The sequence below is a fragment of the Canis lupus genome, unplaced genomic scaffold (genome assembly GCF_011100685.1).
Source record: "Canis lupus familiaris isolate Mischka breed German Shepherd unplaced genomic scaffold, alternate assembly UU_Cfam_GSD_1.0 chrUn_S1959H2158, whole genome shotgun sequence".
NCBI lineage: Eukaryota > Metazoa > Chordata > Mammalia > Carnivora > Canidae > Canis > Canis lupus.
The window spans coordinates 1-60057 of NW_023330827.1; the positions used below are offsets into that span (position 1 = coordinate 1).

General features: G+C 38.8%; 1 long non-coding RNA gene and 1 pseudogene across 2 annotated transcripts; one reads left to right on the plus strand and one right to left on the minus strand.

Moving 5' to 3' along the window:
• The first annotated feature begins 26839 nt into the window (after positions 1-26839).
• Positions 26840-39118, plus strand: LOC119878834. Of its 2 annotated transcripts, XR_005387185.1 has the most exons (4): positions 26858-26973; positions 27081-27148; positions 30824-31235; positions 39062-39118. It is a non-coding gene; the product is annotated as an uncharacterized LOC119878834 (long non-coding RNA). The 2 variants fall into 2 exon arrangements; XR_005387184.1 differs by lacking the exon at positions 27081-27148 and having other exon boundaries at positions 26840-26973.
• An 11012-nt stretch (positions 39119-50130) lies between these two features.
• On the minus strand, positions 50131-50227 carry LOC119878835 (annotated as a pseudogene).
• Between the last annotated feature and the right edge of the window lie 9830 nt (positions 50228-60057).

A 60057-nucleotide genomic window follows, 5' to 3' on the forward strand; every position in this document is an offset into this window, starting at 1 on the left:
TTTCACTTTTATTGAGAGATAGTTGACATACATCACTGAATGAGGTTTAAGGTATACATCATAGCGCCTTCCTTTCTTTAGTTTACCTAATTGTGAGAATACAATATATAATGCGTAAACAAAGTATGTATTAGTTGACTGTTTATGCTATTAGTAAGGCTTCCAGTCAACGGTAAGCTATTAAGAGTCTGCCTCTTAATTTTGGAAAGTCAAATTTTATATGCAGATTTTCAACTATGTGGAGGATCACACCTCGTTGTTCAGGAGTCAACCATATATGCCACAACTGCTCTAACCATTCCTCCATCATTGGACACTTCGATTGTTTCCCTGTTTCTGCTATTATAAATAATGCTGCTGTGTATCGGGAGGTTCATTTATCTTTCTTGTGTTTTCAATTCCTTTGGATACATTCCCAGAAATGGACTGTAACTAGTTCTATTTTTAATTTTTGAGGAGCCTTCATTCTGTTTTCCACAGTGGCTGTACCAGTTTACAACACACACCGCCCCCAAGAGTGCACAAGGGTTCGCTTTCCTCTACATCCATACCAGCATTTGTTATCTTTTGTCTTTTGGATGATGGCCATTCTAACAGGCATGAGGTGGTATCTCATTGTAGTTTTAATTTGTATTTCCCTAATGACTAGAAGTGTTGAACATCTTTTCATATACCTGTTGCCTATCTGTGTATCTTTTTTGAAAAATGGTTATTAGGTTTTTTGCTCATTTTTAAATTGGGTGATTTTTCTGCCATAGAGTTATGTGCATTATTTATTTGGTTTGGCTATTAATCCCTTATCAGATATATGGTTTGTGAATATTTTTTCTCTGTTCTGTAGGTTGTCTTTTCAATTAGTTGATGGCTTCCTCAGGTGTGAAGAAACTTTTAGTTTGATGTATTCCCACTTGTCTATTTTTTATTTTTTGGTTACATTTTAGGTGTGATTTCCAAAATATAATTACCAAGACCAGTGTCAAGGAGCTTTTATCCTGTGTTTTACTTCTAGGAGTTTCATGGTTTCAGGTCTCACAGTTAAGCATTTATTTAATTTTGAGTTAATGTTGTGAGTGGTGTAAGCTATGGGCCCAGTTTCATTCTTTTACATGTGAGTATCCATTTGCTGCAACATCATTTATTGAAGAGACAATTCTTCATTGAGCATTCTTGACTCGCTTGTCAAATATTTGTTGACCATATATGCTTGGATTTGTGTCTGAATTCCTTATTCCATTGTTCTCTTTGCTTCTGTGCCAGTACTCTATTTAGTGACCATGGCTTTATAATAAATATTAAAAAAATCAGGAACAATAATGCTCATGCCTTTCTTTCTCAGGATTTCTTGCTTTTTTTTTTTTTTTGGCTTCATATAAATTTTAGGGTTTTTTTTTCTACTTTTGCTAAAAAAAAAAGCCACTGGAATCTCAATAGGGACTGCATTGATCTATAGATGGTTTTGGTAGTATTGACATTTTAATAATAGTGATTCTTGCAGTCCAGTAACATAGGATACCTTTCCATTTTTTAAAAGACTTTATTGATTTATTCATGAAAGATACAGAGAAAGAAACAGAGACACAGGCAGAGGCAGGGAGAGAAGCAGGCTCCATGCAGGGAACCCAACGTGGGACTTGATCCTGGGTCTCCAGGATCACACCCTGGGCCGAAGGTGGCACTAAACTGCTGAGCACCTGGGCTGCCCTATCTTTCCATTCATTTATGTCTTCTTCAATTGCTTTCATCATTGTCTTACGGTTGTTAGCATAGATCTTTCACTTCCTTAAATTTATTCCTAAGTATTTTATTGTTTTTCATGCAATTATAAATTGGATATGTTTCTTTATTTCCTTTTCAGAAAATTTGTTATTATAGAAATTTTATTTTGTATGTCAATTTTGTGTCTTACAACTGGGCTCAATTTGTTGATTATTTTAACAGTTTTTGGTTGAATATTTAGGATTTTCTCTATACAAAAACATGTTATTTGCAAACAGAGACCATTTTACTTCTACCTTTTGAATTCTGATGCCTTTTCTGTTTGTTGACTAATTGCTCTAGCTAGGACTTTTAGTACTATATAGAAGAGGAGTGGTGAGAGTGGGCACCTTATCTTGTTCCTGATTTTGGAAGAAAAGCTTTCAACCTTTCACCATTGAGTGTGACATCAGCTATGGGCTTGTCAATATGGCCTTTATTATTTTGAGGTATGTTACTTCCATATCTCATTTGTTAACTTTTTTTCATGAATGACTGTTGGATTTTGTCAAATGCTTTTTCTGTGTCTATTGAGATGATAATAGGATTCTTTTCTTTCACTCTATTAATGTGATGTATCACATTGATCGATTTCCATATTTTGAGCCATCCTTTCATCCCAGGGATAAATCCAAGTTGATTATGGTGAATGGTCCTTTTAATAGGCTGCTGATATCTTTTCTAGTTTTGCTGAGAATGTTCACATTTATAATCATCAGGGATATTGGCCTATAGTTTTCTTTTTTAGTAGGGTTCTCATCTGTCTTTCAGCATGAAGATAGTGCTGACTCATAAGGCTTATTGGGAATGTTCTCTGCTTTTTTTTTTTTTGGAGAAGTTTGAGAATATTGGTATATTAATTCTTAGAAGTTTGGTAAAATATACCAGTGAAGCCATCTGGTTCTAGACTTTTCTTCATAGGAACTTCTTTTTCTGTTTTTTTTCTTTTTTTTTTTTCTTTTTTCTTTTTCTCTTTCTCTTTCTTTCCTTTGTTCTCTGTTTCCTTCCTTCCTTCCTTCCTTCCTTCCTTCCTTCCTTCCTTCCTTCCTTCTTTTTCTGATTCATCCTTACTAGTAATTAGTCTATTTATTTTCTATTTATTCCTGACGCCATTTTAGTAAGTTGTATGTTTCAAAGACTTTTTTTATATCTTCTCAGTTGTCAGTTTCCTGGTGTATAGTTGTTTGTAGTAACCTTGTATGAATTTTTGTACCTTTGTGGTATTCATTGTAATATCTCCCTTTTCACTTATAATTTTGTAATTTGATTCTTTTTTTTTCCTGTTAAAATGTATCAATTTTGTTTATCTTTTCAAAGAAACAACTCTTAGTTTGGTTAACTTTTCTATTGTTTTTAATTTCTCCATTTCATTTATTTCTGCTCTAATCTTCATTGTTTTCCATTTTCTTTGCTAACTTTGGGCTCAGTTATTTTCTGGTTCATTAAGGATAGAGTTAGGTTATTTATTTGGAATATTTCTTGCCTTTTAATGTAGACTTTATTGGTATGAACTTTCCTCCTAGAAATGCTTTTGCTTCACCCCTTAATTTTTGTAAGTTTTCCATTTTCATTTGTCTCAAGGAACTTTTATTCCCCCCATTTTTTTTTTGGATTCATTGATTGTTCAGGAATGTGTTATTTAATTTCTGAGTATTCATGAATTTTCCTGTTTTCCTTATTTTCAACTTCTATTGTCTTTTTTTAAAAAAGGTTTTATTTATTTATTTATTCATGAGAGAGAGAGAGAGAGAGATGCAGAGACACAGGAGACGGAGAAGAAGGCTCCATGCAGGGAGCAGCATGCAGGACTCAATCCCAGGTCTCCAGGATCACGCCCTGGGCTGAAGGCGGCGCTAAACTGCTGAGCCACCCGGGCTGCCCTCAACTTCTTTTCACATCATTGTGGTCAGAGAAAATATTTGATATGGTTTTAATTTTCTCAAATTTGGTACGGCCTGTTTTATGGCCTACCATATAGTCTATCCTAGACAATGTTCCATGTGCACTTAAGAAGAATGAGTTTGGCTGTTATTGCACAGAATGTTTTGTATACGTCTAAGTCCATTGGGCCTCTAGCATTGTTCAAATCTGCTATTAACTTATAGATTCCTTGGATAATCTACTATTGTTGAGCGTAACATGTTAAAGTCTTTAACTGTTATTGTATTAGTGTTTATTCGTCTCTTACCTCTGTTCTTTTTTGCTTTATTTATTCGGATGCTTTGATGTTGGTTCCATAAATATCTAGTTGTTATATCTTGTTGATGTGTTGACCTTTTTATCATTAAATAATGACCTTTTTGTTCTCTCTTTTTATAATTTTACTTTTGGTTTTTTTCTTTTTTTCCACATATTTTACTTATTTACTTGAGAGAGGGAGGGAGAGCATGAGTAGGGGTAGAGGGAGAGGGAGAAGCAAATTCCCTGCTGGGGACCCTGGGGATCATGACCTGAGCCCAAAGCATACACTTAATTGACCGAGCCACCCAGGTGCCTCTCTTTTTTATGATTTTAAAGCCTCTTGGTTGATATAAATGCAGCTATTCCTGCTTTTTTTTTCCTCATTACCATTTTCTTGAAATATCTCTTCCTTTCCCTTTAGTTGCAGTCTATGTGTGTCTTTGAGGCTAAAATATTAGGTCTTTCTTTCTTTCTCTTTTAAATTCATTTAGCTATTCTGTCTGTCTTGGTTGGAGAATTATTTACATTTAAAGTAGCTATTGATAGATCAGGACTTATTTTTGCCCTTTAAAAACTTGCTTTTGGGATGCTGGGTGGTCTGTGGTTGAGCATATGTCTTTGGCTCAGGGCGTGACCCTAGGGTCCTGTGATCGAGTCTTGCATCTGGCTCCCCATGGGGAGCCTCCTTTTCCCTCTGCCCATGTCTCTCCCTCTCTCTCCATGTCTAAATGTTTTCTAGTTGCTTTGGAGATGTATTGTTCCATGTTTTCTTTTTTGTTTTAATGTATTTTGGTACTAGTATCCTTTGCCTTCTTTGTCCTGTTCTTTTGTGTGATTGCTACAGTTTTTTCCTTTGTGGTTTTCATGGGCTTACATAAAACATCTTAAAATCACAAACCCTATTTTAAGCTGATAACAACTTTACTTCCTGAAATTCCTAAAGTTGATACTTCTACTTCTTCTCCCTCTCATATTTTAGGTAATTTCTTATTTTAACTTTAAACTAGAGTTGTAAGTGAATGATGTACCACCATCACCATATTACAGAATCTAACCTTAACTGTTTACTATTACCAGTGAGTTTTATACTTTCTTTTTTTAAACTTTATTTATTTATTCATGAGAGACACAGAGAGAGAGAGGCAGAAACATAGACAGAGAGGTAGGCTCCATGCAGGGAGCCTGATGTGGGACTTGATCCCGGGACTCCAGGATCATGCCCTGGACCACAAAGGCAGACGCTCAACCACTGAGCCACCCAGGCATCCCTATACTTTCTTTTTATATTTTTATAAGGCTTATGTTTTACTTTTACTCAGAATTCCCTTAATTCCCTTAGTGTTTCTTAGAAGGCAGGTGTAGTGGTAATGAACTCCCTCATCTTTTGTTTGGAAAAGTCTTTATTTCTCCATTTCTAAAGGACAGCTCTGCTGGGTATAGAATTCTTAATTATTCTTCAATATTTTGAATATGTCATCCCATTTTGTCCTGCCCTAAAAAGTCTTTGTTGAGAAATCTGCTTATAGTCATAGAAGTTCCCGTGTATGTACTTTTCTCTTTTTTCCTTAATGCTTTTAAAATGGTTTCTTTGGCTTTGACAATTTAATTGATCCTTCTTGGTACAGCTTTTTTCAAAGTCAGCCTATTTCAGGTACAGCCTTTTTCAAAGTCAGCCTATTTCAAGTCTTTTGAGCCTTATGGTTCTGTATGTTCATTTCTCTTCCCAGGTTTGGGAAATGTTTAACCACTATTGCTTTCAGTTTGCTTCTGCCCTTTCTCATTCTCTTTTCCTGGAATTCCCATTATATTTATGAGTCCCTTAGGATTTTTTCACTCTTTCTTATTTTATCTTTTTGTTTCTCTGACTGGATAATTTTTCTATGTCTTATATTTTTAGGTCACTAATTCTTTCCTTCTGCATGGCTAAGTGTACTTTTGAAATTCTATTAACTACTTCAGCTCAATTACTATTTTTTTTAACTCTAGGATTTCTCTTTATTTCTGGGTTTGTTGTTTTTTTTTCTGGTTGCTATTTCTTTGTCAAACTTCTTGTTGTTTTCATGGATTATTTTCCTAATTTCATTTAATTGTCTATATGTTATTGTAGTTACCTAAAGTTAAGAAAATTATTATAAATCTGATAGTTCCTAGATCTTCATTTTTTTTAGGGTCAGTTTTTAGAACTTTATTAGATTCCTTTTTTTTATAGATTTTATTTATTTATTCATGAGAGAGAGAGAGAGAAAGATGCAGAGACACAAGCAGACTGCATGCAAGGAGCCTGATGCGGGACTTGAACCTGGGAATCCAGGATCACACCCTGAGCCAAAGGCAGGTGCCCAACCACTGAGCCACACAGGCGTCCCTATTAGTTTCCTTTGATGGTCTCATATTTACTTGGATTTTGTTATCTTTGATTTCTTACATTGGTATCTGCACACTTGAATAATTTGGCTCCTCTTCTAGACTCTATAGATTTGCTTTGGCAGAGATAGATCTTCAATAGTCACCTCAGTTTAGGTCACTGGGCAGGTGGTACCCGCTATTATGGTCTAGTTTTTGGCAAGGCAACTTTCCAAGCTCTAAGTTTGGGTATAGGGAAAGAGGTGGAAATCTGTAGGATGGGCCCCCCCCCCCCCAGTTGCATGAATTTTCCATCTGGCTTACTAGATGGTCTGGACTGGGTACTATATTTAGTAGACAGGGCTGTAAATTCATTTCCCTTCACTAACAGGGGAGGACCCAGTGTCCACATGGCTCATTTGAGGGTACCTGAATCAACACAAGAGTGTGCACTGAATTTCTTGGTCATCTGCTCTGCAGATGTAGAAAGCCATGGGCTGTTCTCTCTTTTCAAGTGCAGCTAGAAGCAGAGCTTTTGGATGGCCTGTACAGCAGCTCCCCATGTGGTCTTGTTAGGTTCCCAGGTCACAAAAGCTGAAGGCTATATTAATATAATTGGGGCCGTGAATTAGTTTCTCTGCCCAGGAGCAGTGGGAGGGGCACCTTTAAAGGCAATAAAGCTCTTTGTGTGTTATCTTATCCTGACCTGTGTCCCAAGTTCCCTGGCCAAATATGAGCCACTGGCTTTGTTCTGCTCACTGTTGTATATGCCTGTCTGTCTCTTGGCTACAGTATTGCTGGCTTTTTGTAGCTCCCTTTTTTCACCAGCCCTTCTGGTCAGGTGGGGCTGGGAGATGCTATCCTCAGTGGTGGGGCTGTTTTAGTTCCCTTTTCTGAATGGGATGGAGAGGTGCTGCTCCAGGCTTCTCTGCTTTTCTGTCTTTTGACTCAGTAAGAGCCAGAAGCTACTCTCTACCTTGGCTATGAGTTAATTCCTCTGCCTAGGTACAGCAGGCCACCCCTCGACACCTGGTACTGGCTTTGCTCTAGACAGTTAGCTCTGCCTTTCTGCTTATTGGCTTACACATTGTTGGTTACAGAGCTTCCAGATATCCTTGCCAGCCCTTCTGGTCAGATGGGGCCTGGGAGCCACAGTGGGTGTGGCTGTGTTTCAGGTTACTTGCTTGGGTGGGGTTGGGAGGGGTGCCTCCTGGCCTTGCTCACATGTTCCCCCAAACGAGTTTTTCTTATGGGTGAGGCCATGATGCACCCTCAGCCTTCGCTGTGAATTAATTCCCCTGCCTGGGTGCAGCAGGGGAATTTTTCATACCCTGTACTGGCTTTGCCTCGGGGACTGTCCGAACCACCCACACACCTCTTGGTTGGAGTATTGCTGAGCTATACAGCTTTTAGGTTTTCTTGTCAGTGCCCTCTGGCAAGATGGACCAGAAGACAGTTTCCCCAGCAAATGGAGCTACAACTCCTTGCTTGGATACAGTTTCTAGAGTCAGCAAAACTTGTATGAGAACCCAAATCAAGCAGATATGTACTCCAGTGAGTTCTCTGGTCACAGTTTGTCCCAGACTTGGTTCTGGTGATGAGCAAAGCTGCTGGTTGGAGCCACTACTTGGATTACTAATCACTTGGGGAGTTGTAGTCATGAATTGCATCTGCCAAGATCTGTGTGTTGGTTATTGCAAGCCTCACAGTTTCCCCTGCAATTCTCATGGCACGAGACCAGAGTAGGGGCTCTCATGAAGTAATCTGCAGTGGTGGTGGTGCTGATTGTCCCCTTGAGTTCTCTTCTTTTGGGGGGAACTGGAGGTTCAGGGAAGACCTTTCCATGTGGTGTTGCTCCTGTCTGGGAGAAAGATAAAGTAGTCAGAATGGAGTTGCTTCTCTTACGCTTCTAATACAGTCTATCTTGGTCTCTGTGATGCAGGGGATGTTTCAGGATCATCTCTATTCTAGGATTTTCTCAGCTGTGTCTTGTTCATCAGTAGTTGTTTTTCTGAAGGGGAATAAAGCAGAAATGACCGATGTCAGCATCTTGGTGATGCCACTGTCTCTTAAATTTTCAGAGTTAGCAAGAATCTAAATTTATCTTCTTTGGGATACACACATACACACACATACATACATACACTATATATTTTGGGCTATATATACACACATACATAAATTGTGATATATGTATACACATATTTCCATATATGTATATATGGAAATATAAATTAACTCAGGCTCATCAGGATCTCACAATTATATTTGGATTGTGAAATTTCATTAATGAGTACATGTTAATAATGGTAGTCATGACTATATTTGATTAGGTTAGTTTAAACAGATAGCTTCATATCTTAAGATCAACTGATTAGTAGCCTTAGTTACATTGGCAAAACTCCTTTGCCATGTAACATAACTTAATAATGTTATAACAGCAGGGGTTGGAGAGCATGAGGGCTATGTTACAAATCTGCTTACTGTAATTTAATCGCTGGTCCCTGTGATTCCTCTCATATACAAAATGCATTCAACTTTTCCCATGATTTCCAAGGACCTCACTCCATTATAGCCACAATAAAAAGCCCAAATCTTCAATTAAATCTAGTCTCTCTGTAAGTCTAGAAATCATCACGCACATTATCAGGTAAATGTAGTATATCTCCTAGACACAATTCCTTCCATCTGTTGACCTGTGAAATTAACTATAGAAGTTATCTGCTTCCAAAATTCTTAACATATAATCATAAGATTGACATCAGGAAAACACCTGACATTTTAGTTAAAAAGGAGAGGGAGAATGGAAGGTAGAAAAAGAAGTCATTGGTTCAAAGCAGTTTTGAAATGTAGCTGGGAAAACTTGAGCTGGAGTTCTTTAATTTGGTTGTTAGATATGGGTTCTTACTTCTGTTGTCTGGACTCTTGGTTCCACCTTCTGAGTCATTCTCCCTTTTGCATGAAAAGTAGTATGTGTTTTCTTAGCAGTAACTAGAACCCCTAATCTGCAACCATCTTCCTTTTTTAGCTACTTCCTACCATTTTTAGCTCTCTTCCTGTGTTTCTACCATTCCATCAATATACCAGTGTTACCAGTACCTACAATCTGCTGATCATACCAACACTTCAGTGTCTCTCATCCTTTCATATCTGACTTCCCTTCTTAGGCAGTTTAAATTCCATTGCTTCATATTGGAATGACTGCCTTACGTCGACCTTCAACTTCCTTGTTGTCCTTTGATAGTCACTAAAGCACTAACAGATTTTCATAAAAAGGTTTATTTATTCATTCATGAGAGACACAAAGAGACAGAGAGAGAGGGAGAGACAGGCTCCCTGCAGGGAGCCTGATGTGGGACTCGATCCTGGGTCTCCAGGATCACACTCTGGGCTGAAGGCAGTGCTAAACTGCTGAGCCACCTGAGCTGCCCAGCACTAACAGATTAACTGTGCCTCTCAGCCCCCTCAGCTGCCCAGCTGAATGTGGCTGGGGAAGAAAACAAAGCAGTGTTGTCTGTCCTCACTGTATATGGATGATCACTGCCTTAATTTTGTTCTTGTACTTCCGAGGAATCATTGTATTTCTCTACTCCATTCACTCACCCATTTACCTCAGGGTATAGCACATTTTTCTCCTGTCTTTAATATCCATCTTCAGCTTTCGTGTCCCTAGCCTCAGCTGATGATCTTATATCTTATTTCACTGAGAAAATAGGAACAATCAGAAAGATTTTAGTAAGCTCCAACAAGCCTTCAACCTATCTACAAACTCTCTTTTCTCCTTTATCCTGGATAAACTGTCCATGCTCCCAGCAATTGTCACCCCTTTCTCCTGTAAGTAGAACCCATGCCTGCCTGACATGACTCCAGAGACTTTTCTATTGGCCTAAAGACAGTTTTTGTATCTCACATCTTAAAAAAAATGTTTTTCTCTCCATCCTAATTCTTCCTCAGCTATCACATCATTTTCCCCTTTCCTTTACAAAATATATACCTAAAAATAATTATATATATTGCCTTTAGCTTTTATCTTTAGAATTTCTTTTTAATTCACTTTAGTGAGGGCTTTGCTGTTACCATCAAGCAGACACTGTTCTCATCAAAGTCACCAGTGATTTAGATCCAGGGGTCTCTTCTCAACCTTCATCAAACCTATCACCAGCTTTTGACATTGATAGTTTAATAGCTACTTGACTTGATGTCCTTGACATTAGGAATCACTCTTAATCTTTCTCTTATTTTTGTGCCTTATTCTTGCCACTTTGATTATTTTCTGATTTATATCTCCAGCCTGAAATTTTCACCTGAGGTACAGACTGATTAATATATCTAGGTCTCTGCTAGACATGATTACTTGAATACCTAACAATTTCTTAAATATAGCATGTCCAAAACATAGGTCCTGTTTCCCCCCCTCACCCAAAACCTACTTCTTCACAGTCTTCTCCATTTCATAAATGCTCTTTCCATTGTTTCATTTTTTAAAAATATTTTTAATTGAAGTTTGATTTGCTAACATATAACTCCCAGTGCTCATCCTGTCAAGTGCCCCCCTCAGTGTCCATCACCCAGTCACCCCATCCCCCGACCTGTCTCCCCTTCCACTACCCCTCGTTCATTTCCAATACTTAGGAGTCTCTCATGTTCTGTCTCCCTCTCTGATATTTCCCACTCATTTTCCCTCCTCTCCCCTATAATCCCTTTCACTATTTCTTATATTCCCTGAATGAATGAAACCATATAATGTTTGTCCTCCTCTGATTGACTTTCCTCACTCAGCATAACACCATCCCATTCCATCCACGTTGAAGCAAATGATATTCATCCTTTCTAATGGCTGAGTAATATTCCATTGTATACATAGACCACATCTTCTTTATCCATTCATCTTTTGATGGACACCGAAGTTCCTTCCACAGTCTGGCTATTGTGGACATTGCTGCTAGAAACATCGGGGTGCAAGTGTCTCGGTTTTTCACTGCATCTGTGTCTTTGGGGTAAATCTCCAGCAGTGCAATTGCTGGGTCATAGGACAGTTCTATTTTTAACTCTTTGAGGAACCTCCACACAGTTTTCCAGAGTGGCTGCACCAGTTCACATTCCACCAACAATGCAAGAGGGTTCCCCTTTCTCCACATCCTCTCGAACATTTGTTGTTTCCTGCCTTGTTAATTTTCACCATTCTCACTGCTTTGAGGTGGTATCTCATTGTGGTTTTGAATTGTATTTCCCTGATGGCAAGTGATGCAGAGCATTTTCCATGTGCTTGTGGGCCATGTCTTTGTCTTCTTTTTTTTTAAATTTTTTAAAATTTATTTATGATAGGCACACAGTGAGAGAGAGAGAGGCAGAGACACAGGCAGAGGGAGAAGCAGGCTCCATGCACCAGGAGCCCGACGCGGGATTCGATCCCGGATCTCCAGGATCGCGCCCTGGGCCAAAGGCAGGCGTGAAACCGCTGCGCCACCCAGGGATCCCCATGTCTTTGTCTTCTTTGGTGAGATTTCTGTTCATGTCTTTTGCCCATTTCATGATTGGATTATTTGTTGTTTTGCTGTTGAGGTTAATAAGTTCTTTATATATTTTGGATACTAGCCCTTTATCTGATATGTCATTTGCAAATACCTTCTCCCATTCTGTAGGTTGTCATTTAGTTTTGTTGACTGTTTCTTTTGCTGTGCAGAAGCTTTTTATCTTGATGAAGTCCCAGTAATTCATTTTTGCTTTTGTTTCCCTTCCCTTCATAGATGTATCTTGCAAGAAGTTGCTGTGGCCAAGTTCAAAAAGGGTGTTGCCTGTGTTCTCCTCTAGGATTTTGATGAATTCTAATATCATATTTAGATCTTTTAACCATTTTGAATTTATCTTTGTGTATGATTTAAGAGAATGGTCTAGTTTCATTCTTTTGCATGTGGCTGTCCAATTTTCCCAGCACCGTTTATTGAAGAGAATTTAATGAAGACCTTCATTTTTCCAGTGGATAATCTTTCCTGCTTTGGTAATTATTAGTTGACCAGAGAGTTGAGGGCCCATTTCTGGGTTCTCTATTCTGTTCCATTGATCTATGTGTCTGTTTTTGTGCCAGTACCACACTGTCTTGATGACCACAGGTTTGTAGTACAAGCTGAAATCTGGCATTGTGTTGCCCCTGGCTTTGGTTTTCTTTTTCAATATTCCCCTGGCTATTCGGGATCTTTTCTGATTCCACACAAGCCTTAAGATGAATTGTTCCAACACAGGGAAGAAAGTCCATGGTATTTTTTTTTATTCATAGAGATGCAGAGAGAGAGAGAGAGAGAGAGGCAGAGACACAGGCAGAGGGAGAAGCAGGCTCCATGCAGAGAGCCTGAGGTGGGACTCGATCCAGGGTCTCCAGATCAGGCCCCGGGCCGCAGGCGGTGCTAAACTTCTGTGCCACCGGGGCTGCCCAGTCCATGGTATTTTGATAGGGATTGCATTGAACATGTAAATTGCCCTGGATAGCATAGACATTTTCACAATATTAATTCTTCCAATCCATGAGCACGGAATATTTTTCCATCTCTTTGTGTCTTCCTCAATATCTTTCAGAAGTATTTTGTAGTTTTTAGGGTATAGATCCTTTACCTCTTTAGTTAGGTTTATTGCTAGTATCTTATGCTTTTGGGTGTAATTGTAAGGGTTTGATTCCTTAATTTCTCTTTTTTCAGTCTCATTGTTAGTGTATAGAAATGCCACTGACTTCTGGGCATTGATTTTGATCCTGCCACACTGCCAAATTGCTGTATGAGTTCTAGAAATCTTGGGGTGGAGGCTTTTGGGTTTTCTATGTACAGTATCATGTCATCTGCAAAGACGGAGAGTTTGGCTTCTTTTTGCCAATTTGAAAGCCTTTTATTTCTTTCTGTCATCTGATTGCTAAGGCTAGGACTTCTAATAATATGTTGAGTAGCAGTGGTGAGAGTGGACATCCCTGTCTTGTTCCTGATCTTACGGGAAAGGCTCTCAGTGTTTCCCCATTGAGAATGATATTTGCTGTGGGCTTTTCTAGATGACTTTTAAGATGCTGAGGAATGTTCCCTCTATCCCTGCACTCTGAAGGGTTTTGTTCAGGAATGGACGCTGTATTTTGTCAAATGCTTTCTCTGCATCTATTGAGAGGATCATATTGTTCTTGTTTTTTCTCTTGTTGATATGATCTATCACGTTGATTGCTTTATGAGTGTTGAACCAGTCATACATCCGGGGGATAAATCCCACTTGGTCATAGCGAATAATCTTCTTAATGTATTGTTGGATCCTATTGGCTAGTATCTTGTCGAGAATTTTTGCATCTGAGTTCATCAGTGGTATTGGTGTATAATTCTCCTTTTTGGTGGGCTCTTTTGTTTTGGAATTAAGGTGATGCTGGCCTCATAGAATGATTTTGGAAGTATTCCATCCCTTTCTATCTTTTGGAACAGCTTTAGTAGAATAGGTATTGTTTCTTCTTAAACATTTGATAGAATTCCCATGGGAAGCCATCTGGCCCTGGACTTTTGTGTCTTGGGAGGTTTTTGATGACTGCTTCAATTTCCTCTCTGGTTATTGGCCTGTTCAGGTTTTCTATTTCTTCCTGTTCCAGTTTTGGTAACTTGTGGTGTTCTAGAAATGCGTCCATTTCTTCTAGATTGCCTAATTTATTGGCATATAGCTGCTCATAATACGTTTTTAAAATTGTATGTATTTCATTGGTATTGATTGTGATTTCTCCCCTTTCATTCATGATTTTATAATTGGAATATTTTCTAATTTCTTTTGAATGAGGCTGACTAATGGTTTATCTATCTTATGAATTCTTTCAAAGAACCGACTCCTGGTTTTTTTTATCTGTTCTACAGCTCTTCTGGTCTCTATTTCGTTGAGTTCTACTCAGATCTTTATTAACTCTCTTCTTCTGCTGGGTGTAGGTTTTATTTGTTGTTCTTTCTCCAGTTCCTTTAGGTGCAAGATTAGCATGTGTATTTGAATTTTTTCCAATTTCTTGAGGGAGGCTTGTATTGTGATGTAGTTCCCTCTTAGGACTGCTTTTGCTGTATCCCAAAGATTTTGAAAGGTTGTGTCTTCGTTTTCATTAGTTTCCATGAATCTTTTAATTCTTCTCTAATTTCCTGGTTGACCCTTTCATCTTTTGGCACGGTACTCTTTAACTTCCATGTGTTTGAGTTTCTTCCAAATATCTCCTTGTGATTGAGTTCTAGTTTAAAACCATTGTGGTCTGAAAGTATGCAGGGGACAATCTCAATCTTTTGGTATTGGCTGAGACCCGATTTGTGACCCTGTATGTGGTTTATTCTGGAGAAAGTTTCACATGCACTTAAGGAGAATGTGTATTCAGTTGCATTTGGATGCAAAATTCTGTATATATAGGTGAAATTTGGTCCAGTGTATCATTTAAGGCCCTTGTTTCTTTGGTGATGTTGTGCTTAGAAGATCTGTCATTTGCAGAAAGTGCCATGTTAAAGCCTCCCACTATTAGTGTATTATCTAAGTGTGTCTTTATTTCGGTTATTAATTGACTGATATACTTGGCAGCTCCCACATTAGGGGCATAAATATTCATGATTGATAGGTATTCTTGTTTGATAGACACTTTAAGTATGATACAGTGTCCCTCTTCATCTCTTGTTACAGTCTTTCGGATAAACTTTAATTTATCTGATGTGAGGATTGCTACCCCTGCTTTCTTTTGAGGACCATTTGAATGGTAACTTGTTCTCCACCCTTTCATTTTCAGACTGGATGTGTCCTTAGCTCTCAAATGAGTCTCCTGTAGACAGCAAATAGATGGGTTTTTTAATTTTATTTTTTTTCCAGGCCGAAGCCCTGTGTCTTTTGATGGAATCATTTAGCCCATTCATGTTCAGAGAAACTATTGAAAGATATGAATATAGTGTCATCGTAATACCTATTCAGTCTCTGTTTTTAGGGATTATTTATTTGGGTGTCCTCTTCTTTTTACAGTGTTCCCCTTAATATTTCCTGCAGAGCTGGTTTTGTGGTCACATACTCTTTCAGTTTTTGCCTATCTTGGAAGCTCTTTATCTCTCCTCCTGTTTGGAATGGCAGCCTTGCTGAATAAATATTTTTGGCTGCATGTTCTTCTCATTTAGTACCATGAATATATTCTGTCAGCCCTTTCTGGCCTGCCAGGTCTCTGTGGAGAGGTCTGCTGTTAATCTGATATTTCTCCCCATATAAGTTAAGAATCTCTTGTCTCTGGCTGCTTTAAGGATTTTCTGTTTATTTTTGGAATTTGCAAGTTTCGCTATTAAATGTCAAGGTGTTGAACAGTTTTTATTGATTTTGGGGGGTGACCTCTCTATTTCCTGGCTCTAAATGCCTGTTTCCCTCCCCAAATTAGGGAAGTTCTCAGCTATTATTTGTTTAAATATACTTTCTGGTTCTCTCTCCCTCTTGGCGTCTTCTGGAACCCCAGTTGTTTCCTGAGGCTGTCATTTATTTCCCTTAACCTTTCCCCATGGTTTTTAAATTGTTTTTCTCTTTTTTCCTCAGCTTTCTTCCTTGCTATCACCTTGTCTTCTATGTTACTCACTCTCCCCCCCTCATTAACCCTAGCTGTTAGGACATCAGTTTGGCTAGCATCTCATTTAATTTATTTTTAATTCCAACCTGATTAGAGCTAAATTCTGTAGTAACAAAGTCTCTAGAGTCCTTTATGCTTTTTTTCCCCAGAGCCACCAGGAGCTTTATCATTGGGCTTCTGAATTGGCTTTCTGATATCAAATTGTAACCCATTTTCTGTAACTCTGTTACAGAGAGTACTGTTTCGCTTCTTTCTTTTGTGGTTAATTCTTCTAGTCATTTTGTTCAGTGCACAGTGGCTGTGTGAACGGGCTGAGTCAGGAATATCAGTCACGACCTAAGTAAATTTCACCGTAGATGATTCTGATGAGGTCAGAGACCAGAAAATGAAAACGAAGAGGAGAACAAAATAAAAGAAAAGGGCCACTAAAGTGAAAAATAAATTTTTAAACAAAGCAATAAAAAATAAAAGGCCAAAAATACCATAGAAGAAGGAAAAAGTAAAAAAATAAAATAAAATAAAACAAAACAAAAAACAAAAGAGGAAAAAGAGAAAAAAGAAAAGAAAAAAGGGAGATGGTGGTGGTGACGAAGTTGTAGTGGAGGGAGAACGTAGTCTACCTGAGGGGTCCTAGAGGTTGATCCTCTTGGTTCTGAGTATATTAAGTTCTGTATGTTAGAAGATGCTCAGTTCTAAATTTATATAAACCAGAAATACATGTAGAGAGCCCCACCAATGACCACCAAAACATAAATGAAATAAAAGAGGGGGGCAGAATGGGAATGCAGAGAGAGTATAATCTCACAGAATGAACCAGCACGGTATACCACTTGGTTCTGGGTGCATGCTGGCATGGTTTAGAAGGTATGAACTTGTGCCATTGTAGAACAAAATGAGGCAGAGAGAAAACACAAAACAAAACAAAAACCATATCTTGTATATATCCCAAAATTGAGTATGTTGTAGGGAATCTAGAAGTGGAAAGTATATCTAGGACGTGTCATTGTAGAAATTTGAAAGTCAAAAAGGAAGCATCTTAAAAATGAAGAGTTGGTAAAATATTGTAGTAAGGTGGGAAAGAGGAAAAAAAAGAAAATTTACAGTCTGATATAAAAACAAGTTGTAGTGGAATAGGCAGGAAAAAAATAGGAGGGGTACCCTCTGGTTCTATATCGTGTAAATCCCTGGACTTGCCCTGGAGCTTTCCAGTGCTGCTCGGTGAACCTGCTCTTGCCCTGACCTTCCAGCTGGTCTTCGGGGGAGGGGCTGCTGTGCTGACTCGCAGGTGTGTGCACCTGGGCGCTGCCCCGCCCCCCTGCCGGGTGTAGGGCTCAGGGGGAGCTGTTGCCCCCGGTGAGGCCCCTGTCCCCTGGCAGCCCCGCCTCTCCCAGGCACAGGGTGACACCAGGAGGGACAACCCCACAGGCGGCGGCCAGGTCTCCCCAGCCCTGGAGTCCGCTCCCGCCGTGACCACCGCGGCTCCCAGTCCGCAGGGGCCTGGGTGCTCCCGGGGCGGGGGCGCCGATCTGCACAGGTCGGGGCGCCGGAGCAGGAGCCTCCTCGCTGTCCTGGGCCCTCCCCGCCTCGGCCCGTCCCGGGGCAGCGCAGGATCCCGGCTGTGTCCCCCGGAGGCCTGGGGTCCGGGGCCTGCGCCGCTGGAGTCGCGCTCCCGGGGAGCCCCCTCCGCCCGGAGCCCCGCCCGACCCTCCGGCTGCTCCCCCAGGCCCCGCGGGGCGCGCTCCGGCCCTTTACGGAGATGGGCGGCTGTGGGGCGCGCTCTCCCCGGCGCCCCGGGATCCCGCCCGGGTCCCTGCTGAGCGCCTTTCCGTCCGGGAAGAGTCGTGGGGATTGTCAACGTGCCCGCTTCCCGGGCGGGGCGCCCTGTCCCGAGGCTCTCCCCGGCCTCGGCGGCTCCTCGCGGGCCCTCCCCCACCGGATTCTTTTTTATTTTATTGTTTTCCGCCTTCCTGCCTTGTCAGAAGCGAAAAGCCTTCTCTCTGTAGCGTTCTTTACATCTCAGTTCGAATTTGAGGTGTTCAGGATGGTTTGAAAGTTATCTAGGGGTGTTGGTGGGGCCGGTGTGTGGAGGACCCCACTCCTTTGCATCCTGGCCCGCCCCCGTTGCCACTGTTTCAGATGCTCAGGTCAAAGACTTCAAAATCATATGGATTCATCTTTTTTTTACATTTTGTAACTGATGCCAGTTATTTCTATCATGTCTGCCTTTAAAATATAACCAGAATGCCTCGTTTTTATCTCCTCACTACCTCCCTGGTCCAGACCATTATCATTCCTTATCGGAATTTTTGAAATCTCCTTTTCTTGCTGATGTCACCTTATTTTTATCTTTTCTCAGTACAGTAGCCATGGGGATGGGATTAAGTCAGAATTTGTTAAAGCATCCCTAATTGTTTCCAATACCTCAAAATTAAGGCCAAAAAATTAAAGTGATTGCTCTGAGTTTACCTAGTTGTCAGGTTTTCTAGGACACCTCCCTTGATCACCATCTGTGAATTTTCAACCCTACTCTGTCATGCTCTATTCCTTTCTCTTTTTTTTTTTGCCTTATTATCATTAAATGAATTATATATGTCTTACCTATTTCTTTTGTTTTTCAATATCTCACCTAGTATCCCTACCTTTCTCACTCACATTATTTAAATGCCATGAAGACAGAGATTTTTTTCTGTTTTCTTTTCCCCATTTTACTTTTCTGTCTTCTTAGAAGACTCTATACCTGTGCCAAACATATAGTGTGTACGCAGTACATCTTTGTCAAATGAATGAAGAGTGAATGAATACTTGTTATTCTGTTGTCATAATTTCCTGTTTATAAATTTCCCATGCTAGATTTTAGGCTCCCTTTTGGTGAGCACTATATATATATATATATATATATATATATATATATATATATGTATTTTATATGTATATACATAATATTTAATGTAGGATGTGTTGAGAAATGTGAAGAGTCTGAAACTTTACTTATAAGCTAGCAAGTTAGCCTGTGTAGTTCTATGGATGCTGCCAAAATAGGTGAGACTTCTGGTTCAGAGACTAAAGGATTCATTATTAATGGTGTAACACCCAGCAAAAATGTCCTGTTTGCCTTAGTTCCTCTTGCTCCCTGAGTCCCAGGAGCAGCTCAGAGGGGCCCAGGCTGATATGCATGAGAAATAGGTTATGCATCACAGCTAAGAAAGCCTGTGTTTATGGAACCCAAATCTTATAGTGGGATTCAAGCAAATGTGTCTGACCTATGTTTAAGAGGAGTACATTTTCCTTCTTATATTATACAAGATAATAATTTGCCCTCTCTTATAGATGGAGTCACTACCTCTATTTTTCATGAGCATTTACTATTTTAATATCCTTAAAAGGATGGTCTGGAACAAAGGGGCAGTTAATGGCTCAGCTTATAGGACATGCAGAAACATGAGAGACCCTGGAGAATTATGTCCCAATAGTACCTCTGCTGGTCAGATTACAGGAGACCCTTAAAACCATGTGTAGAATAATGTAATTAATAATTGCTACTTCAAATGCAATAATTTTGAATGTAAAGTGTTACTGTTTGTGCATTGGTGTTCCTTTAAAAGATTTCATCTATTTATTCATATAGCAGTCTTTTTGATTTCATGGTACTTTTACAAATATTTGACTATTTTATGTTTTAAATAACTAATGAATATTAACTTTTGATGAAGACTACAGTTATTTTAACATTACAACTCCAAAATTATTATAACTCCTTTTGAATGCATGAAAAAGCCTGAAGCTCAAAGAAATACGATGAGTAGAGAACATATTCTAAAATAGTATGCATAGTTTTAATGCATTTAAAGCTTATAATAACCTCTGCTTAATCAAATCAAATATAGTAGAACCTCAATGTACTAGAACACTCAAATAACTTTTGTCCTCCTTCATGTAACTTTCAAGGAGGGTCATGAAATCTAGCAAGAAAGAGAGATAAACAGGGAGAGTTAACCTAGTGGACTTACAGTTATCATAGCTACGCCTCAGAGATATTGTGGTTTTTGTTCCAGACCACTGCAGCTAAGCAAGTATCACAATAAAATCAATTCTTTGCTTTTCCAGTGCATATAAAAATTATGTTTGCACTATACCTTAGTCTGTTAAGTGTGCAGTAGTATTATGTCTAAAGAAACAATGTACATACCTTAATTAAAACGTACTTTATTGTTAGAAAATTCTATCATACAAATTTTCAAGGAGTCATAATTGTTTGTTGGTGGAAGGTCCTGCTTCTAAGTTGATTGCTGCTGCCTGGTCTGGGTGGTAGTCACTGAAGGTTGGAGTAGCTGTGCCAATTTGCTAAAATCAGACAGCAATGAAATTTGCTACATCAATTGGCTCTTCCTTTCATGAACAGTTCTCTGTAGGATATGGTGCTATTTGATAGCATCTTACCCGCTGTACAACCTCTTTCAAAATTGGAGTCAGTCTTCTCAAACCTTGCTGCTGCTTTATCAACTAAGTTTATGTAATATTCTGAATCCCTTATTGCCATTTCAACAGTCTTTACAGATTCTTTCCCAGGAGTAGGAATAGGTTACGTCTCAAGAAATCATATTCTTTTTTCATCCATAAGAAGCAACTCCTAATCTGTTCAAGTTTTTCCCCCCACTTTTAAAGCCATCATTTTTGGCATTAGTACTTTTTTAAAAATTTTAAGTTTTTGCTTAGATTCTAGTTGGTTAGCATGTGGTTCAATATTGGTTTCAGAAGTAGAGTACAGTGATTCATTACTAATGTATAAAATCATGTGCTCATCACAAGTGCAACCAATAATACTCATCACCCAATTCACCCATCTCCCCTCCAGCAGCCCTCAGTTTGTTCTCTGTAGCTAAGAGTCTCCTGTGGTTTGCTTCTTTTTTTGTTTTCCCTTCCCCTATGTTCATCTGTCTTATTTCTTAAATTCCACATATAAGAGAGATGATATGGTATTGATCTTTTTCTAACTGACTTATTTCATCCAAGTTTTATTATGAGATTGCAGCAGTTCAGTCACAACTTCAGGTTCTACCTCTAATTCTAGTTCTCCTGCTGTTTCCACCCCATTTGCAGTTATTTCCTCCACTGAAGTCTTGAGCCCCTCAAAGGCATCCCTGGGGTTTAGAGTCAACTTCTTCCAAATTCCTATTTCTGTTGATATTTTGAATGCTTCTCACGAATCACAAATGTTCTTAATAGCATTTAGTGTGGTCAGTCCTTTCCAGGAGGCTTTCAATGGACTTTTCCCACATCCATCAGAGAAATCAGTATCTATGGCATCTATAGCTGTATGAAATGTGTTTCTTAAATATTAAGCCTTGAAAGTTGAAAATGACCACTTGATCCATGGGCTGCAGAATGGATGTTGTATTAGAGGTAGAAAAACAGCATTAATCTCACTGTACCTCTCTGTCAAAGCCCTTGGGTGCCCAGGTGCGTTGTTAGTGAGCAGTCATATTTTGAAACGAATCTTTTTTTTTTCTGAGCAGTCAGTTCAACAGTGGACTTAAAACATTCAAGAAATCATGTCATAAATATATGTACGGTCATCTAGGCTTTGCAGTTCCATTTATAGAGCACAGATAGAAGGGATTTAGCATAATTCTAAAGGGCCCTAGGAATTTCATAATAGTAAATGAGCATTGGCTTTGGCTTAAAGTCACCAGCTGCATTAGCCCCTAACTTAGAGAGTCAGCCTGTCCTTTGATGCTTTAAAGCCAGACATTGACTTCTCTCTAGCTATGAAAGTCCTAACGTCCACTATGAGGCTGTTTAATCTACATTGAAAATCTGCGGTTCAGTGTGGCTGCCTTCATTAATTCTCTTTGCTACAACTTCTGGATACCTTGCTGCAGCTTCTGCATCAGCATTTGTTGCTTCACCTTGCACTTTTATGTCATAGAGATGGCTTCTTTCCTTAAACTTCATGAAATAACCTCTGCTAGCTCAGACTTTTCTTCAGCAGCTCAACTAATTAATTATTAGGACTTTTTTTTTCAGAACAGTTTTCAAGTCACAGAAAAGTTGAGGAAAAAGTAGAGATTTCCCACATACCTCTCCTGCCCTAAACACACACACACACACACACACATACACACACACAGAGAGAGAGAGAGAGAGAGAGAGAGCGTCTCCTACATCAGATTTCCCAGCGGGCAGGGGAGGGGGGCATTTGCCACAACTGATGAATCGACACTGATACATCATAATTACTCAAAGCCCAGTATGATCCACTCTTGGTGTGATACATTCTGTGGGTTTGGAAGAATGTGTGGTAAAATCTATTTGTCAATATGGTATCATACAAAGTATTTTCATGACATTGCTCTTGTATTGAAAATACTCTTGTGAATCACCTCATCAGCCTTCCCCCCACCTCTAAATTCTGGCAACCACTCCTCCTTTTACTCTTTTCATATTTTTGCCTTTTCCAGAATGTTAAATAGTTGAAAGCCTACAGTATGGAGCCTTTTCAGCCTGGTTTCTTTCACTTAGTAACATGCATTTAAGTTTCCTCCATGGCTTTTCATGGATTGATAGCTCATTTATTTTTAGTGCTGAACAACACTCCACTGTCTGGGTATAGTACAGTTTGTCCATTCACCTATTGAGGGACTTTTTTTTTTTTTTTTTTTTTTTGCTTCCATGTTTTGGCAGTTAGGAATTGCCATGTACAGGTTTCTGTGTGGATGTGTTTTGGGCTCCTTTGGGTATATATCAAAGAGTACCCTTCTTTAAATTTTTAAGTCTTTGCATGAGACCCAAATTATCAGCTCCAGTGCTTTGCTCATTTCATGTTTATTTCTTATACATGATTCTCTGTAGGAATCATCTCAAACCATCAAAGAAGTTCTAACAGTGAGTCTGATATAAGACCATCTGATTCTGTATCCATCACCCTGCCAAGGTTCCTTGGCTCCTACATAAATTTAATTTCTTCTCTCCTAGTGAAAAGCTCTCAACGTGACAGTGATAGTGTAGGGTGATGGACCTGTGTGTCTTTCTACCAAATATCCCCTAACATCCTTTCCTTGGGGGTAGCTACTATAATTATATTTATATAACTAATAGTGGCAACAAGAGTAATTTTACTGAAAATAATTAAAAGCTGCTATAGAGTCACTAGGTTTTTTACTCATATCCATAGAAATAGAAATAGACAAATAAGTTTTAGAAACTTTATGTCAGGGACACCTGGGTGGGTCAGTGGTTGAGCGTCCACCTCTGGCTCAGGGCATGATCCTGGGGTCTGGGATCGAGTCCTGCATCAGGCTCCTGTGGGAATCTTGCTTCTCCCTCTGCCTACGTCTCTGCCTCTCTCTGTCTCTCTCATGAATAAATAAATAATATCTTAAAAAATTAAAAAAGAAACTATGTCAACAGATATCCTATGATGAGCATAACAGCTTCTAGCACAAAGCTTGGTATACAATAAACCCTGAAGTAGTGATAACTATGGTTCTTGCAAATTATGCTCTTTCTGATAATGATGATAATTAAGAAAGTCAATAGTGAGGCTCCAGAAAAGTGAACAATCTTTGAACCTCAATTGTTAAAATTTACCCAGAATATTATATCTCTAAGTCAGAAAAACTGTTTTTTTAAGATTATTTATTCATTTATTTATGAACAACACTGAGAGAGAGACAGAGACTTAGGCAGAGGAAGAAGCAGGCTCCTTGCAGGGAACCCAATGTGGGACTCAATCCTGGACCCTGGGATCACGACCTGAACTGATGGCAGTTGCTTAACTGATGAGCCACCCAGGCGTCCCGACATACAGAATTTTTAATAGCTGTTCTTATGAAGTGTATATTTGGTTAACAGCTAGCTAAATTAATTTCAGCTGGTTTATTACATCTCTGAACAGCTGAGGTGAGTTTTTAAAATGTGTATAGAAATCTAAATATTTGGGAACACAGTATATTAGATAGGCATATTTAAATTTTAGCAGCAAAGCATCTGTTAAAAATTGCTGTCTTTGATGGATCTTATCTAATAAAACTAGAAAATTGCCACAGTGGTTTCTGAAATTTTACCACCATTAGTATATTCATTTATTTCTACATTGGTATCTCCTTGGATAGCAGACAATAGACAATAAGGCTCCCTTTCCAGGTAACTATGTGTGATAGCTATTCCATAGTAGCAATAACTTGTTTTCTTTCTGTATTTTTGTAAAAGAACTCCTGGATCCTTTTTTTTAAGATTTTATTTATTCATGAGAGACAGAGAGGCAGAGACATAGGCAGAGGGAGAAGCAGGCTCCCCGCAGGAACCTGATGTGGGACTTGATCCCTGGACCTGAGATCATGCCCTGTGCCGAAGGCAGATGCTCAACCACTGAGCCACTCAGGTGTCCCCCTTTGTTTTTTTTTAATTGTCTGAAAAAGGAATCAAAAGCATTACTTTCTCAGGGATTGAAATGGCAACTACATACTTTGAAACCACTGAAATCTAGGTATATTTATGAGTTATTTATATATTATGTATTTATAAACAGAGATGGCCTATAAAAATGTAGTTTTAAATATTCTTAGTATTTTTCCCCTAACTTGTCATAATTATCATTGAAGTGAAAAATCTTTGGATTTCAATCCATTTACATAGTTTCCTAACTCTATGACCTTAGTTAGATTAATAACTTCCCTGAACTTTCCTTTCTTCCTTGGGCTATTGTGAAAGTTGGATCTATATAAAGTGTTTAGTACAGGGTCTATGACATAGGTATCTATTAAATATTAGCTATAATTCATACTATTATTATAACTTCTCAGTCCTGCCTTTCTCTTCCTCTTTTCTAATAGCTTTGTGGAAATTAACTATTTCTTACCTATTTCCTGAAAAGTGGGTTAAATTATTCTGCCCTATAAATATTATGCAATGCATATAATACTTTGGGAAATATTAAGCTCTACAAAATTGGTGGTGAATGTAATATTAATTATAATAATCTTGGTTTTTCAAATTTTAATCTTTTTGAAGTAGCTACTTTTCATATTTTAGTATAAAATAATCTGTAGGAACAATGAAGTCTTCCAAATAATGTCATAGTGGCAGAGAAATAACATGAGTATCGAATAAATTAGGTAGACCTTGGCAATTCTATACTCAATATAGCTGAATAATGCTGTTTCTTTGAAAAATTATTTGGTAAAAATGTAATTTCTTAAATTGATAATTCTGCTTTATTAATTTTTCAGTATGGAAAGCACAACTCTGGTTTTTATTTCTTTCAGATCAGATAGGATCCATTTTTTCCTCAAATGTATCCTTTAATGTACTTAGAGAAGTATAACAAGGTGATTTCAGTTGAGCTTTACGATTCTAAACTATATGAATACTCCGGAGAGCCATCCTAGGAGTCACATTTTGTTTTTCAGGCTCCAAATGTGACTTTGAAGCAGATAGTTGTGGTTGGTTTGAAGCAATTAGTGGTGACCATTTTGATTGGGTATGGAACTCTAGAAGTAACCTTTTGGCTGAATTTGAGCAACAGGCTCCACCTAGGGATCATACTCCCAACACAACTGAAGGTAATAAGCAAGGAGAGGCTTTTGTTCACCCCTGGTCAGGCCTGTTAAGAGAAAGATAAGCATTTAAAGCTCTATGTTACTGCAACAAATAGTGTGACAAATAGCTAAATAGTGTCAATTACGTTTATGTTGTTAGTGTGAAATGACTCCTTTAAGGGTGGTGGGGAGGGAGTATAGATATGCTTTTGGCTGAATTCACTTAAATTATTAACTTTTTGCATGATTTTCAACCTGGAGGTAGATACTAGTTTAGTTTTCATAAGAGCAAATTTGACTCATCATATTTATTGATTTTTGATTGTATAGTCTTAATTTTAGTCAGACACAGAGCTTAGTACAAGGTTAAGAGGCAGGTGCCTCAACTCAGTCGGCTAACTTACAATTTGTATTTGTATCTCAATAGGGCATTTTATGTTCATTCTGAAGAAAGCAGAAGCTTGTCACAAGTTGCCAAACTCCAGAGCCCAACGTTTAGCCAGGCAGGACCTGGATGTATAACTTTCCTTCTGGTAAATACTAAAAACTGTGGTCAGCTACCCCAGCAACCCGGTGGTTGCAGGCGTACTTCTGCACTTGTTAGACTTTATGATTTGCCCTTGGTTTGCCTTTAAAAATAGGTACTGTTATATTTATACAATTAGCATTTTACTTAGAAGCACATTATCAGTATTTGTTGTGTTCTTTCTTTAGATGAAAGAGACTCTTTCCCTCCAACAGTGGATTATAATTTAATTAACTCTGCCTCCTCTGTTCTAGATGGAACTCCTTGAGAAAGGCTCCCAGGGTCCTGGAGCCAGAGTATGCACCTCAGCAGATAAGCTCTCGCATATGAGCAGCAATGATTACTGCAAGAAATAAAGGCGTCCATTGTAGCTAATTATTAATCAACGGTTGACTGAGTGGAAGAGCCTATAAGTTAAATATTTAGTCTATGCAATAAATCATTTCCATTCCTTGTGTTTGTTCTTTTTCAGGTTTTATGACCATGGTCTGTCAGTGGGAGCAGCTGAGCTACAGCTACATGTGGAAGATTCCAACGACTCTACAGTACTCTGGAGAGTATTGTGTAACCAGGGCAACCAGTGGTCACAGGCCACTATTCAGCTTGGACGCCTTACTCAGCCCTTCCATTTGTCACTAGATAAAGTCAGTCTTGGCATTTATGACGGAGTCTCAGCTATTGATGACATCAGATTTGAAAATTGCACCCTTTCGGGATCCCTGGGTGGCGCAGTGGTTTGGCGCCTGCCTTTGGCCCAGGGCGCGATCCTGGAGACCCGGGATCGAATCCCACGTCGGGCTCCCGGTGCATGGAGCCTGCTTCTCCCTCTGCCTGTGTCTCTGCCTCTCTCTCTCTCTCTCTGTGACTATCATAAATAAATAAAATAAAAAAAAAAAAATTTAAAAAAAAAAAAAAAAAAAAAGAAAATTGTACCCTTTCTCTTCCTGCAGAGAGCTGTGAAGAGCCGGACTTTTTCTGCTGTCGACGCAGCAAGGCTTGCATAGAAAAACTTCTGTTATGTGATTTGGTAGATGATTGTGGTGATCATACTGATGAGGTTGACTGTGGTAAGTGCTTTGTTGTTGTTGTTGTTGTTATTATTATTAATTATTATTATTATTTTGGTCCATCGTATTTTTACAGTGGAGATCTTGATTTGTTCACTGTTTTCTAGCCAATCAAGGCAAAGACAGGAAGCATTGTTCCAGAGTTGACGACCGTGATGAGTGGTTGATTAATCAGGTTACCGATATTTGTTATGTGGACTTATTAACTAGATACTATAGATAAAGTGCTAACCACAATGACTGAGTTTCAGATCTCATGGAATTTACAGTCTAATTGAGAAGTAGATATTATTCAAATATTGTTTTAAAAATACAAACTGGGGATCCCTGGGTGGCGCAGCGGTTTGGCGCCTGCCTTTGGCTCAGGGCGTGATCCTGGAGACCCGGGATCGAATCCCACATCGGGCTCCTGGTGCATGGAGCCTGCTTCTCCCTCTGCCTGTGTCTCTGCCTCTCTCTCTCTCTCTGTGACTATCATAAATAAATTAAAAAAAATTTAAAAAAAAAATAAAATAAAATAAAATAAAAATACAAACTGGAAGCTTTGATGGGAGATACGGAGAGGAGTGCGGTGACTTTATAATAATGGTATTAAACTTTCTAAAGGAGATGACTTAGCTGAGATCTGAAAATAAAAAAGTCAAAGCATATATATGCAAAAGCCCTGATATGTGACCGTGTAGCAGATGGAGGCCAGCCAGTGCGGTAGGAGCGAGGAGGTGAAGGAGAGATAGGGTGCAGTATAAGGACAGAAATGTGAAGGAGGCCAGATTTGCAGATATTTATAGTCTATATTAGGAAAGTTTTTCTCCATTTGAGGGTTTTTAAGAAGGAAAGTGGTATAATAAAATTGGCATATTAAAACATGTCAGTGTAGATACAGAGTGATAAGTGGATTGGAGGAGAGTGGATTTGGGAGACCCATCAGGAGGCCATTGCGATAATCCACTGAGGAGGGGTGGGCAGCCTGTATCACAGCGGCAGTGATGGAGATGGAGGGACTGATGTTTGGGGAAATACTTAGGAGGGACATTTGATGATGTTTTGGCTATAGGGAGCAGGGAGTGCTGTGTCAAAGGTAAGTCTTGAGTTTCTGGTTTAAATTACCAGAAAGTTTATGGTATCTGATGATTGTATACATTTTATAATTTAATAAACCTAGCACCAGGTAGTGCCCATTGCACTTGCTCCTGAAAATGAATCAGAAGCTTATAGCAGTTTTTTACTTCAATTACAAAATCAATCAGAAAAAGAATTTGCATCTTTCTTTGTCCAGAAATAGCAACAATTCTTAAAATTCAAGCTATATGCCTATTACATTGAGAGGCTAATTATAAACCAAAGTGAAGCCATAAAATGCTTGGTGCATCATAGGAAACACTGCATTAAGAAACTTCCATATAAATTATTGTACAGCATGCTGCATATATGTGATCTTTGATACAGTCAGGTGGATTGAAGTCAGAATTACCATGCATCTCATTACACAACTAATTCTTTGAGTGGATATAAATAAAGTTGATAATTTAGACAATGGCTAACATAAGAAGTGTAACTTGTCCCCAAGGTAATTTATTTTTGTGGCTTTAGAAAGCTTTTTCATCTTTCTGAAGCTCTCCGAAGCCCACTCCTCAAAAAAAAAAAAAAAAAAAAACAAATTATCCTTAAAACTACTATTAACTTAGATGGAGTTATGTCAGTACAACTATAATAATCAAAATACTACTTGTGACTAAATATTAGTGAAAGAGAACAGTAGTGGTATCAGAGTGTCAATTTCTCTCGCAGCTTTCCATATAAATGTGTTCCTGGATTCCATAGAAAGCATTAGGGATCCAGAAATCTATGTTTTATTTCCTAAATCTTCCTACGTTTAGAGATAGGGTTTTTTTATTTGAAGGTGGAGCTACGTGCATTCCCTTTCAAAATAGAGATTGAACATACAGTCAATATGAAGACAGGCAATATCAAAATCTGTTGGCTTTAGTGCCCGTTTTATGTCAAAAAACTTAGCAGCTTGACATTCTCCTTCTGCTCCACAGCCAAAGATTGACACCCGGAGAGTATGCTGTGGGTCCCCAGTTCACGTCACAGCTGGGCTTGATTAGTCACAAGTGAGGAAATATCAAACAAAAGCTCATCTCCCATTTGACATTTACTCACTGGGCTCCCATCATTAGTTCTAAGCTCCTGTTCCGTGGTTTTCAAAGACAGATGATTTGTTCTAGCCCGGCTGCATTTATCCACATTTGCTTATATTTATTGTTTCAGAATATTTATTCCCCTTTGGCACCAAGTGCATTTACTAAGATGAATAGTGAAAGGACAGCTGACATTTATATGTTTAAAAAATATTAACTTTGGTGAATGAAGCTAAAATGTAAAACTATGCATTAATTCTAACTCCTGTTCCTTCTACCCAAATAATGCTAAATGTTTTTATTCTAAAAACAAATCCTTGTTGTCAACAAAATGTTCACATCCTGAAAATGACTACATTACTATATTCTGGAAATTGTGGTAGATAAGCTAGGTGAGGAGGGGCTAGTCAAGCCTTTATAAGTGCTTTGAATTCTTCTAGTGCCTGGAAGGAGTTTTAAGCTTAAAAGCTCCAGCTCAAAGGAGCTGCAATCCAGTGAGAAGAAAAGACTGCCTCTCAGGAGATGCTGCCAAGAGCCCGCAGCACAACAGGAGGCATAAATAGAGAAGGAGAGAGGAGTGAGGTGTTTAAGGCAAGTGGGGAAGGTGGTGTATGCTAAGAAAAGGCTGGCCAGGGACAAACAGGAAGTTAATTTAACTTGGGAAAGGTAAAGCTTGAAAGAAGAGCTTAGATTTCAGTTTGGATTAAATGAGCATGTATGTACAGGAAGAAAATGATAAATTGCCATGGAAGGCAGAAGAATGGTCTTTCTGGCACTGATGGAGGGAAATGTGGAATTGGGGCAAGATGAAACCAAAGGGAGGAGTTTTTCAGCCTGAGGTCTGGAAAATGCTGGCATCAGGATCATGTTGATACTTGTTAAAAATATGGATTGCTCGGTCCCCCATATCTAACCAGGTAGTGCTGGTATGGAGCTTCGCCATGGAGCAAGCAATTATGCTGTACACATCAGGTGATTCTGAAAGATTGGACTCTATTAAAGTATGACTCTTCAGTTCTGCATGTTAGAATCGCCAAGGGAGATAATGAATTATCTTGATGTTCAACCGCACTATTTGTGGCAGTTCAGTCAACATCTCCGGGGGGGCTAGGGGGGCTCAGTTGGTTCAGCATCCAACTCTTGATTTCGGCTCAGGTCATAATCTCAGGGTTGTGAGACTGAGCCCCTGTAGGGCTCTGTGCTCAGTGGAGAGCCTGCTTGAGATTATCTCTCCCTCTGTCCCCTGACCCCCCTTTTCTCTCTCTAAAATAAATAAATCTTTAAAAAAATAAATCAACATCCCTCAAGATAAGTTCTGGAACTTCATGTTTTTTGTTTTGTTTTGATTTTTAACATTCACTGGTGATTGGGACATTTGGCTAAGGTTGAAATCGACTGAGCCAGAAGTTTATAGTATTGAGTCAGCCATGGTGCCCTCATCATTTGCATAAAGTTATAGTGTGGAAATGGTGAAGGATGGGTATAAAAGGCATTTGGAAAATAATGGCTGAAGTAATGCCCCCCCCAGTCTATAAAATATTATTACTTGATATAAATCTAGGATTTATTCACTTTTTAAAAACTTTTAGTGTCACATTTAAAAAACATTAAAATCATTAACCTTGGCAGGAGCCAAATATCAACAAGTATTCTTAATCATGTTTTTTGTCCTTAATTATTTTTTTGTTGTTATTTCATGCCAATTTCAGTACCTGAGTTCCAATGTAACTTTGAAAATGGAATCTGTAACTGGGAACAAGATACAGAAGACGACGTTGATTGGACCAGGAAGCACGGTCCAACTTCAACACTTAATACAGGGCCAATGAAGGCTCATACCTTGGGCACAGCTAAAGGACACTATCTCTACATAGAATCTTCGGAGCCACAGGTTTTCCAAAACAGAGCTACTTTCCTCAGCCCTGTCCTCAATGCCACCGATGCAGGGGGCTGCACCTTCCGCTTATATTACCACATGTTTGGAAAGCATATTTATAGGCTGGCCATCTACCAGAGAGTTTGGAGTAACACAAGAGACAGCTGCTGTGGCAGATATTTGGGAATCAAGGCAACAGATGGATGAGGAAACGCCTCAATCTTTCCAGCAGGAAGCCTTTTCAGGTATAGATAATGGCTTTCGTAATGTGTATTTAAGATGCATTCAGAATGTCTAAGGAATATGAAAGATCACTATATCCTTGAATTAAAAGCCAGTGGAATTTGGTCAGAGTTATTTGGAAGTACATTTATCATGCAATTAAGGTTGTGCCAAAGCATGTTAAGTTGCTTTCCTCTTTGACTACCCCCAATAATCTGTGATTAAAATTTCTAAAGGTGGACACATGGCATTGGCAGCAGCTACAGGTCCCTCTGACTTTAAGTCATTTTTCTCTTGAAATAAAAAATCTGGAGGGAAAAAGAGTTTTGCGCAATATATGGTACTCTGCCAAATGTTCAGGTTCTAAAATCTGTGATTTTTAAATATTCCATCAGACTTTTCCACCTTTTATAGGTAAGCAGCAGAAATTCGAGAAGGGTGCATGCTGTGTTGGAGAATCACACAGCTACTCTGGGGCAGAGCCAGAGGTCTAGCTAGGTCTCCTCACTCCTGCTGAAATATTCTTTACTGTGATTCTCACCTACCTTCTCCTAAAAGGAAAACTTGGGGGCAGCCCGGATAGCTCAGCGGTTTAGCGCTGCCTTCAGCCCAGGGGCTGATCTGGAGTCCCGAGATCGAGTCCCACCTCAGGCTCCCCGTGAGGAACCTACTTCTCCCTCTGCCTGTGTCTCTGCCTCTCTCTCTCTCTCTCTCTCCTCTCTGTGTTTCTCATGAATAAATGAATAAAATCTTAAAAAAATAAATAAAAGGAAAACTTGGAATGGTGGGTTTAAATGCTTACGTGGCTTTTAAGATTTTATGAAGGCAATTTCTATTATCTCTTGGATTCCCTTAGCAATTCCCTGAAGTGGGTAAGTCAGGATCTTTTTTATCAGTTTTACAAATATGAATAAAACATTTGGAGAGGTTGTTATTTATATCTGGCCAAATAGATGGTGCACAGCAGGATGGGGGCTTGGAATGGAATCTGCAGTTTCCAATTAATTCACATTCATTCCCTTTCTAATATATCATACAGCCTGTCATGTGTAGGAGGGTCGAATATTCTTTTTCTCTTTGCTCCAATAGATCTAGATGTAATATACAGGGAGGAACTCCTTACCACTCCTGGCTAAACTTTTTTTTTACATGTACTGAATTTCTCTGTTCCCTTATTTAAAGCGCTGTTTCAACCTAAATATCTTGAGAGCCATGATAGAGGAGCGTCTGGGTGGCTGCATCAGTTAAGCATCTGCCTTGGGCTCGGGCCATGATCTCAGGTCCTGGGATCCAGCCCTGCATTGGGCTCCCGCTCACTAAGAAGCCTCCTTCTGCCTCTGCCTGCCACTCCTCTTGCTTATGCTCTCTTTCTCTGTGTCAGATAAATAAATAAAAGCTTTTTAAAAAGCCATCATAGATATACGTTGTATATGACTCACTAAAGAATACATTGAAATGGGTGATTTGTCCAGATAGACACAGGCAGAAATTATGAGAACTAGTCTGCTATATGTAGAGTGTTATTTTGCTGTTCAGCCATGTGGCAGGTGCATGTAATCACAAGAAATGAAATGGAAGGAAGGTTCTTCGACTTTTATTTAATAATGGATCACCCACTTCAAATTTAATCAGATGAATTGTAAGTTGGGTCAAACTAGTATCCTTCTGATATTTACTCAAGAGTTGGTTGCCAGGAGAAAATCACCTTGGCAAGGGAGCTGTTTCACATTCAGATGAACAGAGAACTAACCAAGGAATCCTTTAGTTATGAATCAAAAATATAGAAATTGGTGTGTGGAACCAATTTTGGGTTATACATGCAGTACTCTGTTTTTATCCAATGGTTCTTCTAGGCTTTATTTTTTTCCAATGACATTCAGGCTTGAGAAGGTAAAATCAGATTGTGCTTGTGGTGTAGTTAAGATAATAAAAATTGGGTCCAATTTCAGCGACCAGAGATATTCCTTCATTGAATAATAAGTATACAGAGTTGTGGTGAGAGCAGAAATAACCAAGATTTTACTTAGCTGTGATATTGTAGGTGAAATTAGCTAGTGTCAGTCCAGCAGGTAATGTGCTCATTAAATGTTTGTTTAAAAGAAAAATCCAAGGATTTTTCAGGAGCTATGTATGTATATATAGTTGACACACAAGGTTACATTAGCTTCAGGTGTACAACATAGTGATTCAACAAGACTATATATATATATATATATATATATATATATATATATATGTTTTTTATAAATATAAATATATATATATATATTTTTTAAGACCATATATTATACTATGTTCACCACAAGTGTAGCTACGGCCTGTCCTGACACACTGCTCTTACACCATCTTTAACTGTATTCTTCATGCTGGGCATTCATTCTTATGGCCTACTCATTCAATAACTAGAAGTCTATATCTCACACTTCCCTTCACCATTTTGCCCAACACCCCACACTCCTCTCCTGTGACAACCACCAGTTAGTGGTCCGGATTTATGCATCTCATTTTGCTTTTTGTTTGTTTACTCATTTTTAAAAACTTCCACTTAAGTATTTGTCTGAGGTATTTCACTTCACACAATACCCTCTAGGTTAATCCATGTTTTCTCAAATGGCACACCTCCTCCTTTTTATGGCTATATGATATTCCGTGTGTGTGTGTATGTATATACATAATACTTTCTAATCCATTTGTCTATTGGTGGGCATTTAGTTTGCTTCCATATCTTGACTATCACAAATAATGCTGTGGTAAACATATGGGTGCATACATCTTTTCAAATTAGTGTTTTTGTGTTTTGGGGGTAAATAATAGTGCATTATTGGATCATAAGATATTTCTACTTTTAAGCTTTTGAGCAACCTCCATACTCTTTCCACAGTGGCTGCTCCTCTTGCATTCCCACCAACAGTGCAAGAGGGTTCCTTTTTCTATATGTCCTGCTAAAACTTTTTGTATCTTGTATTTTTGGTTTTAGCCATTCTGACAGGTTTATAGTGATATCTCATTGTGGTTCTAATTTGCGTTTCCCTGATAATTAGTGATGTTGAACATATTTTCATGTGTCTGTTGGCCATCTATATGTATTTGGAGAAATGTATGTATGTCATTTGCCCATTTTTTAATTGGATTGTTTGGCTTTTTTGGTATTAAGTAGTATAAATTCCTTATATATTTTGGATATTAATACTTTATTACATATATCATTTGTAAATATCTTCTCCCATTCAGTAGGTTGTCATTTTGTTTTGTTGATAATTATATTTGCTGTGTAAAAGCTTTTTATTGTGACGTAGTCCCAATAGTTTATTTTTGATGTTGTTTCCTTGCCTCAGCAGACATATCTAGAAAAATAGTGCTATGGCTGATGCCAGGGACATTACTGCCTGTGCTCTCTTCTAGAGTTTTTATGGTTTCAGGTCTTATGTTGAGTTCTTTAATCCATTTTGAGTTTGTGTGTGGTGTTAAAAAGTGGTCTAATTTCCTTCTTTTTCATGTAGCTATCCAATTTTCACAGCACCATTTATCGAAGGACTATCTTTTCTCCATTGCATATTCTTGCCTCTTTATTCATAGATTAATTGATCATTTAATCCTATGTTTGTTTCTGAACTCTCTCTTTTGTTCTTTTGATTTATGTGTTGATTTTTTGTACCAGTACCATAGTTTTTTTATTAGTACAGTTTTGCAATATATCTTGAAATCTGGAACCATGACACTTTTAGCTTTTGTTATTCGCTCTCAAGATTGTGTTGGCTATTCAGTCTTTTGTGGTTTCCTACACATTTCAGTATTATTTGTTGTAGTTCTTTGAAAAATACTTGGGATTTTTCTAGTTCCGTAGACATGTTAAATTGTTTATTGGAGCTTTATTTTGATTCTTGAGGTAGGCTGATATCCCTATATATTTCTCTCTTAGAACTGCTTTTGCTGCCTTCCCAAAATTTTGGACCATTGTGTTGTCATTTATATTTGTGTCTCTGCATTTTGTTATTTCTCCTTTAATTACCCTGTTGACTGTTTGGTAGTATGTTGTTGAGTCTCCATATATTTGTGACATTTTCACTTATTTCTTGTGATTTATTTCTAGTTTTATAGCATATGATCAAGATATTTATAATTGCCATATCCTCTTATAGATTAATCCCTTTATTATTTTGTAATGACCATCTTTGTCTCTTGCTACTCTCTTTGTTTTAAAGTCTGTCCTGTCTGATATAAGTATTGCCATCCTGGACTGTTTTGTTGTTGTTGTTGTTGTTGTTGTTGTTGTTTTGCTTTTCCTTGTATGGTGAATTTTTTTTTAATCCTTCATTTTCAATCTTTATGAGTCTTTAGGTCTGAAGTGAGACTCCTGTTGGCATCTTTAGATGGATATTGTTTTTCTTTTCTTTAATATTTTACTTATTCATGAGAGATAAACAGATAGAGGCAGAGACATAGATGGAGAAGCAGGCTTGCTGTGGGGAGCCTGATCCAGGACTCGAACCCAAAACCCAGAGATCATGACCTGAGCCAAAGGCAGATGCTCAGCCACTGAGCCACCAACGTGACCCCAATGGATATTGTTTTTCTTATCCATTCTGCCACCCTTTTATCTTTTGATTAGAGCTGTTAGACCATTTACATTTTTTTTCATTTTTTTAACCCTTTATTTTTTATTTTTTAATAATAAATTTATTTTTTTATTGGTGTTCAATTTACCAACATACAGAATAACACACAGTGCTCATCCCGTCAAGTACCCCCCTCAGTGCCCATCACCCATTCACCCCCCACCCCCGACCCTCCTCCCCTTCCATCACCCCCAGTTCGTTTCCCAGAGTTAGGAGTCTTTATGTTCTGTCTCCCTTTCTGATATTTCCCACACATTTCTTCTCCCTTCCTTTATATTCCCTTTCACTATTATTTATATTCCCCAAATGAATGAGAACATACAATGATTGTCCTTCTCCGATTGACTTACTTCACTCAGCATAATACCCTCCAGTTCCATCCACGTTGAAGCAAATGGTGGGTATTTGTCGTTTCTAATGGCTGAGTAATATTCCATTCTATACATAAACCACATCTTCTTTATCCATTCATCTTTCAATGGACACTGAGGCTCCTTCCACAGTTTGGCTATTGTGGACATTGCTGCTAGAAACATCGGGGTGCAGGTGTCCTGGCCTTTCTTTGCATCTGTACCCTTGGGGTAAATCCCCAGCAGTGCAATTGCTGGGTCGTAGGGCAGGTCTATTTTTAACTCTTTGAGGAACCTCCACACAGTTTCCCAGAGTGGCTGCACCAGTTCACATTCCCACCAACAGTATAAGAGGGTTCCCTTTTCTCCACATCCTCTCCAACATTTGTGGTTTCCTGCCTTGTTAATTTTCCTCATCGTCACTGGTGTGAGGTGGTATCTCATTGTGGTTTTGATTTGTATTTCCCTAATGGCAAGTGATGCCGAGCATTTTCTCATGTGCATGTTGGCCATGTCTTTGGTAGCATGGCAGGATACAAAATCAATGCCCAGAAATCAATGGCATTTCTATACACTAACAATGAGACTGAAGAAAGAGAAATTAAGGAGTCAATCCCATTTACAATTGCACCCAAAAGCATAAGATACCTAGGAATAAACCTAACCAAAGAGATAAAGGATCTATACCCTAAAAACTATAGAACACTTCTGAAAGAAATTGAGGAAGACACAAAGAGATGGAACAATATTCAATTCTCATGGATTGGTAGAAATAATATTATGAAAATGTCAATGTTACCGAGGGCAATTTACACATTTAACGCATTCCCTAACAAAATACCATGGACTTTCTTCAGAGAGTTAGAACAAATTATTTTAAGATGTGTGTGGAATCAGAAAAAGCCCTGAATAGCCAGGGGAATTTAAAAAAAGAAAACCATAGCTGGGGGCATCACAGTGTCAGATTTCAGGTTGTACTACAAAGCTGTGGTCATCAAGACAGTGTGGTACTGGCACAAAAACAGACACATAGATCAATGGAACAGAATAGGGAACCTAGAAGTGGACCCTGAATTTTATGGTCAACTAATATTCGATCAAGGAGGAAAGACTATCCACTGGAAGGAAGGCAGTCTCTTCAATAAATGGTGCTAGGAAAATTGGACATCCACATGCAGAAGAATGAAACTAGACCACTCTCTTGCACCATACACAAAGATAAACTCAAAATGGATGAAAGATCTAAATGGGAGACAAGAGTCCATCAAAATCCTAGAGGAGAACACAGGCAACACCCTTTTTGAACTCAGCCACAGTAACTTCTTGCAAGATACATCCACGAAGGCAAAAGAAACGAAAGCAAAAATGAACTATTGGGATTTCATCAAGATAAGAAGCTTTTGCACAGCAAAGGATACAGTCAACAAAACTAAAAGACAACCTACAGAATGGGAGAAGATATTTGCAAATGACGTATCAGATAAAGGGCTAGTTTCCAAGATCTATAAAGAACTTCTTAAACTCAACAGCAAAGAAACAAACAATCCAATCATGAAATGGGCAAAAGACATGAAGAGAAATCTCACAGAGGAAGACATAGACATGGCCAAGATCACTTTTTAATAATAAAATAATTTTATGTCATGGTTATAACCTCATTCAGAAGTTAATTAAAAATTCATTTTCATGGTATAATTTTTAAATATGCTTTTCCTTTCACTATATTAAAATGAAAAAAAATGTAGTTTTATTCTATTTCCTGCACAGATGTGTTAGACAAATCTAGAGGAGACATCAAAGAGCTTTCTGGCCTGAAAGATTGCAGAGATGGTCTTGGCTAGGCACATAATTTGTTAGGTTAGGCATGTGTTTTTGGAGCATCTACTCTGTGAGAAGAGAAAACTTAATCACACATGGAACCAGCATACGCAGAATTGATGTGTAATGCCTCGGGGAAAGTGTTATTTGCTGAAAGAGAGGTCCATTGGGAGGCTCAGGTAACTTACCAAGTCTTCAGGTCTATCTTGGGTGTGTATGTCTCTAATAATACTTGAAGGGGGGAACCCTGGGTAGCGCAGCAGTTTGGCACCTGCCTTTGGCCCAGGTCGCGATCCTGGAGACCCGGGATCGAGTCCCATGTCGGGCTCCTGGTGCATGGAGCCTGCTTCTCCCTCTGCCTGTGTCTCTGCCTCTCTCTCTCTCTCTGTGACTATCATAAATAAATAAATAAAAAGAAAAACAGAGGACCTTTCCATTTAAAAAAAAATAATACTTGAAGGGAGTCTTTACTTTTGGATGTTACTGGATAATACAAATGAACGAAGATAATACTATGGATAAAGACCACATACTGACTCTTTTTAAGAATTTAACTATTTTTATTTCTAAAAAAATCTTTCCTTTTACCACAAAAGACAAAATTCATTTTTATTGTAGGAAAATGTTTAAATATAGGTAGAAAAGGTAAACCACATCAATGCTGCTTACACCCTCATGATAAAAACATTGTGTGTGTCTTTACAATCTACCACGTTGCTTTCAATTAATACAATAAATAAAAGCAACACTGTTTTCAATTAATTTGCTTATTTTTATATATAATTTTTAAACACCTATTCACCAATATTTTGTTTGGGCCAATAGTATTCCATCAAATGGATGTACCACCATTCACTAATTCAGTTCCTCACTATTGATTTAGGAGTTGCTTTCGATTGTACACAAATTTAAAGAGTCTTTACTGAACAGTATAGAGGTTTGCACACATTGCAAATTATATCCTAAGAGTAAAAGAAAATACAGAGTAGAATTTTTAATTGATATTCATTTTTAAACCATTTGATTTATGATTTTATTGTTTTAAATTTTATTTATTTATGATAGGCACACAGTGAGAGAGAGAGGCAGAGGCACAGGCAGAGGGAGAAGCAGGCTCCATGCACCGGGAGCCCGACGTGGGACTTGATCCCGGGTCTCCAGGATCGCGCCCTGGACCAAAGGCAGGCGCTAAACCGCTGCGCCACCCAGGGATCCCTGATTTATGATTTTAAATTACTCTTCAATAATGTACCTTTTTTTCACAAGCAATACATGACTGTGTCTGTTTTTCTGTATGCTTGCCAAACACTGTCTAATTATTTTTTTCATTGTTTCAGTCTGAAAATATGGTTAAAGTAGGAGGTAACTGTATATTTTCTCCAATTCTTTAATGCTAAGCAGGTTGATCAAGTTCGTGTGCATGTGTGCCTTGTGTAGTTATATTTCTGTGTGTATCTATATTTCCTATTTGTGCTTTTTGCTTGGTTTTCAGTGTGTAATGCTTATTATTCTTCTTACTGACTTAATCTTTTAAAGCATCGAGGTATTTTTTTATTTGTTGTGAAAGTTGCAAAGATTTTCCCCAAGTTTTATTGACCTTTTATTAGTTTTTCATGTTTTCACCCTTCCTAGTTTTTAGGTTGTGCATAGTTATGTCTGCCAGGGTGCCCTTTATAGTTTATCTTTTTGTTATTTTTTCCAGAATGATATTTTTCATTAGGTTTATTGACACATGAATGACATATAACATGTAAATTTAAGGTGTACAATGTGATTACATTGTGAAATGATTACTACAGGAAGGTTGATTAACACATTCATCATGTCACAGCTACCTTTTTTTTTAGAGAATGTGGTGAGGACATTTAAGATCTACTCTCTTAGGAGCTTTCATATATACAATACATTACTGTTAACTGTAGTCACCATCCTGTGTATTTTACCCCTAGTAGTTATTTATCTTGTAACCATTTCCTCCATCTCTCCACGCCCTTCTCCCAGGTGACACCTTTTTATTGTCTATTTTTATGAGTTTGATTTTATAAATTCCACATGTAAGTGAGATCATACAGCATTTATCTTTCTCTGTCTGACTTATTTCTCTTAGCATAATGACTTCAAGATACATCCATGTGGTTCCAAATGGCAGGATTTCTTTTTTTTTTTTTTTAAGATTTTATTTATTTATTTGATAGACCACAAATGGGGGCGGGGAGGGCAGAGAGAAAGGGAGAAGAAAGCTTCCCGCTGAGCAAGGAGCCTGATGTGGGGCTTGATCCCAGTACCCTGGGATTGTGACCTGAGCCAAAAGCAGATAGATGCTTAACCAAATGAGCCACCCAGGTGCCCCAAGATTTTTTCTTTTTTAGTATTCCTGTGTGCCCACACCTGTATTTGAATATATGTTGGTATTATGCACCATACTTTCTTAGTCCATTCATCTGTCAGTGGAGACTTAGGGTTCTTTATATGTCTTGGCTATTGTGAACCATGCTGCAGTGAACATAGGGATGCAGGCATCTCTTAAAGATACTAATTTCATTTCCTTTAGGTATATATACCCAGAAGTGGGAATGGTAGATCATATAGAGTATTTAATTTTTTGAGAATCTGTATTAAATTTTTTGAGAATCCTTCATACTGTTTTCATACCTACTGCACCAATTTGCATTCCCACTGACAGCGCAGAAGTATTTCCTTTTCTCCATTTCCTTTCCAACATATGTTGTCTTCTTGATGATAGTCATTCTCACAAGTGTGAGGTGATATCTTTTTGTGTTTTTGATTTGTATTTCTTGGTAATTACTGATGTTAAGCACAACTTCATGTACCTCTTGGACATGTGGATATCTTCTTTGGAAAAATATCAGCTCAGGTCCTTCGCCCCTTTTTTAATTGAATTATTTGGGGTTTTCTTTGTTTTTTTAAGTATCGAGTTGTAGAAGTTCCTTAAATATTTTGGAAATTAATGCCTTCTCAGACATATGGTCTACACGTATTTTCTCCTATTCTTTGTGTCACCATTATTATTCTGTTATTAAGTATTTTGTTAATAATTTCTTTTGCTGTAAAGATAACTTTTTAGTTTGATGTAGAGCCACTTGTTTATTTTTGCTTTGTTGCTTGTGCTTTTGGTGTTCTATGCAAAAACTCATTACCAAGACCAACATCAAGGAGTTTTTAACCCTATATTTTCTTCCAGAAGTTTTAATTATATTACATATGGGCTTTATTTTTGTCATGTTGCATTTTATGAAATGCTTTTATTATGCTTTTGCTATGAGGATTCTGTGATTTTTATCCAACGATATATTAATGTATCATGTTTATTGACTTGTGTTTGTTGAGCCTTCTTTGCATCCTAGGGATAAATCCCATCTTTGTGGCATACCATCCTTTTAATGTGCTAACTTTATTAACTAGTATTTTGTTGTGAATTTTTGCATTTATGTTCATCGGGCTATTGGGCCTTTAGTATCTATATGCCTTTTTTTTTTAAGATTTATTTATTTATGATAGACATGGAGAGAGAGAGAGGCAGAGAGAGAAGCAGGCTCCATGCACCAGGAGCCCGACGTGGGATTCGATCCCGGGTCTCCAGGATCGCGCCCTGGGCCAAAGGCAGGCGCCAAACCGTGCGCCACCCAGGGATCCCATGCCTTTTGTATCTGGATAGTGGAGGTCTTATAAAGTGAATTTGGGAGTATTCCCTCTTCTTCAATTTTTTGGAAGGATTTCAGAAGGATTGGCTTTGATTCTTTAAATTCACCAGTGTTTGGTAGAATCCATGAGTAAAACTATCTTGTCCTGGACTTTTCTGTTTTGGGAGGTTTTTGATTACTGATTCAATGGCTTTTCTCATATTTATTCTGCTCAGATATTGTTTTTTTTCTTGCTTCAGTCTTGTTAGGTTGGATGTTTCTAGAAATGTACAATTTCTTCTAGATTATCCAATTCATTGGTATATAATTGCTTATCGTAGTCTCTTCTGATATAAAAGATTTTATTTATTCATTCATGAGAGCCAGAGAGAGAGGGAGAGGCAGAGACACAGGCAGAGGGAGAAGCAGGCTCCATGCAGGGAACCTGATGTGGGACTCGATCCCTGGTCTCCAGGATCAGGCCCTGGGCCAAAGGCAGGTGCTAAACTGCTAAGCCACCCAGGCTGCCCTCTTCTGATATTTTGGAATGATGTTTCAATTGTAATATCCCTCTTTTATTGATAATTTTATTCATTTGAATCTTTTCTCTTTTTCTTGGTTAGCCTAGTGAAAGGCTTGTCAATTTTGTGTAGTTTTTTTAAAAAAACTAATTCTTTTAAATTTTTTTTTTTTAGTTTTGTTAGTCTTTTGTTTTATTCTTCTGTGTTTCATTTTTTCTATTCTAATCCTAATTATTTTTTCTTCTGTTACCATTGACCTTAGTTCAAGCTCCTTGAGTTGTAAAGTTTGATTGTTTATGTGAGATATTTCTTTGTTTAATGTAGGTGTTTATGATTGTAAACTTTCCTCTTAGAACAGCTTTTAATGCATTCCATAAATTTTGGCATGTTATATTTCCATTTTCATTTATATCAAGATTTTTTAATTTCTCCTTTGATCCATAGTTTGTTCAGTAGTGTGTTTTGATTTCTATGTTTGTGAATTTCCCAACTTTCCTCTTCTTATTGGTATCTATATAGTGGTCAGAAAAGACATGTGATATAATTTTAATTTTCTTGAATTTGTTAAGACTTTTTTGTGTCTAAACATATGATCTGTCCTGGAACATGTTCTGTCTGCACTTGAGAAGGATATGTATTCTGCTGCTGTTGGGTGGAATGTTCTATATATGTCTGCTACATCTATTTGATCTATAGTGTTTTTCACATATCACTATCTAGTGTTGAATAACAATATATGATCATATAGTCATATGTTATATGCAATCATGTGTATATACAGTCAGATAACACTGTAGTGCTCTTTCCTTATTGATTTTCTGTCTGAGTAATCCATCAATTATTGGGTATGGAATATTAAAACCCTTCTTATTGTATTGTTGTTTATTTCTCCATGCAGCTCTGTTATTATTTGCTTTATATATTTGGATGTTCTGATGTTGGATGCATACATATTTGCAATTATTATGGCTTGTTTGTGAACTAATCCTTTTATCATTATACAGTGACATTCCTTGTCTCTTGTGACTATTTGAAACTTACTCTATTTCTGATAGAAGTATAGCCATTCCTCCTCTCTTTTGGTTACCATTTGTATGGAATGTTTTCTATCCCTTCACTTTCAATCTATGTGTGTCTTTAAAACTATAGTGAATCTCTTGTAGACAGCATATTGTTGGATCTAGTTTCCTGTTTTGTTTTTTTTTTAACCATCCCAGCCTCTCTAGGTTTTTGGATTGGAGAATTTCATCCACCAATGTTAAAGTAATTATTGATAGGTAGGGCCTTACTATGGCCATTTTGTTAATTGTATTCTTTTCTTTTTTAACTTTTGTTAATTGTTTTTTTCTGACTGTTTTGTAATTCCTATATTCTCTTCTTTGTCCCTTGCTGTCTTATTTTTCTGATTTGATGACCCTTTGTGGTGGTGTGCTTTGATTCTTCTATCTCAATACTTTGCTCATCTACTACAGGGTTTTTCTTTGTTAGTGCCATGAGGCTTATGTACCCTATCTTATAGTTTCAGCATTCTCTTTTAAACCAATAATAGTTCACTGTGGGGCTTGGATGGGTCAGATGGAAGTAACTGAGGGCAGGAGGGGCTTACTGTTAGGGTCTCTAATTTGGTGAGGCTTCTGTCTCTTCTCTGAGATAGGAGTACTCCTGGCTGAGCTCTTTGGTTAGGTGAGCCTGCTGACTCAGCTTGGCATTCAGATTGGGCTGCTTGCTGGCTGGCTCCCTGGTTGAGTGGCTTTGTATTGGCTTCATGGTCAGGTGGAGCCATTAGCTGGATCAGCATTCACCTCTGGTGGGCTGGAGTCACAGGCAGAGTGGTGCTACTAGTTTTTACTTTGCTTATGAGTGGGGCTGCAGGCTGGGTCTGCAATTGGCCCTGGTAGGGTGAGAGTACAGGCTGTGCCCCCAATCCAGATGTGCCTCTGGCATGACTTGGCATTCAGGTAAAGTCTCTTTGGGATTAGGGGGGACCTCAGGCTGTGCTCAGCAATCAGGCAAGGCTGTGGGCTGGGTTCTAGTGCTGGACAGGGCCATTGGCTATGCTCTGTGTCCTGTATGTTGAGCTCCAAGGATGTCCATGGTCACTATTGAGGTGTCCTGAATAAGAAGGGCTGTAGTCTCTGCTCAACAATTGAACAGAGCTACTGGGTTGGCTCTTTGTCTAGGTGAGGTCATAGCCTGGGCTGTGTGACCTCTCATAGATCATTGATTAGGCTCCTAGGTGAGGCAGTGTACCACACTGGGTGGGTTTGCTGACTTCCTTCCCTGTGTGAGCAGGCTGTAAGATGGCTCTGTCTATAGAGACCTTTGTTTTTTTGTTTGTTTGTTTTTGTTTTTTAAAGATTTTATTTATTTATTCATTAAGACACACAGAGAGAGGCAGAGACACAGGCAGAGGGAGAAGCAGGCTCCATGCCGGGAGCCTGATGCGGAACTTGATCCCAGGACTCCAGGATCATGCCCTGGGCCGAAGGCAGGCACTAAACCACTGAGCCACCCAGGCATTCCTTATAGAGACCTTTAGATGGACACACAGAACCAAACCCAGCCAGTTGGGTTGGGGCATCATCACTTTTTTTTTCTTCGCTTCTCATTTTTTTGTATATTTTTTATTTATTAGAGTTTGATTTGCCAACATATAGTATAACACCAAGTGCTCTTCCCATCAAATGCCATCCTCAGTGCCCATCACCTAGTCACCGCATTTCCTCACCCACCTCCCCTTCCACTACCCCTTGTTTCCCAGAATTAGGAGTCTCTCATGTTATGTCTCCCTCTCTGATATTTCCAACGCATTTTCTCTCCTTTCTGCTTTAATCCTTTTCACTATATTTTATATTCCCCATATGAATGAAACCATATAATGTTTGTCCTTCTCCGATTGACTTACATCACTCAGCATAATACCCTCCAGTTCCATCCACATTGAAACAAATGGAGGGTATTTGTCATTTAAATGGCTGAGTAATATTCCATTGTGTATATAGATCACATCTTCTTTATCCATTAATCTTTTAATGGGCACTGAAGCTCTTTCTACAGTTTGGCTACTGTGGACATTGCTGCTATAAACATTGGGGTGCAGGTGTCTCGGTCTTTCACTGCATCTGTATCTTTGGGGTAAAACCCCAAGCAGTGCAATTGCTGAGTCATAAGGCAGCTCTATTTTGAACTGTTTGAGGAACCTCCACACAGTTTTCCCGGGTGGTTGCACCAGTTCACATTCTCACCAACAGTGCAAGAGGGTTCCCTTTTCTCCGCATCCTCTCCAACATTTGTTGTTTCCTGCCTTGTTAATTTGCCCCATTCTCACTGGTGGGAGGTGGTATCTCATTGTGGTTTTGATTTGTACTTCCCTGATGGCAAGTGATGCAGAGCATTTTCTCATGTGCTTGTCTATGTCTTCCTCTGTGAGATTTCTGTTCATGTCTTTTGCCCATTTCATGATTGGATTGTTTGTTTCTTTGCTGTTGAGTTTACTAAGTTCTTTTTAGATCTTGGATACTAGCCCTTTATCTGATATGTCATTTGCAAATATCTTCTCCCATTCTGTAGGTTGTCTTTTAGTTTTGTTGACTGTTTCTTTTGATGCGCAGAAGCTTTTTATCTTGATGAAGGCCCAAGAATTCATTTTTGCTTTTGTTTCCCTTGCTTTCACAGATGTATCTTGCAAGAAGTTTCTGTGGCCAAGTTCAAAAAGGGTGTTGCCTGTGTTCTCCTCTAGGATTTGGATGGATTCTTGTCTCATATTTAGATCTTTCATCCATTTTGAGTTTATCTTTGTGTATGGTGTAAGAGAATGGTCTAGTTTCATTCCTCTGCACATGGCTGTCCAATTTTCCCAGCACCATTTATTGAAGAGACTGTCCTTTTTCCAGGAGATAGTCTTTTCTGCTTTGTTGAATATTAGTTGACCATAGAGTTGAGGGCCCGTTTCTGGGTTCTGTATTCTGTTCCACTGATCTACGTGTCTGTTTTTGTGCCAGTACCACACTGTCTTGATCATCACAGCTTTGTAGTACAACTTGAAATCCAACATTGTGATGCCCCCTGCTCTGGTTTTCTTTTTCAAAATTCCCCTGGCTATTCAGGGTCTTTTTTTGATTCCACACAAATCTGAAGATGATTTGTTCCAACTCTCTGAAGAAAGTCTATGGTATTTTGATAGGGATTGCATTAAATGTGTAAATAGCCCTGGGTAGCAGAGAAATTTTCACAGTATTAATTCTTCCAATCCATGAGCATGGAATATTTTCCATCTCTTTGTGTCTTCCTCAATTTCTTTCAGAAGCATTCTGTAGTTTTTAGGGTATACATCCTTTATCACTTTGGTTAAGTTTATTCCTAGGTATCTTATGCTTGGGTGCAATAAACCTGAATGGGATTTTGGTATTGATTAATTTCTCTTTCTTCAGTCTCATTATTACTGTATAGAAATGCCACTGACTTCTGAGCATTGATTTTGTATCCTGCCACATTGCCGAAATGCTGTATGAGTTCTAGCAATCTTGGGGTAGAGTCTTTGGGTTTTATAGGTACCTTACCATGTCATCTGTGAAGAGGGAGAGTTTGACTACTTCTTTGCAATTTCAATGCCTTTTATTTCTTTTTGTTGTCTGATTGCTGAGGCTAGGACTTCCAGTACTATGTTGAATAGCAGTGGTGAGAGTGGACATCCTTGTCGTGTTCCTGATCTTAGGGGAAAGGCTCTCAGTATTTCCAACCATTGAGAATGATATTTGCTGTGTGCTTTTCATAGATGACTTTTAAGGTGGTGAGGAATATTCCCTCCTTCCCTACACTCTGAAGAGTTTTGATCAGGAATGGATGCTGTATTTTGTCAAATACTTTCTCTGGGGCCCCCCGGGTGGCTCAGTGGTTTAGCACCGCCTACAGCCCAGGGCCTGATCCTGGAGTCCCAGGATCGAATCCACCTTGGGCTCCCTACGTGGAGCCTGCTTCTCCCTCTGCCTGTGTCTCTGTCTCTGTCTCTCTCTCTCTCTGTGTGTATGTGTGTGTGTCTCATGAAGAAATAAAATCTTTTAAAAAATGTTTTCTCTGCATCAATTGAGAGTATCATATGGTTCTTGTTTTTTCTCTTGTTGATATGATCTATCACGTTGATTGTTTTAAGAGTGTTGAACCAGCCTTGCATTCCAGGGATAAATCCTGCTTAGTCACGGTGAATAATCTTCTTAATGTACTGTTGGATCCTATTGGCTAGTATATTTTTGAGAATTTTTGCAACTGTGTTAATCAGGGATATTGGTCTATATTCTCCTTTTTGGTGGGGTCTTTGGTTTTGGAATTAAGGTGATGCTGCCTTCATAAAATGAGTCTGGAAGTATTCCGTCCCTTTCTATCTTTCAGAACAGCTTTAGTAGAATAGGTTTTGTTTCTTCTTTAAATATTTAATAGAATTCCCCTGGGAAGCCATCTGGCTCTGGACTTTTGTGTCTTGGGAGGTTTTTGATGACTGCTTCAATTTCCTCCCTGGTTATTGGCTTGTTCAGGTTTTCTGTTTCTTCCTGTTCCAGTTTTGGTCGTTTGTGGTTTTCCAGAAATGTGTCTGTTTCTTCTAGATTGACTAATTTATTGGTGTATAAATAAATTGCTTTATTAAAATATTATAATAATATTTTTATTATTATATATATATATAAAATTACATGGTTTTTTTTTATTTTAAATTTTGTATTTCATTGGTATTGGTTGTGATTTCTCACCTTTCATTCATAATATTATAATTTGAGTCCTTTCTCCTTTCTTTTCAATAGACTGAATAATGGTTTATCTCTCTTACAAATTCTTTCAAAGAACCAACTCCTGGTTTTGTTGATCTGTTCTACAGTTCTTCTGGTCTCTACTTCATTGAGTTCTGCTCGAATCTTTATTAACTCTCTTCTTCTACTTGGTATAGGTTTATTTGCTGTCCTTTCTGCAGTTCCTTTAGGTGCAAGGTTAGCTTGTGTATTTGTTTTTTCCAATTTTTTGAGGGATGCTTATATTGTGATGTATTTCCCTCTCAGGACTGCTTTTGCTGTATCCCAAAGATTTTGAATGGTTGTATCTTCATTCTCATTAGTTTCCATGAATCTTTTTTAATTCTTCTCTAATTTCCTGGTTGACTCTTTCATCTTTTAGCAGGCTGCACTTTAACCTCCATGTGTTTGAGTTTCTTCCAGATTCCTTCTTGTGATTGAGTTTAAGTTTCAAAGCATGGTGGTCTGAAAATATGCAGGGAACAATCCCAATCTTTTGGTATTGCCTGAGACCTGGTTTGTAAGCCAATATGGTCTATTCCAGAGAAAGTCCCATGTGCACTTGAGAAGAATGTGTGTTCAGTTGTGTTTGGACCTAAAGTTCTGTAGATATCTGTGAAATCCATATGATCCAGTGTATCATTTAAAGCTCTTGTTTCTTTGGTGATGTTGTGCTTAGAAGATCTGTCATTTGCCGCAAGTCCTAGGTTGAAGTTTCCTACTATTAGTGTATTATAATTTAATATGTCTTTACTTTGGTTATTAATTGTTTGATATACTTGGCAGCTCCCACATTAGGGGCATAAATATTCATGATTGTTAAGTCTTCTTGTTGGATAGACCCTTTGAGTATGACATAGTGTCCCTCTTCATCTCTTACTACAGTCTTTGGGATAACCTTTATCTGATAGGAGGATTGCCACCCCAGCTTTCTTTTGAGGACCATTTGAACGTTAATGGTTCTCCACCCTTTCATTTTCAGGTTGGAGGTGTCCTTAGGTCTCAAATGAGTCTCTTGTAGACAGCAAATGGATGGGTCTTGCTTTTTTATCCAGCCTGAAACCCTGTGTCTTTTGGTGGGATCATTTAGCCCATTCATGTTCAGAGTAACTATTGATAGATATGAACTTAGTGTCACCATAATACCTATTCAGTCCTTGTTTTTGTGGGTAGGTTCTTTGGGCTTCCTATTTATTTTACAGGGTCCCCCTTAACATTTCTTGCAGAGCTAGTTTAGTGGTCACATATTCTTCCAGTTTCTGCATCTCTTGGAAGCTCTTTATCTCTCCTTCTATTATGAATGAGAGCCTTGCTGGATAGAGTATTCTTGGCTGTATGTTCTTCTCATTTAAGACCTGACTATATCCTGCCAGCCCTTTCTGGTCTGCCAGGTCTTTGTGGAGAGGTCTGCTGTTAATCTGATATTTTTCCCCATATAAGTTATGGATCTCTTGTCTCTTACCACGTTAAGGATTTTCTCTTTATCTTTGAAATTTGCAAGTTTCACTATTAAATGTTGAGGTGTTGAACGGTTTTTATTGATTTTATTTTATTTTATTTTATTTTATTTTATTTTATTTTATTTTATGTTATTTTATTGATAGAGGATATCTCTATCTCCTGGATCTGAATGCCTGTTTCCCTCTCCAAATTAGGGAAGTTCTCAGCTATGATTTGTTCAATATGTAGATTTTTCCTTCTCAGGCTATCATTTATTTCCCTTAACCTTTCCTCATGGTCTTTTAATTGTTTTTCTCTTTTTTCCTCAGCTTCCTCCTTGCCATAAACTTGTGTTGTATATCTCTCACTCTTTCTTCTACCTCATTAACCCTCATCATTAGGACCTCCAGTTTGGATTGCATCTCATTTAATTGATTTTTAATATCATCCTGATTAGATCTAATTTCTGCAGTTATGAAGTCTCTTGAATCCTTTATGCTTTTTTTCCAGAGCTACTAGTAGCTTTATAATTGTGCTTCTGAATTGACTTTCTGATACTGAATTGTAATCTAAATTCTGTAACTCTGTGGCAGAGAGTACTGTTTCTGATTCTTTCTTTGTGTTGAATTCTCCTTCTAGTCATTTTGCTAAGTGCAGAGTGGCTGTATGTGAGCGGGCTGAGTCAAGAATATCAACCATGACCTAAGTAAATTTCACCCTGGATGATTCTGACAAGGCCAAAGACCAGAAGTTGAAAAAATATGGAATGCTGCATGTTATCCTTGTGCAAGGGCCATGCTAATCTTCTCTGTATCATTCCGATTTTAGTATATGTGCTGCTGAAGTGAGCACCATCACTTTGGTTCTCCAAATGGCTCTCACTCTGCCTCTTAGCTAAGAGCTCTGTTCAGGTACTTACACTCCCCAAACCACAGCTTACCATGATCCCTGCCTTAATTGCTATGAGCCCCTTTCTCCCTCTCCATCTCTGATGCTTGAAAGTCTTATGCTATTTATTTCTCCAGTGGTCCCTGTGAGATGAGACTGAAGTGTAGGCATCCTTAGAAGCACTCATAACAGTGGAGAATCTGGATACCCTCCCTTGGGCTTTTTCACACTGGAGAAATCAGAGGTTTCTGGGAGTATATCTTTGTGCTGTACTGCACTGGTTTTGGGAAAGGGTGATTAGGTCAAAGTAAAACTGCCCCCTTTACCCTTCAAATGCATTATTTTATTTTATTTTTTTCTGAGCCAAGTAGATACTCCAGCCTCATCCTTGGTTCTAGGACTTTCACAAAGATGCCTTGACTATAGATACTCCTAGTTGGTTTTTCTCTGAGGGAACTGGAGAAGATCATTTTTCTTGCCATCTTGGTGATATCATTATGACTTTTATGCTTAAAAAGGCTTTCTCTATCCATGTTCATATAAAATTCACCTATATTATCAACTATATGTCAGTAGTTTCATTGTTTCACAATTATGCCTTTAATTCATCTGAGAATTTATTTTGATAAATGTTATGAGAAAAAAACCCTTTTTTCTTTAATAACTAATCACTTTAACACTTTTTTATATAGACATACCTTATTTTATCGTGCTTCACACAAATCTTTTTTTTTTTTTTTTTTTTTTACAAATTGAAGTTTGTGGCAAACGTGCATTGAGCAAGTCTTTTGGTGTTATTTTTATTTCAACAGCATTTCTCACTTCATGTCTCTGTGTCCTTCTTGCAGTTCAAACTTACTCATTATTACTTAATTTGTTACGTGGATCTATGATCAGTGATTGCAAACCAACTGAAAGTTCACATGATGGTTAGCATTTGTTAGTAATAAAGGTATTTTTATTTTTTAATTATTTATTCATGAGAGATGCAGAAAGAGAACGAGGCATAGACCTAGGCATAGGGAAGAAGCAGATTCCCTGTGGGGAACCCCATGTGGGACTCCATCCTGGGACTCCAAGATCATGCCCTGAGCTGAAGGCAGATGCTCAACCACTGGACCACCCGTGCATCTCAGTAATAAAGTATTTTTAAATTTAAGGTATATACATTGTGTTTTTTGGACATAATGCTATTGCACACTTTTAATAGACTTCAATATTGTATACACATAACCTTTATATGCAGTGCAAAACCAAAAAAAATTCAGTTGATTCACTTTCATGAGATACTTGCTTCATTTTGGTGGTCTGGAATTGAAGACACAATATCTCCAAGCTGTGCCTATAAATTCAATCTGGTTTAATTTATTATAATTTGTCACTGAATGATGTGTAGCCCTAGGTGACGAAATCTGCATCTTGATCCTGGTGTCTTTCTGTTGCTAGCACTTAATGATGTACATGTTGAGTAGAATCAGTCAAAGCCCAAAGCTTTACATATACCCAGAGATCTGTTTTTATGTTGCCACGTCATTAAACCATACACCTACTTGCAGCTGTTCACCCAACAATGAGTACATGTGACTACATTCATTAAACCTACCTTACTAGTTTGTTCTTACATGGGAATCTCTCCCTTTAGAAACAAGTAGCTCGGGATCCCTGGGTGGCGCAGCGGTTTGGCGCCTGCCTTTGGGCCCAGGGCGCGATCCTGGAGACCCGGGATCGAATCCCACGTCGGGCTCCCGGTGCATGGAGCCTGCTTCTCTCTCTGCCTCTCTCTCTCGCTCTCTCTCTGTGACTATCATAAATAATAAAAAGTTAAAAAAAAAAGAACAAGTAGCTCTCTCTATCTTGCAGGATTAGGACTGACAAGTTCAAGAATCAACTTTTCTTTCAGTATAACAAGTAAAGGAAGCTAACATCATTATTTAGGGTTGCTCTTGGCCCTATGTCTTCTGCGATGCTTCTCTAATTCTAATTTGATGCCTTTTTTTTTTTTTGAAGAGTATCCCTGGACTCTGGGTACCTCATTTCCTTCAGGTTTGGGTTATCTGACTTTTCTACCCAAGTATTTATTACTGCAGACTTGGAAGTAATGTCCCTGTATCCAGATCTGTGGCCATCTAATTCCTACTGAGAGGATTCTGATTTGGGAACCAGAGAATTTGCCTATAGGTGGCAGTGTAGAACAGAGTTTCTGTTCTTGCATTAATTTCCCGTGGCTGCTGTAACAAATGATCACAAACTTGGAGGCTTTAAACAATAGAAAACAATTTTTCCAAGTTCCAGAGGCCAAAAGTCTGAAATAAATATCACTGAGCCAAAAGCAAGGTATTGAGAGGGTACTCCCCTCTGAAGGCTCTGGTAGCTCTGCTGCCATTTCTTGGTTTGTAGTCACATCACTCCCATCTTCTGCCTCCATGGTCACATTGCTGCCTCCTCTAGTGTCTGTGTCAAGTCTCTATCTGCCTCACTTTTGTAGTGACACTTGTGATTGCATTAAGAGTTCATCCATTTAATTCAGGTAATTGCTCCACCTCCAGATTGTTACTTTAATTATGCAGATGTGTCTGCATAGGCTTTGCTAAATAAGATATCAGGTTTTACAGGTTCCAGGGTTTAGGACCTGATATCTTGGGGGCCATTATTTAACTTACTGTAGTGAACAAGTGAGATCAAATAACACTAAGTTTAATCCCAGAGCCAGCATTCATTATCTGTGTGGAAATAGGTGATGGTGCAAACTGTTTATATTTTAGTTTCTTCATCTGAAAAAAATCAGCATACATACTACATATCTCATATAATTATTGTCAGCTACAAATCAGAAAATACATGCCAAAAAGTCATCAAAGTACATGTCCCCTAATGCAGTGTTAAATGTAAGTTCTTACATTATGATAGAGGATTGGAAGGATCAGTTGAATTAAATTGCAAGACAGCCTATATACTACACTAAGGAGTTTAATACTGGCAGGGGTGGGGGGGGATTTGGGGGGCATACAGGAATCATTTAGGTTCTTATGCAAATGAGTCATAAGATAAGAGAGGGGCATTAAAAATTAATCTGGTATCTGTGGACAGAATTGAGAAAAGAAAGAGGGAAAATTCATTGAAATGATTCAGGGAGATTTATTGACATGAACTAAAGAGAAACAGTATCTCTGAGAAGTAAAGACCTTCTATGTCTTTCCCAGCCCATAAGCTCCAGGAAGGCAGAAAGCAATGCCATTATTTTACCTATATGATGAATGATTGCCTCTCCAGAGTTCTAAAGAATTTTCTGTTTGTGGAGATCCCTGGGTGGCGCAGCGGTTGGCGCCTGCCTTTGGCCCAGGTTGCGATCCTGGAGACTGGGGATCGAGTCCCACGTCGGGCTCCCGGTGCATGGAGCCTGCTTCTCCCTCTGCCTGTGCCTCTCTTTCTCTCTGTGTGACTATCATAAAAAAAAAGAAATTTCTGTTTGTAACATACATTCACCTTCAATTAATTATGAATACTATCAACCATAATGGGAAGAAGATGGGTCTCTAAAATGGAATAAAGATATTCACAAAACTAAAGGATGCTTACTTAGAAAAGATGAGAAGTTATGTCCGGAATGAAGTGAAAGTAACTTTTGCTTCTGAGGTTGGCATCATATCTGATGGCATGGAGGACTGTGTGGAAAAAATACTGTGGGCAAAATATGTCTAGAAAATAACACTACTGATCTGCCAAATCACAGCCATTATTTTAAATTCTAAGGGCACTGAATATTTATATAAGAATCATATTAGATGAGAATCTTGACTAGAAGTTGCTAGGATAGTGGAGAATATATTTTGCTGTGCTCAAGATGCCAGGAAGGAAATGGTACCAATTAAGCTTTAGGATGTTTGTCAGGTAAGCTGTATCTGTAAGTGGAGAGTAGAGGTGGCTGAGACAGAAAGAAAAAACTTTCTTCCTGACTTTAGCATCTGTGCTGCCAAAGTGAGCACTCTTCCTGATGTTAGGGTTTTAATTTATTTCAGTAATATACTGTATGGTTGTCCTTTTCACACACATATCCATGTGGGTTTATTTTCCTTCTCCTACTAGATTATAAATCTCATTAATCCCAGGCCTTAATATTTTCCCTTCTCTGTCTTTCTTAAATATCAGCACTAGGAAAAGTGCTTTGAAATGCCTTTTTTTAATGAAATGCTTTTTTTGAGTTTACTTCATAAAGTGGCTCCCTAAAATTTAGCCAAATACATCTCTTACTATAATCTGCATTTTCAGTAATGTTACTCTAATGGAAAAATTTCTTCACCTACATCTGCTTGGTTTAGTTGTCCTTTCAATTTATCATTAATTTAGTTTAATATCTTCAGTCACCAAGGAGAACCATAAAAGTGGATTTTAAAACCTTTTATCCTTTTAAAAGAAAATGCATCGAATTTCAACTTTTCTGGAGATTTTGAGATACTAAAACATATTGAACAAAAGTTAAAGTCTACACAAGGCTTAGTATAAAAAAATACATGGTGAACTTTAGTAGAGCAGAAAAGAAAGCTCTGTTATCTTCTCCAGTTGTTGGTATATTCATTCAGTAGTCACAGAAATATAAGTAAGGGAGGATAGCACATTTTCTTTATGGAGTGAAGGTTTTTGCTTAAATCTAGTGCTTGTGTTTGCATATTAAAAAGCTATTTAGGGGTGCCTGGGTGGCCCAATGGGTTAAGTTTCAGCTCAGGTTATGATTTCAAGGCGGTAAGATGGAGCCCCGTATTGGGCTCTGGGTTCAGCAGGGAGTCTGCCTGAGATTCTCTCTTTCTCTCTCATTTGAACTCTCTAAAACAAATAAATCTCTAAAAAAATAAAAATAAATTTAAAAAGGATATTTATTTGCAGGATGATATGAGTTCAATGCAGCCATCCAAATATCTCTAATATTAAGAGAGGAAAAGGCAAGATGGCAGAAGAGTAGGGTCCCCAAGTCACCTGTCCCCACCAAATTACCTAGATAATCTTCAAATCATCCTGAAAATCTATGAATTCGGCCTGAGAATTAAAGAGAGAACACCTGGAATGCTACAGTGAGAAGAGTTTGCGCTTCTACCAGGGTAGGAAGACGGGAAAAAAGAAATAAAGAAACAAAAGGCCTCCAAGGGGGAGGGGCCCCGCGAGGAGCCAGGCTGAGGCCGGGGCGAGTGTCCCCAGGACAGGAGAGCCCCGTCCCGGAGAGCAGGAGCTGCACCGACCTTCCCGGGGAAAGGACCCACAGGGAGTTAGAGCAGGACCCCAGGAGGGGGGGGTGCCCTCAGGCCCCCTGGGACACTAACAGACACCGCGGGGAGAGCGCGCCGAGCTCCCTAAAGGGCTGCAGCGCACGCACGCATTGACCCGGAGCAGCTCGGAGGGGCTCGGGCGGGGCTCGCGGGAGGGGGCTGCGGGGCGGGAGCGCGAACCCACCAGCACAGGCCGGGAGCCCAGGGCGCCGGGGACACAGCCCAGGATCTGGCCTCCCCCGGGACAGGCAGAGGCCGGGAGGGCCCAGGACAGCGAGGACGCTCCTGCCCCGAGCTGAGCAGATCAGCGGCCCGGCCCGGAGCCTCCAGGCCCTGCAGACGGAGAGCTCTGGGGCTACTGCAGGAGCTGACTCCAGGGCTCCAGAGCTGGCCGCCCACTGCGGTTGTTCCTCCTGGGGCCTCGCGGGGTAAACAACCCCACTGAGCCCTGCACCAGGCAGGGGGCTGAGCAGCTCCCCCAAGTGCTAACACCTGAAAATCAGCACAGCAGGGCCCTCCCCCAGAGGACCAGCTAGACCGACAGGGGAAAAACAAATTATTAACCAAGCAGCACTGGAAAGTTCCAGGGGAAGTCGAGGGATTTACAGTATACAGAATCAGAGGATACTCCCCCTTGTTTTTTGTTTTTTGATTTCTGTTTGCCCCCCCTTTTTTTTTTTCTTCTCTTTTTTTTTTTTTTCTATTTTTTTTTTCTTTTTCTTTCTTCTTTCTCTTCCCTCTTTTTCTCCTTTTCCCAATACAACTTGTTTTTGGCCACTCTGCACTGAGCAAAATGATTAGAAGGAAAACCTCACCTCCAAAGAAAGAATCACAACTAGTCCACTCTCCCACAGAGTTACAAAATCTGGATTACAATTCAATGTCAGAAAGCCAATTCAGAAGCACTATTATACAGCTACTGGTCACTCTAGAAAAAAGCAAAGGACTCAAGAGACTTCATGACTGCAGAATTTAGATCTAATCAGGCAGAACTTAAAAATCAATTGAATGAGATGCAATCCAAACTAGAGGTCCTAACGACGAGGGTTAACGAGGTGGAAGAATGAGTGAGTGACATAGAAGACAAGTTGATGGCAAAGAGAGAAACTGAGGAAAAAAGAGACAAACAATTAAAAGATCATGAGGATACATTAAGGGAAATAAGTGACAGTGTGAGGAAGAAAAATCTACGTTTAATTGGGGTTTCCGAGGGCGCTGAAAGGGCCAGAGGGCCAGAATATGTATTCCTAATCTGGGCAGAAAAACAGGCATTCAGATCCAGGAAATAGAGAGATCCCCCCTTAAATTCAATAAAAACCCTTCAGCACCTCGACACTTGAGAGTGAAAATTGCAAATTCCAAAGATAAAGAGAAGGTCCTTAAAACAGCAAGAGACAAGAAATCCCTAATTTATTGGGGATCAATATCAGATTAACAGCAGACCTCTCCACAGAGACCTGGCAGGCCAGAAAGGGCTGGCAGGATATATTCAGGGTCCTAAATGAGAAAAACATGCAGCCAAGAATACTTTATCCAGCAAGGCTCTCATTCAGAATGGAAGGAGAGATAAAGAGCTTCCAAGACAGGCAGGAACTGAAAGAATATGTGACCTCCAAACCAGCTCTGCAAGAAATTTTAAGGGGGACTCTCAAAATTCCCCTTTAAGAAGAAATCCACTGGAACAATCCACAAAACAGGGACTGAATAGGTATCATGATGACACTAAACTCATATCTTTCAATAGTAACTCTGAACGTGAACGGGCTTAATGACCCCATCAAAAGGTGCAGGCTGTCAGACTGGATAAAAAAAGCAGGACCTGTCTATTTGCTGTCTACAAGAGACTCATTTTAGACAGAAGGACACCTACAGCCTGAAAATTAAAGTTTGGAGAACCATTTACCATTCAAATGGTCCCCAAAAGAAAGCAGGAGCAGCCATCCTTATATCAGATAAACTAAAATTTACCCTGAAGACTGTAGTGAGAGATGAAGAGGGACACTATATCATACTTAAAGGATCTATCCAACAAGAGGACTTAACAATCCTCAATATATATGCCCCGAATGTGGGAGCTGCCAAATATATCAATCACTTAATAACCAAAGTTAAGACATACTTAGATAATAATACACTTATACTTGGTGACTTCAATCTAGCTCTTTCTACTCGATAGGTCTTCTAAGCACAACATTTCTAAAGAAACGAGAGCTTTAAATGATACACTGGACCAGATGGATTTCACAGATATCTACAGAACTTTACATCCAAACGCAAATGAATACACATTCTTCTCAAGTTCACATGGAACTTTCTCCAGAATAGACCACATACCGCATCACAATTCAGGTCTGAACCGATTTCAAAAGATTGGGATCGTCCCTTGTGTATTCTCAGATCATAATGCCTTGAAACTAGAACTAAATCACAAGAAGTTTGGAAGGACTTCAAACACGTGGAGGTTAAGGACCATCCTGCTAAAAGATGAAAGGGTCAACCAGGAAATTAAGGAGAAATTAAAAGATTCTAATGAGAATGAAGATACTACCGTTTAAGACCTTTGGGATACAGCAAAAGCAGTCCTGAGGGGGAAATACATCGCAATACTAGCAGCCATCCAAAAACTGGAAAGAACTCAAATACAAAAGCTAACCTTACACCTAAAGGAGCTAGAGAGAAAAAAGAAAAAAAAACAGCAAATAGATCCTACACCCAGCAGAAGAAGAGAGTTAATAAAGATTCGAGCAGAACTCAACGAAATCGAGACCAGAAGAACTGTGGAACAGATCAACAAAACCAGGAGTTGGTCCTTTGAAAGAATTAATAAGATAGATAAACCATTAGCCAACCTTATTAAAAAGAAGAGAGAGAAGACTCAAATTAATAAAATCATGAATGAGAAAGGAGAGATCAACCAACACCAAGGAAATACAAACGATTTTAAAAACATATTATGAGCAGCTATATGCCAATAAATTAGGCAATCTAGAATAAATGGATGCATTTCTGGAAAACCACAAACTACCAAAACTGGAACAGGAAGAAATAGAAAACCTGAACGGCCAATAACCAGGGAGGAAATTGAAGCAGTCATCAAAACCCTCCCAAGACACAAAAGTCTGGGGCCAGATGGCTTCCCAGGGGAATTCTATCAAACGTTTAAAAAAAGAAACCATACTATTCTACTAAAGCTGTTTGGAAAGATAGAAAGAGATGGAGTACTTCCAAAGTCGTTCTATGAGGCTGCATCACCTTAATTCCAAAACCAGACAAAGACCCCACCAAAAAGGAGAATCATAGACCAATATCTCTGATGAACATGGAAAAATTCTCAACAAGATACTAGCCAATAGGATCCACAGTACGTTAAGATTATTCACCATAACCAAGTAGGATTTATCCCCGGGATGCAAGGCTGGTTCAACACTCGTAAAACAATCAATGTGATTCATCATATCAGCAAGAGAAAAAACAAGAACCATGTGATTCTCTCATTAGATGCAGAGAAAGCATTTGACAAAATACAGCGTCCATTCCTGATCAAAACACTTCAGAGTGTAGGGATAGAGGGAACATTCCTAACATCTTAAAGCCATCTATGAAAAGCCCACAGCAAATACCATTCTCAATGGAGAAGCACTGGAGCCTTTCCCCAAAGATCAGGAACAAGACAGGGATGTCCACTCTCACCACTGCTATTCAACATAGTCCTGGAAGTCCTAGCCTCAGCAATCAGACAAAAAAGACATTAAAGGCATTCAAATTGGCAAAGAAGTCAAACTCTCCCTCTTTGCCGATGACATGATACTCTACATAGAAAACCCAAAGCCTCCACCCCAAGATTGCTAGTTCATACAGCAATTTGGCAGCGTGGCAGGATACAAAATCAATGCCCGGAAGTCAGTGGCATTTCTATACACTACAACATGAGACTGAAGAAAGAGAAATTAAGGAGTCAATCCCATTTACAATTGTACCCAAAAGCATAAGATACCTAGGAATAAACCTAACCAAAGAGGTAAAGGATCTATACCCTAAAAACTATAGAACACTTCTGAAAGAAATTGAGGAAGACACAAAGAGATGGAAAAATATTCCATGCTCATGGATTGGCAGAATTAATATTATGAAAATGTTACCCAGGGCAATTTACACGTTTAATACAATCCCTATGAAAATACCATGGACTTTCTTCAGAGAGTTGGAACAAATTATTTTAAAATTGGTGTGGAATCAGAAAAGACCCCGAATAGCCAGGGGAATTTTAAAAAAGAAAACCAGGGATCCCTGGGTGGCGCAGCGGTTTGGCGCCTGCCTTTGGCCCAGAGCACGATCCTGGAGACCCGGGATTGAATCCCACGTCAGGCTCCCGGTGCATGGAGCCTGCTTTCTCTCTGCTCCCTCCCTCTCCTCTCTCTCTCTCTCTCTCTCTCTCTCTCTGTGACTATCATAAATAAATAAAAATTTAAAAAAGCTTGTTTAAAAAAAATAAAAAAATAAAAAAGAAAACCATAGCTGGGGGCATCACAATGCCAGATT